The sequence below is a fragment of the Lolium perenne genome, chromosome 6 (assembly GCF_019359855.2).
Source record: "Lolium perenne isolate Kyuss_39 chromosome 6, Kyuss_2.0, whole genome shotgun sequence".
Classification (NCBI taxonomy): domain Eukaryota; kingdom Viridiplantae; phylum Streptophyta; class Magnoliopsida; order Poales; family Poaceae; genus Lolium; species Lolium perenne.
The window spans coordinates 119,396,387-119,454,116 of NC_067249.2; the positions used below are offsets into that span (position 1 = coordinate 119,396,387).

General features: G+C 47.2%; 3 protein-coding genes across 3 annotated transcripts; all 3 read right to left on the bottom strand.

The window, feature by feature from the left end:
- Positions 1–20,531: 20,531 nt before the first annotated feature.
- On the bottom strand, positions 20,532–22,160 carry LOC127319530 (leucine-rich repeat extensin-like protein 7). Its single transcript, XM_071822256.1, has 2 exons — positions 22,141–22,160; positions 20,532–21,778 (listed from the first exon to the last, which is right to left on the bottom strand). Exons 1-2 carry the CDS (start codon positions 22,158–22,160, stop codon positions 20,695–20,697), a joined length of 1,104 nt encoding a protein of 367 aa, XP_071678357.1. The 3' UTR covers positions 20,532–20,694.
- A 2,969-nt stretch (positions 22,161–25,129) lies between these two features.
- On the bottom strand, positions 25,130–26,316 carry LOC127319529 (F-box protein At5g50450-like). Its single transcript, XM_051349498.1, has 3 exons — positions 26,132–26,316; positions 25,874–26,036; positions 25,130–25,756 (listed from the first exon to the last, which is right to left on the bottom strand). Exons 1-3 carry the CDS (start codon positions 26,314–26,316, stop codon positions 25,130–25,132), a joined length of 975 nt encoding a protein of 324 aa, XP_051205458.1.
- Positions 26,317–35,568: 9,252 nt separating this feature from the next.
- Positions 35,569–36,590, bottom strand: LOC139832481 (F-box protein At5g50450-like). Its single transcript, XM_071822257.1, has 3 exons — positions 36,490–36,590; positions 36,236–36,398; positions 35,569–36,129 (listed from the first exon to the last, which is right to left on the bottom strand). The coding sequence occupies exons 1-3, from the start codon at positions 36,588–36,590 to the stop codon at positions 35,569–35,571; spliced, it is 825 nt and encodes a 274-aa protein (XP_071678358.1).
- Between the last annotated feature and the right edge of the window lie 21,140 nt (positions 36,591–57,730).

Genomic DNA, 57,730 nt, shown 5'->3' on the forward strand with positions numbered 1-57,730 from the left:
GAAGAGGTTCATTGTAGAGCTCGGTGTGGTTCCGAGTGCATTGGACCCATTAATCATTTACTGTGATAACATGGGTGCCATCGCCAATGCACAAGAGCCAAGGTCACACAAGAGGATGAAGCATATCAAGCTGCGTAACCACTCGATTCGCGAGTACATCGAAGATGGAGAAGTAAAGATTTGCAAAGTACACACTGATCTGAATGTAGCAGATCCGTTGACTAAAGCTCTCCCTAGGGCAAAGCATGACCAACACCAGAATGCCATGGGTGTTAGGTATATTACAATGTAATCTAGATTATTGACTCTAGTGCAAGTGGGAGATCAAGGAGATATGCCCTAGAGGCAATAATAAAGTGGTTATTATTTATATCTTTATGTTTATGATAAATGTTTATATATCATGCTAGAATTGTATTAACCGAAACATTAGTACATGTGTGATATGTAGACAAACAAGAAGTCCCTAGTATGCCTCTTAAACTAGCTTGTTGATTAATGGATGATTAGTTTCATAATCATGAACATTGGATGTTATTAATAACAAGGTTATGTCATTGTGTGAATGATGTAATGGACACACCCAATTAAGCGTAGCATAAGATCTCGTCATTAAGTTATTTGCTATAAGCTTTCGATACATAGTTACCTAGTCCTTATGACCATGAGATCATGTAAATCACTTATACCGGAAAGGTACTTTGATTACACCAAACACCACTGCGTAAATGGGTGGCTATAAAGGTGGGATTAAGTATCCGGAAAGTATGAGTTGAGGCATATGGATCAACAGTGGGATTTGTCCATCCCGATGACGGATAGATATACTCTGGGCCCTCTCGGTGGAATGTCGTCTAATGTCTTGCAAGCATATGAATGAGTTCATAAGAGACCACATACCACGGTACGAGTAAAGAGTACTTGTCAGGAGACGAGGTTGAACAAGGTATAGAGTGATACCGAAGATCAAACCTCGGACAAGTAAAATATCGCGAGACAAAGGGAATTGGTAATATATGTGTATGGTTCATTCGATCACTAAAGTCATCGTTGAATATGTGGGAGCCATTATGGATCTCAGGATCCCGCTATTGGTTATTGGTCGGAGTGAGTACTCAACCATGTCCGCATAGTTCTCGAACAGTATGGTGAAACACTTAGAGTTGGATGTGGAAATGGTAGTTCTTGAATTATGGAATGAAGTTCGAATATTTGTTCGGAGTCCGGATGAGATCCCGGACATCACGAGGAGTTCGGAATGGTGGGAGAATAAGATTCATATATAGGATGTCATTTTATGTGAAATAAAATGTCGCGGAAGGTTCTATGGAAGGTTCTAGAAGGTTCTAGAAAAGTCCGGAAGAAACCACCAAGGAAGGTGGAGTCCACAAGGGACTCCACCTCCATGGCCGGCCAGCCCTAGTGGGGGTGGAGTCCCAAGTGGACTCCACCATAGGGGGCCGGCCACCTCCCATGGGAGGTGGGAATCCCACCTTTGGGTGGGAGTCCTAGTTGGGCTAGGTTTGCCCCCTCCTATGGAAGGTTTTGGTTTCGGGTCTTATTCGAAGACTTGGACACCAACACTTGGGATCCACCTATATAATGAGGGGCCAAGGGAGGGGGCCGGCCACCCCAAGACCATAGCTTGGCCGCCCCCCTTGAGTGGCCGGCCACCCCCTCCCAAACCCTAGCTTTGCTCCTCCACTTCATATTGTCCGGTTTGCTTAGCGAAGCTCCGCCGGACTTCTACACCGCCACCGACACCACGCCGTCGTGCTGTCGGATTCAAGAGGAGCTACTACTTCCGCTGCCCGCTGGAACGGGGAGGTGGACGTCGTCTTCATCAACAACCGAACGTGTGACCGAGTACGGAGGTGCTGCCCGTTCGTGGCGCCGGAACCGATCGTGATCAAGATCTTCTACGCGCTTTTGCAAGCGGCAAGTGATCGTCTACCGCAGCAACAAGAGCCTCATCTTGTAGGCTTTGGAATCTCTTCAAGGGTGAGACTCGATACCCCCTCGTTGCTACCGTCTTCTAGATTGCATCTTGGCTTGGATTGCGTGTTCGCGGTAGGAAAATTTTTGTTTTCTATGCAACGTTATCCTACAGTTATTTCGGTCTCGGTCTTTTCGGGTTCGGTCTCGGTCTTTTCGGTTTCGGTCTTCGGTCATCGGTTTTTTGCCCACCGTGACCTGTAGGTACAGCGAAGAGGATTGAGGACAACCCCAGGGCCTTGCTGGAGCTCTATCGAGAGATCACCAACGATGATTGCCGCACCATTCAGCGTGGCAAGATAAGAAACATCCAACTCCCCGCCATTAAATACTTTGCTTATTACATTGCTACTAGCATTCTTGGTAGGGAGAACACTAGCAATATTTCTAGTTATCATCTTGCTTTCTTAATTGCTGCACTCACTGGAGAGACACCTTATCATCTTGGTGCTCTTATTGCTCGCCGCTTGTCTAACAGGGGGCCTATTTTTGGAGGAATTATTGCATCACGCATTTTAGCACATCTAGAACTTCCTCTTGATCCTACTAATGTGCAATTAACTCCTATAAGGCTTGATATTGCTGCTATGAAGAGCCATCAATTTATTACAGCTGACTCTAGTTCAGATAATATGGTCTATAGAATGTTGTTTGCTGACGGGGATGAGACAGAAATCCCTTTGCCACAGCCAGATTTGTTCAGTGTTGACAGGAAACCATGGTTGCGCTCTAAGGAGGAGGTGGATGAGAAAATGAAGATACAAGGCTTCCACCAGCAGCATGACTCCGAGGACGCCGAGCCCTCCTACGACTACACCGTCACGTATCCAGGTGCTTCTTCCAGCACATACCCGGAATATGATCCATCTTCATACTACGGAGGTGCTACTTCATGGGCACCATGGGATTGAACTCCACTTAGGCCAAAAGCCTAAGCTTTGGGGGGGGGGGGTATACCGGCATCACTCATTCTTTGCATATTATGGTTGCTGGATACTTGTATATACTTGTTTAGTTTCTTTGAGTGGTTTTCTAATAAGAGGGAGATGATATTTGGGGAAGTGCTGCCTGAAAACAGATTCTGGACTGTTACCAAAAAAATTCTCAAAAACAGTCAAAGCGTTATTTTGCGAAGCCGATTTTTGTGCATGTTCCCCAGGTTGTTATCTAACTTTCATTAGTTGAACACTTTTCGAGCTGAGCAGCGGAAGAATTTCTAAAAAATCGATTACTGTACTGCTGTCAAGTTTGACAAATTCCTGCTGCTTTGTGTTTATGTGACTTTTCTAGTTTTCATTTTCTTGTTTTTGCTTTGTTTCTTTCCTAAAACACAAAAAGACCAAAAATATTTCTGTTGTTTCTCTTCACCCTTTGCTTATTTTGGTTTCTTGCATTTATTTTGCTTATTTGCTATCGTTGGTTTGCTATAAGAAAATCCAAAAATATTTTGCTTTGTTTGCTTGTTTCCTTTTGTTCTTGTTTCAAATTCGAAAACACCAAAAATATTTGCTGTTCTTCTTTGGTTTTGTAAAGTTCATTTTGAGTTCAATGGTCTTCGGTGGCTGGAGCGTGGTTTTCATTTCATATTATCCAAGCTACACAAGTGAAAGGCAATAATGATGATCTACAACAATTCGGCTGTGGTGAGGGGCTGGTATGAACTCTATTTGTTTTCATTTTTGTACATATACTCATCCATGTGAGCATGCTTAGTTGGTTCATGTGAGGTATATGTCATTTAAGAAAGTCTAGTAGTTCATGATCTCTCATGTTTAGCTCCAATTTATTTATATGAGTAGCATGTCGTGGATGTTTGCTTGCATTGTTTTATTCATAAGTAGGTATGACATTGTGGTATCCTCCTCTGAATAATTCATTTGAATAGACTTGGCACATGCTCACGCATGCATATGACTGAACAGAAGTCAATTAAGCCTCGATGATTTACTTTGCTTCAGAGTTCTTGTATCACTTTTATGCCTCCATTAATTTATTTTGCCGCAAGCATGATTATGACAGTGACTGCTCTGTTGATTTGTCGCTCCCCAGTCTATTGCTAGCCTTCACTTGTACTGAGCGGGAACGCTGCTCGTGCTTCCAAACCCCTGAAAACCAAGTTGTTCCAAAGTGTCCACCATAAATACCTATGTATGGCATTTCAAACCATTCCAAGTAAATTCTCATGTGCTACCTTTAAACCTTCAAAATGCTTCTCAATTTGTGTTAATGTTTTATAGCTCATGAGGAAGTATGTGGTGTTTATCTTTCAACCTTGTCATTTACTTTTGACGGACTTTCATAATAAGAGCTGGCAACGGGGTGCCCAGCCCCAATTAATAACTTCATTAATAATTCTCTTCACATGTTTTGCTCTGATTCATCAGTAAGCAACTTAATTTTGCAAATAGACACTCCTCCATGTTATGAGATTGATGGAAGGCACCCGAGGATTCGGTCAGCCATGGCTTGTGTAAGCAAAGGTTGGGGGGAGTGTCACTCATAATAAAAACTAAAGTACATGTGTAAACAAAAGAGAAGAGGGATGATCTACCTTGCTGGTAGAAATAACGTCCTTCATGGGAGCCGCTCTTGAAAGTCTGGTTGGCGAGGTAGTTGGTGTACCCATTACCATTCGTTGACAACAACAAACACCTCTCAAAATAATTTTACTCCTTTTTAAAAAATGAAAAGCTCTAGCGCATGTTAATCCCTGCTTCCCTCTGCGAAGGGTCAATCTTTTACTTTCATGTTGTGTCACCATCCTTTCTTTGAGCACTTTCTTGAGAGCACAACTGTCATTCTTAGTATAATATGCTTGTCCCAAAATATGATTGACTGTGGTATAACTTTGATGCTTTTATCTTTGACGATCTCTATTTCTAGTCTTTCTATGAACCTCAGAGGTGCCTGGGCATTTATGTTTTGCTGTTCAAATTCGGGCAAGTGAGATACCACTTTATCATACCCTTTTATGAACATTGCAATCCTGCTTATAGACATGATTCATGATGCTTATTATTAATTGTTGGTACCTTTCCATGATTGACATAGCTATTAGATGATCTTATTTGCATGTATCTTATTATGAACTGTCTAAGTGTTAGCCATATCATGAGAATATTTACATCATATGAGCAAATGTGTTCGTGAAAGTTCTTTTATCGCACTCAGTTGTTAACTGAATTGCTTGAGGACAAGCAATAAGCTAAGCTTGGGGGGAGTTGATACGTCCAAAACGTATCTACTTTCCCGAACACTTTTGCTATTGTTTTGCCTCTAATTTGTGTATTTTGGATACAACTAACACGGACTAACGTTGTTTTCAGCAGAATTGCTCTGGTGTCTTGTTTTTGTGCAGAAATTCAACTTTTGGGAAAATCCTCGGAATTTATACCAAAGGGCCTATTTTACCAGAAGACTCACGGAGCCAGAAGGGCAGGCCTGGGGGAGGCCCAGGGCCCCCAGACGCTAGGCCGACGCGTCCTGGAGGGGGCGCGCGCCGCCCTAGCGTGTGGCCCCCTCGGCTGGCCTCCGACGCCCTCCTCTGGACTACTTAAAGGTTTCGATCTAAAAACGCGAAAAAGGAAGTCGAAGTTGCCAGAAACCCTCCAGTACGCCGCCACATCGCGAAACTCCGTCTCGGGACCAGAAACTCCGTTCTGGCACTCCGCCGGGATGGGGAATTGGAGGAGATCATCGCCATCATCACCACCGACGCCTCTCCATCGACCAGCAATGCTCCCCCCATCCATGTGTGAGTAATTCTCCCGTTGTAGGCTGAAGGGGATGGTAGGGATTGGATGAGATTGGTCATGTAATAGCATAAGATTGTTAGGGCATAGTGCCTAGTGTCCGTAATTGGTACTTTTATGATATTGTTGCAACTTGTTATGCTTAATGCTTGTCACTAGGGCCCGAGTGCCATGATCTCAGGAACATGTTATTGTTTCATGATGATATTCATTGTTTTATGATCTTACCTGCAAGTTGTATACACATGTCGCTGTCCGGAACCCGAGGCCCCGAAGTGACAGAAATCGGGACAACCGGAGGGGAAGGCGGTGATGTGAGGATCACATGTGTTCACATAACGTTAATGCTTTGCGTCGGTACTTTATTAAAAGGAGTACCTTAATATCCAGTAGATTCCCTAGAGGCCCGGCTGCCACCGGCTGGTAGGACAAAAGATGTTGTGCAAGTTTCTCATTGCGAGCACGTGCGACTATATACGGAACACATGCCTATGGATTGTTTAGTACTTGGACACCGTTTTATTATTATCTGCAAATGCCCTACTTTGATTGTTACATGAGTTTCTCTCATCCATGCAACGCCCATCATCCATCCCTGTGCCTACAGTATTTTAATCCTGTTGTTTACTATAATCACTACTGCTGTCATTGTTACTCTGCTGCTGTTATTTCACTACTGCTACTGCTATAAAACTGTTACTACTGAGAAACTCTTGCGAGCAAGTCTGTTTCCAGGTGCAGGTGAATTAACAACTCTGCTGTTAAGGCTTTCAAGTATTCTTTGTCTCCCCTTGTGTCGAATCAATAAATTGGGTTTTACTTCCCTCGAAGACTGTTGCGATCCCCTATACTTGTGGGTCATCAGGGTGCCATGAAGCTCGGTCTGCGGCGGATCCCAAGCGCCGACGACTTCCGCCGCCGCTTTCTTTGGCCAAGGGGGCCTCGTCGTTCCTTAACAGTTTCTACTCCGGGGAGTATCAACTTCCTCCACGCCTTAGGGCTATGGTGGAAGATCTGCAAGCTCAGCGCAGTGATCCATCCTGGCGACGAACCAAGTGGCGTAGTCCCCGGCGTCATCGCCAGCAACCGTTGTCTGAGTTTGATTCAGCGATGCGGTGGAGAAGAAGGACTTGATTGCTTTTTCTATTTTCTTTCTGAGGTCCTTCTTGTAACTTTCCAGGACTCTTGTGCTATTACTGCTAAAGCCAAGGTCCTGTTTGTAACTGTGCCCACCGATTAATGGAGCTTCTTGGGCCTTCGGGGCCTTCCCTGTTAAAAAAACTTCCATGGCCTGATCGGCTGATCATGTACGCACAAGGCACAATTGCATGTACGTGATTGCCTTCTTCCCTAGCTCGCTCCTTCTCTGCTGACCTCGCGAGCGACCGCCATTCCTCGTTCCTCTCGCTCGAGACGCCAGTTCCTTGCCGCCGTTTGCACCTCCCGCTCGCTGCCGTCGCTAGCGCCACAGTACCCATATAGTACGTCGCCTCTCCTCTCCATCTCGTGTGCAACCGCGTGGCCGCATGTCTCCCCACGGCCACGCCTGCCTGCTTTCGGCCTTCAGCAGATCGATGCCGCCGCCCCACGGCCACGCCCGCCTGACGGTCGGCCTTCAACAGCTCGACGCCGCCGCCACCCTCTAGGACCCCCCCCCCCCCCCCCCCCGTCCGCCCCTCTCCGTACACGCCTCATGCTGGTTCCCGCTGGCGCGCCCCAACCTTGACTCGGACGTCCTCGACTGCGCGTCATATGCGTCTTGCGGCTCCTCTTCCGTAGGCATCTAGCCGGGTCCTAGGACATGGCCGGCCGTGCCGGTGTGAAGAGAAGAAGTAGCTAGGGGTATGATAGTCCTCAAGTTGTAGCCTTATCCTCAAAACAATAGAAATAAATTAGAATAATTCAAAAGGGGCAAAAAATCAAAGACTAAAGTAATGTGGGGCAAAAAATAATTGTCAAAGTAAACTAGGGAAAGTTGTAGAAGTACCAAGTAAATAGGGGAAAAAATAAAATTCCCCAAAAGATGGACGCCTGATCGGGGCTAGCTGTGCACACATGTCCAGCCATTAGATATAGGGAGCATGATTGAAATTTGATGCATTTGGATACGTCACAATGTTCTGGGCAGTTAACGTTGGCATGCATGTCCGTCAAAACCGAATGCAGTTTGCATGGGTTAGAAACAACACGTGTAGTTTGATGTAGTTTTGTGCCATGAATTTTAGCGCGTGTCGTTTGCAGGCAAGAGAAACAAATGTGAAAAAATAGCCTACACCCCTTCTCCTGTTTGACAAGAGCATACACTTCTTAAAATTTCTAACAAAAGCCTACACGCATTTTTTTTTTTGGCTAGCTTGACATCGATCTGCTAGGATTTTCCCCACCGTCGGCTGCCAGAGACACTCGGTCGCCTGTGTTGCAGCTGCTGAGCTGAGCAAATATACACAACAGTAGAGGGCTGCTAATTCCGACGCTCGATCCACTCGCTGCTAAGCTTGCGCCTCTCACTTCTGAGATTATTTCTTCCACTAATCAGAGAGGAACCCAAAGATCCACTAAACAAAGAGCCTGTAGCACGTAGCACCGTCGAGCGCTAAGTGGTGTTATATGATGCTGTTGTTCAATAGATCTACACACGCGGTAGTTGTTTTAGGCATGATTGTATAGCATGGATTTGGATGTCCATTGGATGAGAACTGGAGGCTGGTTCCTATCTGCCACTTAAATCTTGATTACATCGTCCCTGGGAACCTTCTCCAACTAGGTGGTGGCTCGTATGATGAGGACGAAAAAGCTGCTATCTCCAAAACATCCTATGCAGCGAAAAAAAGCAACACCGTCTGCCTTGGTCGCTCGGCTGGGTAGCACGTCGCTCGGTTGGGTAGCACGATTAGAGGAAACCAAACTTGGCGCGACCTCATGGAGGATGGAGGCACTGGCTGCCGGCTTTATCAGGTTTCATGGCATCCGGCTGCTTTCAAAAAAAAAAAAAACAAATGCATCTTTTTTTTTGAAAAAAAAAAACAAATGCATCTTACTTGCATTGATTCTCACAAACATACAAAAAAAATGGTGCAGAGGGGGCAAGGCAAACTCGTGTAAACTGAACCAATTTTGAACACTAGCATGGCTCAGCAACAACATCACGAGTAGGCAAGTGAATCAAGTCCACCTCGAAATAGGCTTTCGCCCCGCTTTATAAATAAAGTCGAAACGGCCGAACCGATACAAGGTGGAGAGGAGAACCTCTTACAAAGCAGATCAAAGAAAATCAAAAAAGAACACACAGACCCCAAAGTTGCCACGAGGACATTGATGCGAGACCAAGTCAAAACGGGGCTCCACAACGACGCCCCCAAGAGGGAAAACGACGCATTGCGCCGCCGCCATCGAGACCATGAGGTCAGGGGCTTTCACCCGGAGCCGTACCGTGGGGCGGATATTCACAACGACGCCCCCAAGAGGGTTGCGATACCCGCAGGCACCGCCGTCGTTGGCGCCGAGGCGCTGAGCTTTCGCCCGGAAGCATCCACACACCACGCCCGACAACTCAGCCGCCCGCTGTCCCTAAGTTGGGCATCCCAAACACGATCTGGGGGTTGCCGAGGCCGAAACGCCGCCAACACCAGGATCCCCCACCGTCCGCTCCACGCCATCCTCATGACCGAAGAGAGAGACCACCACCACCGCCGCGTTGCCCGCCGAAGAGCCAACCACGCAGTCCACCTTCCAGGGCCGCCGCCCCGGCATCCCCACGCACTCGAGCCCATGGATTAACCAGCACGCCGCAAGTCAAATTGGGCAGGGTAGGAAGGCACCATTGACAGCAGCCATCAAAGCACACGACAGCCCAAGGGAGAGGAACCACCCTCCGACACCCGAGGTGCCCGCCGTCCGGACGCAGTAGCATGGCCAATGTGGCCTAAATCAGGTCCGGCCGCCTGCCAGGCCTCGATCACGCCCCATTAGCCGTGCCACCACAGTGCTACGCCTAGGTCACCGTCGCCATCCACCTGCAGCACCGGGCCGGACCAACCCTTGCCACCATCGACCTGCCACGTGCTAACCAGACACCATGAGCGGCGTCGCCGCAACCTCACTCCTCGCAAACGGCCTTGGCCGAGACCACGCACCGCCGCCAAGAAGCACCCCTGCCACGATGCCCGGGGACAGAGCCGCGCCGTTGTCGACGCCGCCATGCCGCCGGTCAAGCCGAACACGTTGTCGGCATCGAAGAACTCGCCACCAAACTCGAGCAAGAGCCTCACCTTGGCCCTCCCGGACAGAAGATGGACCACGCAACCGTACTGCCGAGGACCACCGGATCTGGGCCCACCTGGCCTAGGTCTGGCACCAACGTCGGTGCAACCTGGGAGGAGCCCCGCCGGCGCTGGTTACCTCCACGGCCCTCCTGGCCCTGGACGCGGCAAGCCTGGCCTAGATTGGGGCCCGCCTGGCCCAAACCCGGGCCGTCGCCGCCAGCAGCCTCCTCCGCCGTCGCCCTCCGTCGTCGCCCTCCGCCATACGCTGCGCCAGCCCGCACCTCCGCCGAGAACAGCCGCCGCCAAGCCTCGCCGTTGTAAAACGTGTATGGGGCAACTGCTCGACACCCTAAACGTGGGTGCGGCTATCTCATTATATAGAGGGGTACACAATATGTGTACAATACGATTACAGACAATGTACAGACAATGTACAACTACTCCGTATTATATACAGTCTAACACCCTCCCTCAATCTTAACTATATCCTGAGGTACAAAGTAAGTTAAGATTGCGCCTACAACCTACAAACTGAGGCAGCGGAAGAGGCTTCGTGAAGATGTCAGCAAGTTGATCTTTAGAAGAGATGAACTTGATTTGGAGTAGCTTCTGAGCAACGCGTTCCCTTACAAAATGATAGTCAACTTCAATGTGTTTCGTTCGGGCATGAAATACCGGATTCGATGACAGGTATGTAGCACCGATGTTGTCACACCAAAGAACAGGCGGGCGTCCTTGAGGGATCCTCAACTCTCTCAGCAACGACTGTATCCATATGATCTCAGCTGTGGCATTAGCAACTGCCTTATACTCGGCTTCAGTGCTACTACGAGACACTGTAGCTTGCTTCCGAGCATTCCAGGCGATCAAGTTAGGTCCAAAGAAGACCGCATAGCCCCCCGTGGATCGCCTGTCATCAGGGTTGCCAGCCCAATCAGCATCTGAGAATGCAGAAAGACCCAAAGACGATGCAGACTGCAGATGCAACCCATATGAGGCAGTGAGACGAATATAGCGCAAGATGCGCTTCACCGCTGACCAATGTGTAGTCCTGGGAGCATGAAGAAACTGACACACACGATTGACTGCAAACGAGATGTCTGGTCTGGTGATAGTCAAATACTGTAAACCACCAACAATACTGCGATACTCAGTAGCTTCCTCAGAAGCAAGAAGATCCCCATCAAAGGCAGACAGTCGGTCAGTAGCAGACATAGGAGTAGAGGCATGTTTGCACTCTAGCATACCAGCTCGGCGTAGTAAATCAAGAGAATACTTATGCTGAGTAAGAAACAATCCAGCAGAAGACCTCGAGACTTCCAATCCAAGGAAGTAGTGCAACGTGCCTAGGTCCTTCACAGCAAAGACACCACTCAGAGCTGACAAGAGACGATCAACAGCAGAATCTGAGGAGCTGATAAGAATGATATCGTTAACATAGACCAGCAGATACATGGTGACCTCAGGACGTTGCAGAAGGAATAAGGACATGTCGGCAGTAGAGGGAACAAAACCATGAGCCCGAAGAACAGAGCTAAGGCGTGCATGCCAAGCAAGAGGAGCCTGTTTGAGACCATAGAGCGCCTTAACGAGGCGACAGAGATGCTGAGGGCGAGTAGGATCAACAAAGCCTGGGGGCTGACGCATATAGACCTCCTCCTCCAAGACTCCATGCAGAAAAGCATTCTGAATATCCAACTAGCGCAATGACCACCCTCGCATGACAGCCAAAGAGAGGAGCAAACGAATGGTAGTGGGTTTGACAACTGGACTGAATGTATCCTCATAATCAAGTCCATACCTCTGTTTGAAGCCCTTGGCTACTAACCGAGCCTTGTAGCGTTCAATAGACCCATCAGCATGTTTCTTGACCTTGAAAACCCACTTTGAATCAATAACATTGACGCCAGACACAGGAGGAACCAACCGCCAAGTATTGTTCTTCTGAAGTGCCTGAAACTCCTCTTCCATAGCACATCGCCAATGAGGAATACCAAGGGCAGCCTGAAAGTGGCGGGGTTCTGCAGTAGGGTCAGCCTCAGCTTGAGCAACGCATGATGCAATCCAGGCGACAGTCCCATCAGTGCGAGTTTTCGGGCGGTATATTCCAGCCTGGCTGCGCGTACGAGGGCGAAGAGCAGCCGGTGCTGGGGCAGGTGGTGATGCCGTGTCGGGCGATGATGGCGACGGAGACGAGGTGTCCACCACAGGAGAGGCAGGAGGCGAGGCAGCTGGTGACGCAGGGCTGGGCAACGGCGACCCAGGCAGAGAGGGCGCGGGTGACGCAGGAGCCCCAGGCGGCGTCACAGAGGCCGGCGTGGAGCCAGCTGCAGAAGCCGGCATTGTGTCGGGGATGGAGGCCGGGGCAGAGCCAGGCGACGAGGATGATGCAGCTGGGACAGAGGGCGCCAGACCGCCGCGATCGACGTCAAGCGTGCATGGCACATGCACGTGACCATCAGGCGGTCCAGACACCGGCGTGCCCGACGTGGACGACGGAGATTCCTCGAGAAGTTGAAGACGCGCTCCGCGGCCAACACCTGCAGCATGATTAGGTAGCAAAGCAGGAGAGTGTGCAGCATCTACAAATTGGTCAGGCAACGGTAAATATGAATGCATAGGTGTATCGGAGGCGATGGTGGTGGTCGGAAGTGCGGAAAAAGGAAACACATTCTCATCAAACACGACGTCACGAGAGATATAGACTCGGTTAGACGGAACATGGAGGCATTTGTACCCTTTGTGGAGAGCAATGTACCCGAGAAAGACACACTTCTTAGACCGAAACTCGAGTTTGTGTTTGTTGTATGGTCGAAGGTGAGGCCAACATGCACACCCGAAGACCTTCAGAAAAGTGTAATCGGGAGTTTCATTAAGCAAGAGTTCTAGTGGAGTTTTCATCTTGAGGAGTCGTGTAGGAAGCCTATTGATCAAAAAACAGGCTGTAAAGAATGCATCACTCCAGAAACGGAAAGGAGCGGAGGCATGAGCGAGCAAAGTCAAGCCAGTCTCAACAACATGACGGTGCTTACGTTCGGCGGCGCCATTTTGCTGATGTGTATGAGGACAAGCTACACGGTGAGAAATCCCAAGCTTAGTATAGAAGGAATTAAGGTTGCGATACTCGCCCCCCCAATCAGACTGAACATGAACAATTTTGTGCTTAAGGAGACGCTCAACATGTGCTTGAAATTGAAGAAAAACATCGAACACATCAGATTTCCGCTTAAGAAGATAAAGCCAAGTAAACCGACTATAAGCATCAATAAAACTGACATAGTAATTGTGACCACTAACAGATGTTTGGGCAGGACCCCACACATCAGAAAAAATAAGCTCAAGCGGAGTTGTAACTACACGACTCGAATCTGAAAAAGGAAGCTGATGACTCTTGCCTTGTTGACAGGCATCACAAACTGAAACAGCATTATTATTTGACACTACTGGGAGCTCATGGCGATGGAGAACATGACGAACTATGGGTGTAGCAGGATGACCAAGACGCGCATGCCAGTGAGTGGAAGACACACGAACACCGCTGAAAGCCTGAGGAGCGGACGGCACATCAAGCGCATATAGCCCATGGCGTAGACGACCTCTAAGAAGCACGGCCCTCGTGTCCAGATCCTTAATATAAAAGGAGAAACGGTGAAATTCAGCAAACACATTGTTATCACGAGTAAGTTGAGGAATAGACAACAAACTACGTGTAGCAGAAGGAACTCTAAGGACATTGAGAAGGTGCAAGGTCTTAGAATTATGTGCAAGAAGCGAAGCCTGACCAATATGTGAGATATGCATACCTGCTCCATTGGCGGTGTGAACCTGATCATTGCCGCGGTACGGCTCCTGTGTGGAGAGCTTCCCCATCTCACTTGTCAAGTGATTTGTGGCTCCCGTATCCATGTACCAAGTATGATCAATGGGGTACGATGGAGTGCTACCTTGCTCATGACTTGCAAGGGCCACCTGTTTCTCGTTCCCCTTGCCATTGTTGCCAATACCCAGAAATTCCTGCTTGAAGCGACGATGACAGCGCGAGGCGATGTGCCCATCCAGACCGCACAGCTGACAGGCCTGCTGAGCTCCACAGCAGGGGCAACAAGCACGCGGGCGGCCCCCAGTGGTGACGCCGGGGGGGGGGGGGCGCTGCGGGCGACGGCTGCGGAGTCGGCGACGGAGAGGCCGGCGGCTTGCCCCCACCCGCAGGTGTCTTGGGGTTCTTGCCACCACCACGGTATGCAGCGTTTGCCGTCGAGGGAGCAGCATGATTCTTCTTGACACGTTGCTCCGTCGCAAGGAGGCGCGCATAGAGTTCGCGCGGCGGAATAGGAGTCTCGCGAGCATCGATGTTCTCGCAGAGGTTGTCGTAGTCTTCGTCCAGCCCGTTCAAGACGTACGAGGTGAAGTCCTCGGGTTGGAGCGGCTGGCCGATGGCGGCAAGGGTATCAGCGAGGCCCGTGACCTTGTTGAAGTACTCGGTAACGGAGCGGTCGAGCAGCTTAACCTCGCCAAGCTGAGTGCGGATGGCGTGAGCCCGCGCGTGAGACTGCGACGCGAAGCTTGCATGCAGAGCGCCCCACGCTTCCCGAGACGTGGCGGCAAAGATAACCAGCGACGACACACTCTCCGTGAGCGACGACTGGATGGCAGAGAGGATGGCCTGATCCTGGGCCACCCAAGCATGGTACGCCGGATCATACGGCGAGGGGCACGGGTAGGTGCCATCAACGTAGCCCTCCAAGTAACGGCTGCAAAGAAGGGGCAGCACCTGAGCGCGCCAAGCGAGGTAGTTATCCACCTTGAGCTTCACCGGTATGAGATGGGCGAAGTAGAAGGGTCCAGAGGCACTCCCAGGGTGCTCCGGAGGCGGCGGTGGAGGTGGTGCCGGCGGGAAGCGGGGCGGCGCGTAGACGCTCAGATCCGTCGAGGGAGCAGCAGCAGTAGGTGGAGGGGCGGTCGACCACCTCCCAGGTGCAGCATAGGACGGCGGCGGATAGCCACCGTAGGCAGGAGTGCCATGGGGAGCCGATGCGGGCGGTACAGGGGCGCCGTAGGTAGATGGGGCGGGCGGCCAGCTTCCTGGTGCAGGGGCGCCGTAACCTCCTGGAGCAGCATAGGCAAGTGATGGCGGGGCAGATGGCCACCCTCCATGGGCACCGTACTGCCCATAGTACGAGGGCAGACGGGCGCCATACGGCTGCGACGGAGGCGGAAGACCACCAGGCGACGGCGGCACGGCGGGAGCGGAAGATCCGATCGGCACGACGGGGTCGGGCGGAACGGAGCCAGCAGGGATCGAGGGCGCAGCATGGGCTGCGGCCATCGTGGACGACGGCAGCCGAGAGCGCGCCCAGGCAAGAGGCTGGGACGCCAGGAACGGCGAGGCAGGAGCGGCAGGGAAAGGCGACGGCGCGGCGCCGGCGCTAGCAGGTACCGACAGGGCGGCGGCGGCGGCCGAGCCAAGGGCAGCGGAAGACATCATGACCTAAACCTAATCTGATACCATGTAAAACGTGTATGGGGCAACTGCTCGACACCCTAAACGTGGGTGCGGCTATCTCATTATATAGAGGGGTACACAATATGTGTACAATACGATTACAGACAATGTACAGACAATGTACAACTACTCCGTATTATATACAGTCTAACAGCCGTCGCCGCCGGACCGAGCTCCACAAGCCCCTAGGTGCACCGCCGCCGATCGCGCCTGCCTCGCGCAGGGCCCCGGCGGCTCTTGCCGGCGGCGGAGGAGGAGGGAGGGGGGAGGTCGGGACGCGTGAGCTAGGATTCGCCCCTGGCGTCGCCCGCGGGAGCGACGCGCAGGAGCGGAGCGTTTTTTTCAACTCGGTACACTTGCCTGCACTGAGTGAATCAAGTCCTATGGCTGGTGATCACTATCCAGCAAAATTAATTGCGTGAATCTTGGTGCGCCCGCTTTAGTTGCACGCGTGGATTGCCTGCCGCCTTTCGTACGTTTGCATGACATCTAGCTGCTTTTCAAACAGGACAAACATGTTACTCACAAAAAAATGCAGAGGAGGCAAGACAGACTCGTATAGCTGAACTCATTTTAAGCACTAGCTTGGATGAGCAAAAACATCACGGTAAGATCAACTACCCTCGGCGCGACGTGAATGCATGCACGGTTTTGCTGAGACAGGTATAGTGCATGTCCATCGTCCTGCCCCAAATGAAGTAATTTTTTTGATGCATAGCCGTTGCTTGTGTAGGCAAGACGGTGACGATGCGTTTCATAATCATGAAAGACGAAAGTGATCACCACGTCTCATCGTAGACAAGTATCAAAATGGTTCGTGCATCCTGCGGGCAAGTAAATGAAATAGTAATAAAAATATTACAAGGTGCCCCGTTCCCTACCTTTCCCGTCAAAAGAATCAGAACTCAGAAGGTGTTTCAAAAGAAGATGACAAGAATCATTGGAACCTTTCCTGCTACGCAAAATCACAAGAATCATATGCACCTTTTCTACTGCGCAAATTCACAAGGTGCCCTCCTGGACATTTCTTCCGAGGTTAGACGAAAGCAAAGCAAAAAATATAACTATTTATTCTGGCAACAATGTGTTCATCTTCATCATAAGCAACCCGAAGAAGTTTTGGCACCTAAATGCTAAAAATCGCTTGGCTTTAAACTGAATCAGTATCAATATATCCAAATGCTCCATATTAAGAATGACATAAGGAACAAGAATAATTCGGTATTTCATTGTCAGCAACAAAATTTTAAAAACAACAAAATTTAGGTGCAAGAAGAGAAGGGTGGCGCGCATGGCCGGCGCTGGTGCCGGTGCAAGAAGGAGAATGGCGGCGTGGCGCCCAGGATTAGCCAAGCACGAGACATGACACCAAGCTACGATGGGCAGTTGCGGGGCCGGCGAGACGCATACGAGCTGCGATGCCGGCTGTCGCGGAGGCGGGACCGGCGATACGCACGGGAGCTGCGATGATGTCTGTCACGAAGACAGGGCCGGCAAGACGCGCGCGAGTGGTGACATCGGCTGTCGAAGACGCGAGCCGGCTAGACACGCACGAGCTGCAACGGGCTACTTCCACGGGGTAGGGCGCCCGACGAGACGTGCTTGAGCAACGACAGCGTCTGTCGCGGAGGCGGTGATGGCAAGACGCGAGCGAGCTGCGACACCGGCAGACCGGCTGTACCTCATGCGGTCATGCCTGGTAGGCGGTAGCTCCACTTGGAAAATCTTGCGTTCTGCTCAGGTAGGCCGGGCCGAAGTTTACGAGCCACCCGTGGCGGAGCCGAGAGCGGGGGCCATATCTGGCGAGGAGAGACTCACGGGCCGCTCACTCGCCGCCACTGCACCACTATGCCCCGCTACCGGAGCGCACCCCTTTGTTGCTTCCAGTCACGCTTCTCTCCTGGCCGGTGTCCGCTCGTACGGCGGCATCCACAGAGCGTCGCTGCACCCGATGGCCGAGGGGAAGTATATAGAAGGAGAGGGGCGGATGCGTGGTTTGGTTGAGGCGCCGCCGCAACCAGAGAGGAAGAAGGAGGCAGCGAGGCGGTGAGGTTGGCAGATCTACTACGCCTATTTTGAAAAAAAAGGATTTCATTGCTTGTGGAGTGCTAGATTCAGAGTAGAGTAAAACGGGTGGGCAAGACGATGGTTTCAAAAAGGAGTCTTTTTTGCTGGTTCCTCCGTTGAGACGCGGAAATACAATGGCTGTGGAACGAACGGAAACAATAAAACGATGGTGCGAACATTGTATCATTCTGCCAGGTTTCGTTGTAATGGCGTTGATCCATGCAGAAGACAGCCTGCAACACACACATGCATTTGCCTGCACTGTCTACTATGGTATGAGTGGACCATGCAATTTCGAAAAGACAAAGGCGGGACATGCGGTAACGAGAGACAACAAAACGTACCAGAAATGTTTGCATGTGTGGCTGCTTGTATCATTCTGCTGAAAGTTACCATTGTTGTTGCAAAAGAAAGATTTGTATGGCTCAATCGCACACATGCATTTTCCATGGACCATTGACTACCAGCGTTAGCATGTGGAGAGTCTTGCTGGTTTAGACATCCATCCACAACGCCTGCAAAAGCAGCACCAGGCTAGCATGTGGTGTGCTCAGGCCCGGCCCTGAGGGGGGGCAGGCGGGGCGGCCGCCCCGGGCCCCAAACCCAAGGGGGGCCCAAAGTCCCGGCAAGCTAAGTATGCAGCAGAGGTTCGTCCGGTGGCGCCATTAGAGCGAGCAGAGTTCTCGTGTCGTTCAGGAGATGAGGAGGAGTGGACGAAGCGTTATTCCTAGTGGGCTGGATGATCCTTTTCCCTTTTGTTAGGTTGGGTTTTTTTTTCTTAATCAGTTTGGGCTTTTTTCCTTTAATTAGCTGTGGGGAGATTAAGTGCGTGGGGGCCTGTTGAGGTAATTAATACTCTACATGGAGGATATAGCATGTCATACACGCACATCACTCACAGAAAACAATTTAAGAAGTGACGCTCTACAAACTAATCGTATTTTGAAGTGCGGAATTCTTTTTTTGGCACGAGAAACGAGAGTCGTACTTGGCTAGTTAATCCGTCGCAGAACGCTGGGATCCGTAAACTATTATCATTAGTGACTTTTAAAATAAAATCATCATTGTCTCAAAAAGAAGACCATCATATAAACATATACTCAATGAAGATGCCGCATGATTGCACTTGCAGTTGCTTTTGTTTATCACAAGTTTCTGCTGCTGGAGGTCGTTTTTCTGTAGTTCTTTGGTTGAGGGATGTATTCGTTGATGCTGATGCAGGGTGTACATGTGTAGAACCCCTAAGTCCATCTCAAACACTAGCACTAGCAGGCGCTCTCCCCCCTCCTGCTGTTTTTAACTTTGCTTGGATATTGGCTGTTGAGCCTTTAACGTTGTATTTCGTTATCTGATGATAATGAAATTCGATCCAGTGGGACCGGCTTGGAAAAAATATAAACATATGCTGTTGGTACCGAAAAAGACGTCGTAGAATTACCTAAATCTAGATGTATCTAGCGATTTATCCAAATTTTACTGTATCTAACTCATTTACATATATCTAAATTTACAAACTATGACATCCTTTTAAAATGGAGGGAGTACGTGAATTATTAACATACCATCATTAGTAACTTTATATCTAGAAATACTAGAAATTTTTGAAACAACAAGTATAATATTTGATGTCAATATTGCTTATGTAGATTCTAAATGTTAATTGGTATCATTTCATGTATATGTGTATAAATAATTATTCCGTATTTGAGACTTGTAGGGCCCTAGATTTTCGTTTCGCCCCGGGTCCCTGAAATCTCAGGACCGGGCCTGGGTGTGCTGCTTAATTTTACATGCAACGAGTGTGGGTTTCAGGTCATGCCGTGAAGACGTTGCATAGCAAATGCTCATGGTGTGACGGAATTTACTACCGGCTATGGAATCTTTCGTCCACATGCATGCTCTCTATATCAACAATGGTATATATCAACGGTTTAGGACCTGTGCACAGCTATGCACCAAGGCATGTGGCTATTTCCCAACGCGGATTTTATAACCGGATGGCTAGCTGTGCACACATGTTCAGCCGTTAGATATAGGGAGCATGATTGAGACTTGGTGCCTTTGGATACTTCACATTGTTTTGGCAGTTAACGTCGGCATGCATTTCCGTCAAAAGCGCATGCACTTTGCATGGGTGAAAAACAACACGTATAGTTTGATGTAGTTGAGTGCCACGAGTTTTAGTGCGTGACGTTGGTAGGCAAGATAAAACATGTAACAAGAGCATCCACTTCTTAAACTGGCTGACAAGGGACTACACGCCTTATTCTGGCTGATTTTTGTGTTGCGTCGTGATGCCTCTTTGTGCTGATTATGGTATTGTTAAGCCTGGAAACCAATCTGAGGTTGGCCACGCATCTCTTTCGTGCATGCATGTGCCCTGCCGAATCATGACCATCCCGTTCATGCACAAAGGTAAAGGGGGTAAAGGGGTGGTGCTAATTGTTATCAAACTGCTACTATGTATCAAAATTGTGCTGACAAGTGTTGAGATGTCAGGCTCTTCCTCTTTCTGACCTAGTACCACCACTATTGAAGTTTTATGGGCAAGTTGGCATTTTAATTTCCCTACATACAACAAATACATTGTGGCAGACGGCTGGCGAGGTTGATACAGTTTGCCATTTGGTCACCTATGGTTGTAGTTGCTTCCAACTCTTCATGATTGGAGAGGACAAATCTATCCATCGAGATTCTTAAATATATATTGTAATTTGGAAGTGGTTGCATCATCATTCATGTTAACTCCCTTTCAAGCCAAGGAAGCCAAGCAATAATCTAGTTGCTAACTTTGCAGTATTCCACTTTTCACCAATGTATGAACCAATAAAATGCTACTATGCTACTAATAGACCAATCAATAATATCAGTGGGTAATAATCTTGTATCATGTGGTATGTCTACAATTCCATTATTACCATTCTCTCTGTAAAATCCCGAAAAATAACCAAAAAAAATTACAGTGTATATATATGCTATGACTGAAATCTCTGTACGGATTCACCCTGTTGGATCGATCCGTCAATCCATCCATTTTACACCACCACCAAATCAATTCCACAATCTAGCCACTGCAAGCGCGCAATACTCTAACAATTACCGCGGTGATCGAGCATCAGTAGTGCTGGGCGAAGCATCCGTGCCCGTCGCAGTGCACCGGTGGTCGGTGCAGGAACGCCATGCACTGGTCCGTCGGCCGCTGGTCGGGCTTGCCAGCGATGCAGTTCTGCCGGTCGTCGTTGCGCCGGAGCGTCGCGCACCGCTCTGGCTCGCCGCAAAAGTAGTTGAACAAGTAGGTGAAGTTGGAGAGCCGCGGCAGCGCGCGCAGATGCCCTCCGGAATGTGCCACGTCAAGCTGCTCGAGGGAGCGCAGCCCGGCCATGGACTCTGGCAGCTGGCCCTGCAGCTGGTTGAAGCTGACGTCCAACACAGTGAGCTTGCGCAGCGCCCCGATCTCCGGCGGAATGCAGGACCTGATGCCGGAGTTGAGCAGGACGAGCTCGTTCAGCGTGCCGCCAATGCGCCCGATGCTCGAGGGGATGCAGCCGCGGAGGCGGACGTTGGCGAGGACGATGACGGAGGCAATGGAGTTGCCGAAGTTGTACGGGAGCTCGAAGTCGAAGTGGTTGTTGTTGATGAAGAGCGCGTTGATCTTCTTGTCGAAGATGGCCGGGGGCACAGGGCCGCACAGGTTGTTGAACACGAACTTGACGTTGGGGATGCAGAGGATGTGCTGCGGGAAGCCGCCAGAGAGGCGGTTGTTGCTGACGTCTAGCTCGTAGAGGAGGCTCAGCTTGGGGAGGGAGTCCGGCAGGCCACCCGCGAAGCGGTTGGAGTTGAGGTGGAGGACGGCGATGTCGGTGAGGAGGCCGAGCTCAAACGGGAGCATGCTGGCGAGGTCGCCGTGGTTGAGGTCCACGCCGGCCACCGAGCGCGCGCAGGGATCGTCGAGTGACGGCGCGCAGAACACGCCGAAGTAGGCGCACACGTAGGGGCCACACCAGCCCTCCGTCAGGTTCTTGGGGTCGTCGGTGACGGCCTTCTTCAGCGCCTGGAGAGCCACGTACGCGCGCTGCAGCTGCGGGTTGTTGTCCGCCGTCTGCGTCGGCAGCAGGACAGGGCAGCCCGGCGGGTGGCCCGAGCAGAGCAGCGCGACGGAGAGGAGGAGCACGGCGGCAAGGAGCAGCGGCGACAAGCAACTCTGAGTTCCCGTATTTGGGCTGATTGTTTGCCACTCGAGTCATCACCGCCCTCGCCGTTTGCTCCGACTGGTCGGCCTTTCCGCCCGATCCATGTTCCTGATCCGCTACTCGTCCTGCTTGGACACGAAACGGAAGAAGGGGTGAGATTGGGGTATTCCTGGATATCAGCAAGTGGCTAGGATGTAACTCCGTAGTGTGAGCAGGAACTGGTTTACTAGAGCAAGAAATGTTGTGCAGAACTGCGTCGAGCATGAAAGGCTTCGGCTAGAGAACTCTGGCTTGTGTGTGCTGCGTCTGGCGAAACGTAAAAGGACACAAATGCATTTGAGATACCGCGATGGTTCCACGCTGAAAACTACCAGGTTTCATGCAACGGCATTGCTCCAAAATTAAACCTACTCCAACACACACATGCATCCCCCAATGGGATGAGCTTGCAGCTTTATTATTTCGTGTGTGTCGCAACGCTACATAACTTAACAAATCATGTGCTAGACTAGTCCTTGAGCCCAGGGCGATCACCTGCTTCCCACAGTATGGTCGTCCGATTCAGTTTTCAAAAAATAGTGGCGAGACATGCCGTAACAACATACAACACAGGATGTCTGAAAAATTTGCATGTGTAACTGCTTGTATCATCTAAGATAAAAAAAAAAAACAATTGTTGTATCAAACAATCATCTATATGCCTCAAAACACGCGCATGGATTTCCCAGGTTTCATTGCCTACCTAGCTTAGCATGTGGAGACTCTTGCTTGTTGGACCGTCCTTCCACAACTCCTGTGGTACGTATTGCATGTGGTGAGCTGCTTGGTTTCTCATGCAACAACGTGTGTGTTCTTTTGTTTCGGTTAAAGGCATGCATGTGTTGGTTAAGACGTACGGTGCATGAGACATGCTCTTGGTGTGACGGAAAATCCTGCCGGCGTTGGAATCTTCAGCCCACATGCATGCTCTCTATATCAACAATGGTGTAGATCAACGGTTTGGGGGGTGTGCACAGCTATGCACCAAGTCATGTGGCTATTTCCCATATATATATATATATAGGATAAATACTTCCTACTCCTGGGTGTAACTACACCCATGTCTCATATACTACCATACGGAAGTATATAACATACTTTATTGGTTTGAGTACGTTCGTACACTATATCTAAGATACTCCATACCAACTTTGGTGAAAAAAATTAAATACACCCATAGTTTGCACTATATATACAAAATACATGCATATTTATACGTAAAAAAATAGTGTACGTAAAAAAGTGTACATACTACCTACAAAGTAGTATATATACTACCAAAATATTCTTATATACTTCATACTACATGTATATACTCTTCGGTATGATAGATACTACCTAGATTGTGTGAAACACACGTGGGAGTAACTACACCCGGGTGTAGCATGAATATGTCCTATATATATATATATATATATATATATATATATATACATATATATATATATATATATATATATATCGACGCGGATTTTCTACCAAGGGTGGTAGCTATGCACAGGGTAGCAGCCGTTGGATATAAGGAGTTCTGATTCAACTCATGTCCAGATCAAATACCCAGGAGCACTTTCACTAAACGGCCGTTTGAGCTCCGTGATCGCATGCACGAAAAAATGCTGCCACAACTTTCCCACACCATTTTTACATCATTCCACACATTCTATCGGCAACGGTGCTGACCAGCCGTCTTGTGGATTTTTAGCTTTTTTTAGCGCTTTTGACACATTGGACCGATGACGGTCGTATGTAAAGTGTCGTTTTTTACTTGTTTTCACACATTGTATCTGGAACGGTGGTGATCACCCGTTGTGTAGAATTTTATACTTTTTTACTGCTTTTGACAAATTGCACCGGTGACGGTAGCCTGTGGCCGGTGCTAGCACCACACCGTGTGTAATGTGTAATTTTTTACCTGTTTTCACACATTGTCTTCGGCACGGTAAGCTTTAGTAAAAAAATCTGCCACACGGAAGGGCGTGGTGTTTGCTAAACGGTAGACGTTGCTAGATGGTGGTGTAACTAACCTTAGCATTTAGCAAAACACGTTGTTACATTATAGTTCTTATCTCTTTTTGGGTTCAGCTAATACAAACCTTTCCTTCCGAGCAAAGGATCTGAGGCTTCATGATGTCGGCAGACGGGTGCTTACTCTCTGTTCTTCGCACACACAAATTTTGATCTCTTCCTGCCCCTATGGAAATTCTAGCAATGAATTTTCCACTCAAATGGTAGCCTTTCTTATTTTCAGGTTGCCATGCGGTCCTAGGCTTCCAGCCGCTTGGAATTACGGAGCAGTTGAGAAGGCTTTACGTGAATCAGGTGGTAGGGGAGATGGTTGCATTTTTCTCCCACGGGCAGGACAAGTTTTCCAGTTGGAGTGTCCTAATCTGTGCAACAAGCCGGCGGGGTAGTGCCGGCGGCGAGATAGAATAGACGAGTGAGGGAGATTTTGAGCGAGGTGGCGGTGTGGTTTGTGTGTCGAGTCACCTCCAGTTCGGGCCCTTCCCCGCTTTTCACTCGATTGCAACAGGTATGCATTGTCTATCTTGGAAAGTAATTCTATCCATTCAATTAGCAGGGCGGCCCCAAAAAGTTGGGAAGTAAATCTGTTGGCCGCCAGATTCCTTTTTTTTTTTTAACATGGTCGGTACCGTCGGTCGTTATTGAAAAAACCGCATGCGGTATAAATAAAAGGAAGTTCTCCACCATCATTTAGATGTTAACTTGATTTTGGTCTAGTTTCACCGCATTACACAGTTAATAGTTTCTTTTCTATTCTAGTATTTAGTAAATGCATTTCCTCGTCTATTGAATTTTATGTGGAATCCCGTTGACCTTCACCGCGGTAAAATAAACTAAATTGGACTAGCTTACTGACCAATGTAATTTATTATTGTTCATTCATGCATAATCAGATTATTTGTCGTTCCTTAATCGAATTGTTTACCAAGTTGTTGACTAGGTGTATGCTTTTGAAGAATTGTTTTAGTGGTTTGATATAGAATCTAATGGGGTAATAAGTACTTTCTCTATATAGTTTTTGCCACATCTGCGTGTTATTAAAAAAAGGCCGCTGTGTACCTATAGCAAACTAGTGGAATTAACAAAGGAACTGAAAAAAAGTAGTTGCAGTTTGGTTAAACTAGCTTTTTTTTTGTATTTTGAAGCTCGCAGGCGCCGGCCTCGGAGTGTAAGTTATTTATAAACATACCTTCTTGCCTGCATACCCGTGCAAAACCGTTTTGTTTTTCGAAATGGACGATGAAAATTGGCCTTTAATTATAAGCGGGAAATCCTTGGTACAAACGTTTACAACATGAATTACAGCGCTTGTTCTTGGGCGCAGTTAGCCTTGTGTGACTGGATCCAGTCCCTGGCCTGGCATGCGCGTGAGCAGTAGTGCACTGAAGCGCAAACAGAGCATCGTCTGAACTCGCCCTCCCTCGTCTCTTCTCTCCCGCATAGTTTATTTGCACACATGCGTAGCTGCCCGTCAGATGGGCCTCCCTCGGTAGGAGCGTCTCTATCAGCTCCCTCCTGGTTTTCAGCCCTCCTACGCTCTGCCCACTCCACCATGAATCTGCTTGCTACGTCTTGTTTCTTGAGTGGGGTGAGACCAATGAGAGAAGCTGACCCAGTTGCAGCTTCGGCCATCTCCCTTGCTTTCGCCAGGACGATTAGTCTACGCCCGGCAGGTACGGACCTAGCAACTCCGTACCCATCGTGTATACAGAAACCAAGCTCGCGTAGGGCGTCGACGTGACCCAAGCTCGCCGCGCGTGCGCATAGAGCTACGGCGGCTCCGATGTCGCGGCTTTCCCTCGTTCCTCCACTTCCATTGAATACAATCACTGCTAGTGAGTAGATTGCTTCCTTTAGGCCACCAAAGGCAGCAGATAGCAACAGATCTGCTCCAGCGTTTCTGTCCCTTATGCAGTAGAAACGAATCTAGACAGGATGAGGTGGAAAAAGGGCATTAGAGTTGATGTACTTTGCGTTTCGGGTTACTTATATTAACCTAGCTATGTATGTGTAATTTTACTGAAAAAGGTGCACATAACCTACCATTCCCAGTAAGTATCTGGCATCGATATTACCAGCTTCGGCACAACTTTGCAGGAAACGATCGGCGTGAAGGGACCAGTTCCTAGCTCGGACGGCCAAGCAAAGGTGCGACACCTTATTCCTCACGTGCCTGCTCTTCCCAAGAGTCCAGAATCGCTTGCACCTGTGCAATCGCTAGAAAATGTTAGGGAACTGATTTGGACATACTCATTTGCAGCTCGGTTTAGTTCTATCTGCGAGATGTAGAAAAATTGGTACGTCAAGGATGCGGATGCAAGATCTGCCGGTGCAACAGCTGACGCTGCAACAGCTGCGATTACTGTGACCACGATTTCATCGGGCAAAGCGTCGAAACTTGTAGCCGACTGGTTGTTGCGGTTGCCTTGATTCATGCAGTGCATTTTTTTTGCCGTGTGGATGGAGTTGCAGCCTGTGCCTTTCATCGCCGTATAGCCTGGAAGCTATCCTAATCAGGAGGGCTTAGTGAGGAGTGTAGGTGATGGAAGCAAAACGGTGGCCACATTGGCTGTCTATATACTAGGTGGTCGGCACTGCGACCGTGTCAACACAGCACACCCTGCTCGGCTAGGTTTAAAGTTGGGAAATCAGTGGCCCGTGCGCGGTTGCAGTTCTCTGTCTGACCGTGCCCGTAACGAAAGTGTGGAAAAAATCTTTTTTGACAAGTAGGTTGCGGCACGGGTTGCGGTGAAACTCAGAGCTGAACAGTCGGTGGCACAGCGTTTGACCCCGTGGAAATATATTCCATGTTGAGTGACACTCCATTAGAATCCCGATGCTGCCGTCTAGAGTTATGGTAGGTGTCCTATGCTGGTCATAGCTTGTATGTTATTTAACAAAGTTTTTTGAGGATGATAGGGTCACCACACAAGATAATGCTAACATTTTTTCGGGCAGCTAAGAGAAAACTTGTGTAGGCATTATATCCGCTATTTGTTTTTAAAATGTACCATGCGGGTTAAAGATTATGTTGTGTGTCCTGGTAGGGATAGAATGCAATGTGAAGAAAAAGATTGAAAAATACAGGGACACCAGAGTTGGAAAAACAAGATTAACCAAGACAAACGCCTCGTGCAAGAGGGAAATCAAAACATCGCCGATGGCGGTGTAGCCCGATCTGAGGGTCTCTTGTTTCACCGTGAAAAGCAGAAAATCAATGTTCTTGAAAACAACGGGTCTAGTCGGTGTCTAACATGTCCACTCCTTGCACGCGGGCAATGAGGCCGAGGATATTGGTGTATACCAAAAATGCCTGTTAAAACAGTGCTTTTGTGAAGCAGAGTTTCACGGCGTCTATTTTTTACCAGGAAAAAAAAGGTGGTTAGAGGTACCCGCAAACTAGACAAGATAGTGACACTGCATGCGCCCGTTATCAATTCACCGGCGAGCAAACACGGTACGGCCCCCCTTGTATTTACTGGATCCACGATGCCTCGTCTGCGTAATGTAAAATGGCCCTCGTCCGGTCGGAGAAATCACGTCCACCCGCGTAAACAAATTTTTGCTCACCTAAGAACGATATTTTTTTTTGACACAAATACAGTAGGGAAAGGCTCCCTACTGTGTCATTTTCTATTAAATAATGGGGTGAATTTTTACAATGGTGAAACACTTATTACATGCTCGTAGGGTGTCAATCCATGATTGCATCACTTCCTTAAGACTAGGATTAGTTAGAGTAAAAGTGGTTCTAAAATCTAAACGGAACTTGTGTGGCCATTCTATCCTTTATTTATTTTAAAATTTACCATGGGGGTAAAAACATTATGTTGTGTGCCCCCGGTAGGGATAAAACTCAATGTGAATAAATCGTGCACCCCCAATGGCGGTGTAACCCGGACCGAGGCCTCTTTTGTCAACACGGCAAGTACGATGTCCATGCTCTCAAAAAAAAAAAACGGCTCTAGTCGGTGAATTGTCCTACATAACAGAATTGATTAGAGGCCTATCATTTCGACCGTTGAAAACACATGACTCCTTGCCGGGTGCCCAATGCCGTCGAGGACATTGTTTCATACAAAATGCATTGTTTAGCAGTGCTTCGGTGAAGCAGTGTTCCGCACCGTTGTTTATGGACAAAAAAATTCCCAGTACTGTCATAGGAGGTCGCACCGGGCTGGAAATAGGTACCCCAAACTACAAAGGATAGAGACACTGCATGCGATCGTTATCGATTCACCGGCTAGCCAACATGGTGTCGCCCCTATGTATTTACTGGTTCCACGGTCCCTCGTCTTCATAATGTAAAATGGCCCCCATCAAGTCGAAAAATTACCTCCGCCATGAAAATCGCATTGGGATAATGGTGGATTGATCGCTGAACGTCACTAATTGCCTGCCAGTATGCGAAGTGCACCGTGCAGAAATGACGCATTGTCACTGGCGTCCGCTGTCCCACAAGTTTCCGGCGTTTTGTCTGTCGCTTAGAGCATCCACAACGTGTAGCCAAAAGTGGTTCCATATTTGATTTTTGGCTTTTGGAACTAGTTCCATACATTGTAGAGGTAGTTCCAAAACCAGAAAAACAAGGAACCGGAGCAAGTAGGTGCTCCGATGCCAAATTTCACTTTTGGCATTTGGAACTAGTTCCCTACATTGTGAGAGTAGTTCCATATTGGCTTTATGTGTTGTTTTAGCTTGATGGCGGGTCCCACGTTATAAATATTTGGAACCACTACATTGTGGAGCTATTGCTATATTTCACACCAAAGCCAAATTCACCATCGTATCAGATTTGGCAATAGCAACATTGTGGATGCCCTTATATCCATATATGGTCGAGATAGTTGCTCGGGGGGTGGATAACATTTTTTTGGCGTGTGGTAATTTGTTATGGCATGTAATCTCCAGGGGTGATATCGTCTAGTGAGGGAAAAAAAGGACCTGCATGTGAAGCAAACGCGTTTCGTGTTTTCCTCTTCGATGCAATATATAGCCGTGGCGTAGGACGTGTAAGTTGTTTTCCCCTTTACAAAAGTTTTTCCCGCTGGTGGCTCGATCTTGATTACTTTTAATGATTGCATGAGTTTTTTTATTTTGGACGGCGCGACGGTGCACGGTTGTTCATAGTTTTTCCGTGCCTGATTGTGACAAAAGGACCAAGGTACCTTGGCTTATAAACTTAAGTTTGTTTGCGTGGAGTATTTTGATATAAAGCTTGGTTTGTCCATGGTTATTTCTTCCGACTTAATTATGAGCAATTCGCTCCCATGCTGCAGGACTAGGGAAAATATACTTCATGTAATAGAAAAGCAGTGATATTTTTTGAACGGCGCATGATAGTTACTTAATACTAATGCGAAAGCATGACGTTACATGTTGCGGTTGGCTTGGGATGGGGATGATACAACGGAGGGGAGCAGGATTAGTAAAACACACTAAACAACTAGTTCGGCTACAGCTGGCACAATGAAACGAAAATTAAAAAGGAAACACATAGTGGATAATGGGCTGCCGTCAACTTCAGCCCTGCGGTAGTTTGGCTGGCAACTGGTGTGCATGGCAGTCGCCACTCGTCGTCTCCGTCCGAGATGTCGATGAATGGCTCCTTGCCTTTGCCAGAGGGTGGTGGAGGAATCTTGCGGTTCGGACCAGAAGATGGTGGCTCGTCGATGTCTTCGACGTCCTCCACGGCTGCAAGGAACTCATCAAGCTCTTGGTTCACCTTGTTGTTCTGCTCCAACGCTTCCCTCCTGGCTGCATCCTCCCCTTCGGTGCGGATGGAATCGCGCACGGCGAGCTCGTAGTCGATGTCCCTGTCGTCGACTTCCATGTCGACGGAGTTCCTGTCTGATACCACGTCAGTGGCTGCTTCTGGCCCAGTAATCTCCAGGTGGCACGCGGTCGCCGGCATCAGGGCCGGCCGTGGTGTGGCCGGTGAGCTCGGGGTGTAGTCAGGTGAACTAGGGCAGTAATCCGCGGAGGATCCAGGTGAACCAACAGTGGTGGTGATTGGAGCCAGTGGTGTGTATGGTGAGCTGGGTGTGTAGTCTGGTGAGGACAGAGATGGGGAGAGCGCGGACTGGTTGGGTGAGAGCTGAAGCGGGGAGGTGGGTGATACAGGTGAGCGACGCTCTCCCGCCCGAGAAATAGCTGCAGGTGCAGCGGCTGGATCGGCCTCGTTTGGCGGCAAGCTGGACGGAGTAGCGCGGTACGCCGGTGAGAGGAGTGTACGTGGGAGAGACAGGTGGGGAGGCCGGGTAGGCTGGGGCAGTAGGAGCTGGTGAAACGGGAGGCGTGGCTTGGGATGGTGGTGGTGCCATGGGGCGGCTACGAGAGCTTCTACTGACGGAGGACAGGCGCCTAGCCATGCGGCTCCTCAGAGCCTTGCCGGAGCTAACGCCGAGGAGATATGCTAGGCGATTGTTCCTCATGGTGTGTGCACCGTGCTTCTCCAAGTTTCATCGTGCCGCTGTATATATAGTAGAGCTGTGTGATGTAGTTGCCTTGCAATGTACTAGCCGCTGGCGTGGAGCCGTTGTTGGTTTGCTTCGAAAATAACACATTGCAACGGAGGACGGGGTGTTGGGTCATTTCGAATGAGCAGTAGCCGCTGTGCGGTTCAAAGGTGTTGCTTGGTGGCAGTACTGCACTGTTGATGAAGTCGTCCGCGGAGGAGGACGCTAGAGGTGTATGTAAAAAAACTGAATCCACACATAGGCTGCGGCGCGGTCATGGTTGCTCCGTTCAGAGCATGAGTAGTCAAAATCGTAGCAGCTGTGCGAATTTTATTAATTTGATTGCTCGAGAACATCTCGTCCAAATTATTTTAGTTTTGGTCGCACTCATGGCTGGTTGAACGTTTAGAGAACGCCTAGCATTTTGTATCTCGTTTTCAACTGTTGGTGTGATGGTGTTGGTTTACCATTTTTATAAAAATTCAAAATTTCGAAGTATTTTTCTTAACTTTGGGATAGTGTAGGTTAACCCATTTTTCGTTGGTTCTTTATGTTTGCAGCATTTGAGAGTGAGGGGCGGCACGATTCATATTATATGAAACGGGGATAAATGTTCGCTGCTGGTTTTCCAAAAGCAGCCCAGAAAATTTACAGTTCCTTGTGTTGGAGACTTCGGGCATATTACCGATGTGCTAGGCTGCTATAAAAAAACGACACGGGCTTACAATGGAGAAGGTGGATAGCCGCGAGGGAGTATCCAGAAATTCTAATTGATGTTTCGGAGTCTTATTTTAGTCGATGAATTGAACAAATTGTGGCGGCAGACTTCCTGCATTGTTTTTCAGGTGCAACACGTCAAAAAGTAGATCTGCCTGCGTCGGACAATCCTCCTTCGGCTGTGTAAAGGAATTGAGACTTTCATTAGTTGTGTAATAGAGAAAGACTCTGAGTCTTACTGGTTAGTACATGTGAAGTTGTACTAAACAGTCAGAGTTCGAGACTCACCACCTCCTATATCAAATACAACAGTGGTTCCTCCCACTGTTGGTTTCATCATTAGTTGTGTAATATAAAATTGTCCACAAGTATAGGAAATAGTGTAAGACTATGTAGCGGGGTTTTGTGTTTGCTTCCTGATATATTACCGAGGTGAGACGTCCACCTTGTTTTACTCCATCGAAAGTGCGGCAGAATTGGAGAGCTTGAACTGCATAATCATTCCTGTTTTTTATTTTGGCGCAGGAAAATGTATCAGATTAATTGGAACATGAGACTATGTTGTTGTATTACAAGCTAACGATGAATAATAGTTGAATAACGCCATAGGAAAAATTACTTACTCGTTGGTCGCTGTTTCGGCTAGGGGCGAAGTTTTTGTGTAGATATTTGACCAATTAGCCCAGTCAATAATCCACCCATCGAAGAATGTTTCTATGCAACGTCTTAATGCTTTGCTAAGGGCAGCTGCTATTTTTTCATATGCATCCCATTGGCCTGCATGGTTTCCAGCTGCGTGAACTGTAATTTGCCTTCTCTTCATGTCCCATGCATATGCTGCCCATTTGCTGTCCACCATTACTAGTGTGATTATCTGGTAAGGGAAAAAGGATATTTTTAGATATTATTTTTTTCCCTATTTTTAAGTCTGTTCATAAAAAAACGCGGGGGACTATATTAGCTGGCAAACATGTAAGCAAAATAATAAGATAAGGTAGGAAGTACCAGCATGCATTTGGACACGTCGTTCTTTAAATGTTTACCAATCCATTGTTGTTGGGTGCTCCTGGCGGTAATGTAATCTTCTCCGGCAATAGCACGCATCTGCATTATATTAGCAGTAACAAAGGAAACAAATAAAGGTATGAGGGATTTCCCGAGCAATTCAATAATACTAGGCTATTACACGATGGATTCTGGCTGATTAGTTACCGCAAAATCTGTCTCCAAGTAGTGGCGCCAGTCAGGGGTCGCACCGTTCGATGAAGCCTGCTGGAATCGACGAAAACATAGGTCGCACGTTTCGGGTCCCAATGATCCACCAATTTTGAATTGCTCGATAAGGTGGGAGGATGAAATCTCGATGAATTTCGGTGATCCATGCCTCAACCAGAAACTGTGTTGAACAAAAAAGAGGTTGGTTGAATAATTATATAAGAAACGGACAGGTTGAATAAAAAATGCAAAACTGTTAAATGTCTGTAGGGTTTAAAAAATGGGGTTTGGTAGGAACCTGTTTAATTGTCCAATGGATCCAATTGCCCATTTGTGGAATGAATTTGCAGCCTCTTTTATCTTGCTGCACGAAGGCCATGACGTGTCTCTTGGTGGACCAATTATTCTTCCTTCGCGGACGACCTTACGGTTTACCGGAGACTGGGTGTATTCTAGCTCGGCCACTAAATCATTGAGGTTAATTTGTGATGTTGTCCTCTTGTTGAATAGAAACTCTCCTGATTTAATTTTCGTCTTTTCCATTGGGGACGTAGGGCTTGATTTACGGCTAACCTTTTTCGGTGGGCTAGGACCAAGGGGAGATAATGGCGAATAACTAGTTATCCCATTTTTTTGTATGCCGAAAACGGGTGTTTGGTCAACGGAAAAATCATCGAATTCAGGTCCTAGCGAGAACGGAGGAGGCTGGCTCAGGGGGTGTTTCGAATTGGTTGGTGTTGTGCCTGTAGATATACGAACCATTATTAGTCTCCCATGTGGAAATGTACAAAAAAAATATGGTGATGGGGATGTAACTAGTAACGAACCTGTTGTGTCTGGTATGGTTGGCGACGGGGTGAAAGGTTCTCCCGGGGAGTTTGAAATCTCGGTTGCCTGCTCCTTGCCATTTCCTTGGTTGTCGAAATTCATGGTGGATATCGCTTGTACAAGCTTGTCAGTCTCTTCCTCTATGGACCTCCTTGCCAATGTGAGTATCTTGATGCACCTGGCGTTGTGAGCTTTTACAGCTATAATTGCCTGCATCTTGGGCTATGACAATGCGGGAAAGGTAAGTTTCTGAAGTAAGGATAAAGTATAGTATATGGACATTTGAAAAATAGATAGTTGGCGTGCTTGTGTGTGAGGAACTAACGTCCATATTTGGTGCTTGCTCGCGGTGGATTGGATGTTTGGGTGCACCGGACTCCCGTGGCCTTTTTGCAATGGAAATTGCTGCACTCCTGGGACTTCGTGTGGTTGTTGGTCTGACAACCTCTCTTCGGTAGACAACTTGTCCGGCTGGGCGAAGCTGTTTTACAAATTAGGTCGAACGGCACGGGAGGTTAGAAAAATAATTTTTGCATACCCGGTAATTGGTGCGTCTCCCTATAAATATAAAAAAAATTGTAGCAGGGGGGTCTTGCCTTGCCGGCGCCGAACATTCTGCATGGCGTCTGGCCTCGTAAACCAATTGTCTCAGCCAAAATCTGTTTGGACAAGATTTTTGGTGCGAAAGCATCCATACGAGGCAGTTTAGCTTTATCCAATGACAATCATCCATAGTCCATGTTGTCGAGGTAGAAAATCTGCAGAAAGTATTGAGATTAGTAAGTAAGGTCGAAAAATCATCGAGAGTGGTGTCAAAATGTTAATGGGAGATATTATCCGTAACTGGAGAAACAATGCAGTCCCTGACGGAGGGTTGTATGGCGTGTTCGTCCTAGTTGCCTTTCTTGCACAAACACAGGCCGAGAAAACTGAGTCTACAATATAAGATGCCCAATTAAATTGGTGAATGCCACCTGGGTCTGATAATGCAGGCCAAAAGTTCACAGACTCAACATCTCCTGGATTGGTGCTATCGCAAAGCATGCTGACTACAAACACTGAGAATGAAACCTTAAAAACTTCTTCTTCTGCTGATGAAAGGTCTTTTCCGGCGAGAGTACGAAGCATCTTCATTGCTGCCTGCCTTGGTGAAGTTGTTTTTTCGTCTATGCCGATCAGACCCTCTATTTTCTGACGCATAGAGACAGACTTGTCAAGGCTGGCGTCCCATACCTCTTTCCCGGCGGAAGGGATCCCGAGCACCATGGCTGCATCTTCCTGGAAAACACTTAGCCTTTTGCCAACGGACACCAAGACTGACCTGTTAATGGTGTCAACTTTGGTGATAAGCCATGTAGTGAACTGCCGGTCGAACTGGATCTCGTGGATTGGGATAGAAAAAGCTCTGAAACCAGTTGATTGAGCTAGGTCAATCTGCCTGCAGGTGAATACCTTGGAGCAGGCGTTCAGCTCGGTGAAAAGATGGGAGTTTGCATAAGGCAATTGTTGCGTCACCGTCCTCCCGGCAGCGCAACTTGCAGTGAGTTCTTTGGAGGTGGAACGGCCCCTTCGGCCACTCCACGATGGGTTGCTACTTCTCATGAGGTGATGCTTCTCCTTGCAGAAACTAACGTTGTGAGGAAGACGATGCTGCTTTTGGAAGAAGAGATACAAGATTAAAATTGGAATTGGTGGGAAAATGTTATGATGCCAGAAAAATCGGCCTGAAAAGGAAGGCTTGACTATCAGTTTGACCTGAGCTTTCTGAAAGTCCGGACGGTGACTGGCTCATGGTGCCATACCGTGTGCAAAATGTCTTTTTTTACACGTTTTGACACTTTGTATCGGCTACGGTACCTCCGACCGTACCGTATGTAATGTGTGTTTTTTAACTCGTTTGCACACATTTAGGATGGTCCGGGCGTTGTTTCGAATTAATGGTGTGGGCTTGGACAATTTAGCGGCGTAAAAAAACTTACAGCCAAGCTGCTGTACTTTGGACCTTATATTTTATGTGCGAAATGCTATCTAATCTTGGTCGTGCGGTGAGTTGTTTGTCATTTCATGTAGATGCTTGGAAAATCCAGTTCGGCTGCCATTTTTGGGGATTTTAAGTGGTGAATAGGATTAGAATTTTGCACGTTCGTCGTTCGCGGAGTGGAAACTTTGTATCCCCATGCAAGTAGAGAAAAGACGGCCCACGATCTAAAAAACTAGGTGGATGCAAAAATTAATCAATGTGGTTCAGTTTGTATGTCATTCTGTTTTGTTACCTTGTTGTTGATTTTTTTAAAGACTATTAGCCAAATGAACTCTACCACTGTATTATGTTAATTATCAAGGCAATTGAAAAAGTCCTTGTAACATACGATTAGTCTGCCTTACAAATGCGCTTACATAAACTGTAAAGTGTTACATAGCTTGTTGGATAGCCCTAGGGCAGAAACTAGGTAATGCAGAGAACAAACGGTTCGATACATTGATAAAAACGGTGCGGTCTGCTCTGTGCCAAACTACCGTTTAGGTTGCTGCGTGTTGACTCCAGTGCCGCGCCTGACATGCTCGAGAGCAATATTGAACCATGGCGCACAAGGAGCACTGTCGAAACTCTCTAATTCTGGTCTCTTGCCGACCGCAAAGGCGGTTCGAGCACATGTGTAACACGTCGTCCCCGTTGCCCGACTCGATCTGTGTTTCATCTCTAGCTCTGAACCACTCTACCATAAACTTGTTTGCTATGGTAGGTTGGCCCAAGAGAGAACCATGATCGTCGAGGGCTTCGGCCATCTCACGGGCCCTAGCAAGGGCTACGAGTCTGCGACCCTCTTGTGTGTCTCGTTCGATACCGTATCCATCATGTATGCAGAACCCCAGCTCTCTTAGGGCGATCACATGTCCTAGGGATGCCGCATGTGCACACAGATGGGTGGCCCCATGTATGTCTCTGCTTTCCTCGCCTGCACCGCTTCCGTTGAACATGATGACTGCCATAGCGTAGATCGCATCTTTGTGCCCTCCGGTTGCGGCTAATGATATCTTTGCAACGCCATCCGCACGCAACTTGACACAGTAGAATGTGATCTACAGGAAAATTGGGGTTATTTATTTAAAAAGTGCTAAAGAAAGATGTATGCTGCAACGTTTGTGAAGAAAATCTAGACGGTGACATGGCGAAATGTAAACATACCATCCCTAGGATATATGAAGCATCAAGGTTGCCTGCTTCAGCGCATGTTTGCAAGAATGTTTTTGGCCCATCCGACCATTTTTTCGCGCTGAAGTCGAAGCAACGCGCACTGACTTTTTTGAGGACAGAACGGCTCCTTCCAGTCTCTGTGAACCTCTTGGACCTGCGTTTAGCGGATTGTAACCATAAATCTATTGATCGTCCGTGTGATGGGGGTGGGGGGTTATAAAATAAATTAACAATAATAAACTCACGTCATTGTTGCGGATAGGAAGTCGGCGGGCAAACGAGCTGAAGCTGCAACTTTTTCAAGTATAGCTGCAATCACTCCGTCGGGGAGGTCGTCGATGCTCATTTCTGCGACATTTTGGACCGTGGTATCGGTAGGCGGCTTCTCAATCTTCTCTTCGGCAGACGGTGACGATTCGCCAAGGTATGGAACTACGTTGCGGTCCATGTGTTGAGTGGCTAATTCGTAACGAGAGCTGTGTCCAAACAATGCAAATGCAGTTGAAAAGGTTTGAGTTGCAGGACTAAATGCCCAAATGTAATTGTTTCCGTAGTTGATCAGCTCTGAACCGTGAACCACTGGAAATGAACAACCGTTATTTTTTTAACGTGAATTCACACATTGTATCAGCATCGGTGGTGACCATCCATCGTGTTCTCATTTAGCATTTTTTACACCTTTTGACACATTGTCGCGGGCACGGTGGATAGAATCATATGTCTGGAGATGTGAAAATTTTACTTGTCTTCACACATTTGCATCGGCCACGGTCATTGGTGTGCAGGCCACGGGATTTTTAAAAAAATGTGGTGCGAGATCCACACGTTGTCAACTCGAAAAAAGGACACACCGTGACCGTGTACTTGTTGTTGTTTTGGCAAAAAAAATGCTACGGGTTGTATGCACCGTGGTGTTGTTGACAAATTTGGAAAATTACCGTGGAACGGCTAACGGAGGGAATAGTTTGAAACGGGGAGAAACGAAAATGTCTAACACCGTGTGCTCCTTTTGTGCTCTCTATATATGATCTAATGGTTGGATGTGTATGCATAGCTACCACCCTTGGTAGCCCACTATTTTCCATATATATATATATATATATATATAGACAAAACTATATGTATGTGAGGTAACCGTGGTGACCACATCTCTCACCACACACCACCTTGAAGATTCGTGCAAGCAATAAAAATGTATATGCATTGTTCCATTTTTTAGATGTGGTCCATTGCTCCAAAGAGAAACTTTCAGAAATGGCTTTTTAATGGTCCAACTATAGTTTTTACATGGACCACTTTCATCCTACCATGTCTGAACCCGGTGCAGGCTTTGGACCACAAGTACCGGGAAAACTCTAGAAAAAGGCCGACCTTCGCGAAGGGAACGCAACTCCCTCCGCACGCGACAAGTGGCGCGCTGTGGTGCCAGAGAATCCCTGGAAAGTGGTCTCCCTGCTCGCCACGTGTCGCAAGGGGAAGCAAGGTGGGGATGAGGGAGGAAAGAGAAAGCAACGGGAGGGTGGATTGTGTCAGTTTTTCCCTTTTTTTTGTAGATTCGTTTTTTCAAAATGAAATATCTTGAGAACCGTAAGTCCAAATCACGAACCGTTTTCACTTTTGAGATCCTCGCGTCGAGATCTTCAAAACTAGATCCCATGTTGATAGGTTTGGAGATACTTTTCTTTGTACTTCCAATAATATTGTGGTTGTACCTGTGATGTGTACCTAACTGTACTCGCGTTTTCACTGTTAAGTACTTCTGTTTTAGTATATTTGGTGCAGTTTTTCCCTTTACTCGCTAATTGTACTCGCCCGTATGTGGGACTGTACTTGTACTTACTCGTGTGCGCGACTGTACCTGCTCGTATGCGTTACTGTACTTTTGTACATGTACTTGGTCGTGTTCACGACTGTACCTATCCGTATGCGCGCATGTACCTGCTCATGTGTGTGATTGTACTTGTACACGCCAGTATGTTCAACTGTACTCGTGTGTTGTGCGTGACTGTACCTGCTCGTGTGCACGACTGTACCTGCTCGTATGCACGTCTGTACTTGTACTCGCATGTATGTTGTCAACACCCGGCTTTTTAAGTCCAGATGCCTATTATGCCATTCCTCGCAATCCCAGGAATATTGTTTTTGCGAGACATAATAGATTGATATCACAACACATCATTCATTACAACACATAATCGTCTTACAAATAAAGGATCACATGATCCAGTCTTATTACAATAATAGAAGTTCTATTGATCCATTACATAACACATAGCGGAAGCGAAAGTAGCGTAGTAGTCCATCTATTCCACAGGCAACTGTTGATGTCAGGAGTGATCCTAGTTGTCGTAGACATCCTGCTGTCCTTCTTCCGGGTTCTCGTACTCGTCTTCATAGTCTGGCCATTTGAATAGCCAGGGACACAGCCGTGAGTACTTCAAAGTACTCGCAAACTAATACAACGGTAAATACTATCAACTATAGTAAGGGGGTTCTAAGCTCTAGTTTCATTTGCATAAAGCCAGTTTTATTTCATAAAACACTTTTATTAATCAAAGCCTCTTCAATTAACTAACTCAAGTGGGAACATTAGTGTCATTCCCACAACACAGTTGTGATTAAAAGTCAAAGTCACCTTTCAATTCAAATCACAAGTCACCATTCATATTTTTGGAAAAGTTCTGATGACGGAACAGTATGGCCTTTCCAACTGTCCATAATCGCGGACGCGGCTATTCGAATAGGTTTAACTCTGCAGAGGGTGTACACTTGTGCCACAACAATTGCAATAGTTCGTCAGGGGTAACTGGCCCTGATTTATCGTACGCAGTACGCGAACTACCAATCCTAACCTTTCATTTACATACTCTAGTATAGGCACCTCTCCCCATGAGCATGGCCTCCCAGTGAAGACACGCGGTCGGCACAGGAGCTGCACAGGCTTGGGCCGGACATTCACCTCATTTCACGTCATTTCACATCACTTCACCAGTACGGAGGCAGCCTCGGCATAACCCCTATGACGCTTGTTTAGAGGGAACCCATACTAAAATACATAAGTTTCCAGCTAAGCCTTACCCAGATTCAGGTATTGTGGGGGTACTTGTAAAATTGGAATGGTATCGCATCCGAACCCAACCATCAGTTTTTGTAAAATTCACCAAGTCATTCACCAGTCATATTCACCTTCAAAATCTCTCAATAGAATGACTCATCATTCCAAGGTTTTCAAAGTCATTGCAATTCACAAGTTCCCAACTAGAGTAGTCACTTTTAATATTGAGCACTAGCCACTAGTTATGAGGGGTGCTAAGTATCTTGGAGCTTGCTAGGCTAAGTGTGATTCTCTTGTACTACTCTATAATTCAACCAAGTGAATCATAAATTAAAAAGTAACTTTGATAAATAAAATCAAGTAAAGCTTGTAAAGTAAAAACTTGGGATAGGTTCATAAAGTAAAATGTAATGGTGCCTTGCTCTTGTAGAGCTTTGCACTTGGCAAGAATATAAACTTGCAACCAAAATAGTTTGCATTAGTCTAGCTTGCATTGGTAATAGCTTGCCTTGGTTGGTGAGGTGATCAAAGTTTTCTTGCTCTTCCTCTTGGTAGAAAACCTCTTCCTCTTGATAGTCTCCGGTACTAGCGTCTATAAACGAATACGAGAATACAATCACCAAACAACACTTAAGTAGTCTTAATTAGCCTTATTGGCTCACATAATTGATCTAGCATCACTACTTAACATGTATTCACAAATTATGCTAGGGTTTCCTTATTTAATATTAGGAGAAATAATTTCCTCTCATTGAAAATTGGAATTAGGGTTTTCTCTTTGGTTTGGAGAAATAATTTCCTCTCATTGAATCTTCTTAAGATTTAATCTTCTCAAATAACCATGGGTGATCCCATGTTGACCAAGGTCAACACTTCACACTTAGTTTTTGATAAAAGTGATTTAAATGAGATTCATCATCTCATGTGATTTAAATAACTAGTGTAATTTAAATACTATGTTGATTTAAATTCTACAAGTGAGCAAGTATGAGCCTAAGTAAATAAAGGTCAACACATTACTTCATATCACTTGAGAAATGATTTAAATGAGGTGCTTGATACGTCTCCGACGTATCGATAATTTCCTGTGTTCCATGCCACATTATTGATGTTATCTACATGTTTTATGCACACTTTATGTCATATTCGTGCATTTTCTGGAACTAACCTATTAACAAGATGCCGAAGTGCCAGTTGCTATTTTCTGCTGTTTTTGGTTTCAGAAATCCTAGTAACGAAATATTCTCGGAATTGGACGAAATCAACGCCCAGGGTCCTATTTTGCCACGAAGCTTCCAGAAGACCGAAGAGGAGACGAAGTGGGGCCACGAGGTGGCCAAACCCTAGGGCGGTGCGGCCCCTGCCCTGGCCGCGCGGCCCTATGGTGTGGGCCCCTCGTGCCGCCTCCTGACCTGCCCTTCCGCCTACTTAAAGCCTCCGTCGCGAAACCCCCAGTACCGAGAGCCACGATACGGAAAACCTTCCAGAGACGCCGCCGCCGCCAATCCCATCTCGGGGGATTCAGGAGATCGCCTCCGGCACCCTGCCGGAGAGGGGAATCATCTCCCGGAGGACTCTACGCCGCCATGGTCGCCTCCGGAGTGATGAGTGAGTAGTCTACCCCTGGACTATGGGTCCATAGCAGTAGCTAGATGGTTGTCTTCTCCCCATTGCGCTTAATTGTCGGATCTTGTGAGCTGCCTAACATGATCAAGATCATCTATCTGTAATTCTATATGTTGCGTTTGTTGGGATCCGATGAATAGAGAATACTTGTTATGTTGATTATCAAAGTTATGTCTATGTGTTGTTTATGATCTTGCATGCTCTCCGTTACTAGTAGATGCTCTGGCCAAGTAGATGCTTGTAACTCCAAGAGGGAGTATTTATGCTCGATAGTGGGTTCATGTCTCCGTGAATCTGGGGAAGTGACAGAAATCTCTAAGATTATGGATGTGCTGTTGCCACTAGGGATAAAACATTGGTGCTATGTTCAAGGATGTAGTTACTGATTACATTACGCGCAATACTTAATGCAATTGTCTGTTGTTAGCAACTTAATACTGGAGGGGGTTCGGATGATAACCTGAAGGTGGACTTTTTAGGCATATATGCATGCTGGATAGCGGTCTATGTACTTTGTCGTAATGCCCAATTAAATCTCACTATACTCATCATAATATGTATGTGCATGGTCATGCCCTCTTTATTTGTCAATTGCCCAACTGTAATTCGTTCACCCAACATGCTGTTTATCTTATGGGAGAGACACCTCTAGTGAACTGTGGACCCCGGTCCAATTCTCTATACTGAAATACAATCTACTGCAATACTCGTTCTACTGTTTTCTGCAAACAATCATCATCCACACTATACATCTAATCCTTTGTTACAGCAAGCCGGTGAGATTGACAACCTCGCTGTTTCGTTGGGGCAAAGTACTTGGTTTGTGTTGTGCAGGTTCCACGTTGGCGCCGGAATCTCTGGTGTTGCGCCGCACTACATCCCGCCGCCATCAACCTTCAACGTGCTTCTTGGCTCCTACTGGTTCGATAAACCTTGGTTTCATACTGAGGGAAAACTTGCCGCTGTACGCATCACACCTTCCTCTTGGGGTTCCCAACGGACGTGTGTTGTACGCGTATCAAGCTCTTTTTCTGGCGCCGTTGCCGGGGAGATCAAGACACGCTGCAAGGGGAGTCTCCACTTCCCAATCTCTTTACTTTGTTTTTGTCTTGCTTAGTTTTATTTACTACTTTGTTTGCTGCACTAAATCAAAATACAAAAAAATTAGTTGCTAGCTTTACTTTATTTACTGTCTTGCACTCTATATCAAAAACACAAAAAAATTAGTTACTTGCATTTACTAGTTTGCTTTATTTACTGTCTTGCACTTTATATTAAAAATACAAAAAAATTAGTTACTTTTGTTACCATGTCTAGCTCTGAACCTGTTACTTCTTCGCCTGAAGAATTAGTCTTCACTTTTAAACAAGGGGATGAGGAGAGTTTTAAGGATGCTTGGTCTAGAATTTTTACTTCTTATCGTAAAACTGAACCTCAAATGACTCTAAGTTTGCTCCTTAGTAATTTTTATTTTGGTCTTATGATTCGTTATAGATATGCTTTGGATGCTTTAGTGGGAGGAGATTTCCTTCATTGCAATGGGGATCAAGCTTTTAATGCCATAAAGAAGTTGGTTGCATCACATGATTCAGCTAATAACTTTGATTCAGCCCTTATTAGCATTTATAATAGATTAAACAATCTCGAGATAAGTACATCTCGCTTGGATGACAACTATCACCATGTTCGTAATCGTCTTGAACAAGTTTTAGTGAACTCTAAACCTTCATTATGGGATCCTACTGTTAAAATTGTTATCGGTGATCAAACTCTTCGTGCCAACTGTGATATTATGTCTGAATTTTGCCTTATACCTGAGAGCATTTATAAATCTTTGAAACTTTGGGGAGTTGATGAAGGAGGAGAAGAAATAACTCTCATTGATAACTCTGTTATAATTCCTAAGGGAATAGCCGCAGGTGTGCATACAACCATTCTTGGAAGAACAATATCCATTGATTATCTTGTTATTGAATGTGTAGGGACAGGAAAAATTACACTCGGAAGATCCCTGCTAAAAGTATTGGGAGCAGTCATAGATGTGGGAGAAGGCATCCTGAATTTCACCTCTATACCGGGGGGGAATCATACATTTCCTAAATCAAAGAGAAAGAAAAACAACAAGAAAGGTAAGGGTAAAGCCCAAGGTAAGGATGATGCACCACCCTCCGATAATACTTGATACACACTTTCTGCGCCTAACTACAAGGCGTTAAAGAAAAGCGCTTATGGGAGACAACCCATGGTTTTTACTACAGTACTTTGTTTTTATTTTGTGTCTTGGAAGTTGTTTACTACTGTAGCAACCTCTCCTTATCTTAGTTTAGTGTTTTATTGTGCCAAGTAAAGTCGTTGATAGTAAAGTTCATACTAGATTTGGATTACTGCGCAGAAACAGATTTCTTTGCTGTCACGAATCTGGGCTGTTTTCTCTGTAGGTAACTCAGAAAATTATGCCAATTTACGTGAGTGATCCTCAGATATGTACGCAACTTTCATTAAATTTGAGCATTTTCATTTGAGCAAGTCTGTTGCCTCGATAAAATTCGTCAATACGAACTGTTCTGTTTTGACAGATTCTGCCTTTTATTTCGCATTGCCTCTTTTGCTATGTTGGATGAATTTCTTTGATCCATTAATGTCCAGTAGCTTTATGCAATGTCCAGAAGTGTTAAGAATGATTGTGTCACCTCTGAACATGTATATTTTGATTGTGCACTAACCCTCTAATGAGTTGTTCTAAGTTTGGTGTGGAGGAAGTTTTCAAGTATCAAGAGAGGAGTATGATGCAATATGATCAAGGAGAGTGAAAGCTCTAAGCTTGGGGATGCCCCGGTGGTTCACCCCTGCATATTCTAAGAAGACTCAAGCGTCTAAGCTTGGGGATGCCCAAGGCATCCCCTTCTTCATCGACAACATTATCAGGTTCCTCCCCTGAAACTATATTTTTATTCCATCACATCTTATGTGCTTTTCTTGGAGCGTCGGTTTGTTTTTGTTTTTGTTTTGTTTGAATAAATGGATCCTAGCATTCATTGTATGGGAGAGAGACACGCTCCGCTGTAGCATATGGACAAGTATGTCCTTAGGCTTTACTCATAGTATTCATGGCGAAGTTTCTTCTTCGTTAAATTGTTATATGGTTGGAATTGGAAAATGATACATGTAGTAATTTGCTAAAATGTCTTGGATAATGTGATACTTGGCAATTGCTGTGCTCATGTTTAAGCTCTTGCATCATATACTTTGCACCCATTAATGAAGAAATACATAGAGCATGCTAAAATTTGGTTTGCATATTTGGTCTCTCTAAGGTCTAGATAATTTCTAGTATTGAGTTTGAACAACAAGGAAGACGGTGTAAAGTCTTATAATGTTTACAATGTGTCTTTTATGTGAGTTTTGCTGCGCCGTTCATCCTTGTGTTTGTTTCAAATAACCTTGCTAGCCTAAACCTTGTATCGAGAGGGAATACTTCTCATGCATCCAAAATCTTTGAGCCAACCACTATGCCATTTGTGTCCACCATACCTACCTACTACATGGTATTTCTCCGCCATTCCAAAGTAAATTGCTTGAGTGCTACCTTTAAAATTCCATTATTCACGTTTGCAATATATAGCTCATGGGACAAATAGCTTAAAAACTATTGTGGTATTGAATCTGTACTTATGCACTTTATCTCTTATTAAGTTGCTTGTTGTGCGATAACCATGTTTCTGGGGACGCCATCAACTATTCTTTGTTGAATATCATGTGAGTTGCTATGCATGTTCGTCTTGTCTGAAGTAAGGGAGATCTACCACCTTATGGTTAAGCATGCATATTGTTAGAGAAGAACATTGGGCCGCTAACTAAAGCCATGATTCATGGTGGAAGTTTCAGTTTTGGACATATATCCTCAATCTCATATGAGAAAATTATTAATTGTTGTTACATGCTTATGCATAAAAGAGGAGTCCATTATCTGTTGTCTATGTTGTCCCGGTATGGATGTCTAAGTTGAGAATAATCAATAGCGAGAAATCCAATGCGAGCTTTCTCCTTAGACCTTTGTACAGGCGGCGTAGAGGTACCCCTTTGTGACACTTGGTTAAAACATGTGCATTGCGATGATCCGGTAGTCCAAGCTAATTAGGACAAGGTGCGGGCACTATTAGTATTCTATGCATGAGGCTTGCAACTTGTAAGATATAATTTACATGATACATATGCTTTATTACTACCGTTGACAAAATTGTTTCATGTTTTCAAAATCAAAGCTCTAGCACAAATATAGCAATCGATGCTTTTCCTCTATGGAGGACCATTCTTTTACTTTCATTGTTGAGTCAGTTCACCTATTTCTCTCCACCTCAAGAAGCAAACACTTGTGTGAGCTGTGCATTGATTCCTACATACTTGCATATTGCACTTATTATATTACTCTATGTTGACAATATCCATGAGATATACATGTTACAAGTTGAAAGCAACCGCTGAAACTTAATCTTCCTTTGTGTTGCTTCAATGCTTTTACTTTGAATTATTGCTTTATGAGTTAACTCTTATGCAAGACTTATTGATGCTTGTCTTGAAGTACTATTCATGAAAAGTCTTTGCTTTATGATTCACTTGTTTACTCATGTCATATACATTGTTTTGATCGCTGCATTCACTACATATGCTTTACAAATAGTATGATCAAGGTTATGATGGCATGTCACTCCAGAAATTATCTTTGTTATCGTTTTACCTGCTCGGGACGAGCAGAACTAAGCTTGGGGATGCTGATACGTCTCCGACGTATCGATAATTTCTTGTGTTCCATGCCACATTATTGATGTTATCTACATGTTTTATGCACACTTTATGTCATATTCGTGCATTTTCTGGAACTAACCTATTAACAAGATGCCGAAGTGCCGATTCTGTTTTCTGCTGTTTTTGGTTTCAGAAATCCTAGTAACGAAATATTCTCGGAATTGGACGAAATCAACGCCCAGGGTCCTATTTTGCCACGAAGCTTCCAGAAGACCGAAGAGGAGACGAAGTGGGGCCACGAGGTGGCCAAACCCTAGGGCGGCACGGCCCCTGCCCTGGCCGCGCGGCCCTATGGTGTGGGCCCCTCGTGCCGCCTCCTGACCTGCCCTTCCGCCTACTTAAAGCCTCCGTCGCGAAACCCCCAGTACCGAGAGCCACGATACGGAAAACCTTCCAGAGACGCCGCCGCCGCCAATCCCATCTCGGGGGATTCAGGAGATCGCCTCCGGCACCCTGCCGGAGAGGGGAATCATCTCCCGGAGGACTCTACGCCGCCATGGTCGCCTCCGGAGTGATGAGTGAGTAGTCTACCCCTGGACTATGGGTCCATAGCAGTAGCTAGATGGTTGTATTCTCCCCATTGCGCTTAATTGTCGGATCTTGTGAGCTGCCTAACATGATCAAGATCATCTATCTGTAATTCTATATGTTGCGTTTGTTGGGATCCGATGAATAGAGAATACTTGTTATGTTGATTATCAAAGTTATGTCTATGTGTTGTTTATGATCTTGCATGCTCTCCGTTACTAGTAGATGCTCTGGCCAAGTAGATGCTTGTAACTCCAAGAGGGAGTATTTATGCTCGATAGTGGGTTCATGTCTCCGTGAATCTAGGGAAGTGACAGAAATCTCTAAGATTATGGATGTGCTGTTGCCACTAGGGATAAAACATTGGTGCTATGTTCAAGGATGTAGTTACTGATTACATTACGCGCAATACTTAATGCAATTGTCTGTTGTTAGCAACTTAATACTGGAGGGGGTTCGGATGATAACCTGAAGGTGGACTTTTTAGGCATAGATGCATGCTGGATAGCGGTCTATGTACTTTGTCGTAATGCCCAATTAAATCTCACTATACTCATCATAATATGTATGTGCATGGTCATGCCCTCTTTATTTGTCAATTGCCCAACTGTAATTTGTTCACCCAACATGCTGTTTATCTTATGGGAGAGACACCTCTAGTGAACTGTGGACCCCGGTCCAATTCTCTATACTGAAATACAATCTACTGCAATACTCGTTCTACTGTTTTCTGCAAACAATCATCATCCACACTATACATCTAATCCTTTGTTACAGCAAGCCGGTGAGATTGACAACCTCGCTGTTTCGTTGGAGCAAAGTACTTGGTTTGTGTTGTGCAGGTTCCACGTTGGCGCCGGAATCTCTGGTGTTGCGCCGCACTACATCCCGCCGCCATCAACCTTCAACGTGCTTCTTGGCTCCTACTGGTTTGATAAACCTTGGTTTCATACTGAGGGAAAACTTGCCGCTGTACGCATCACACCTTCCTCTTGGGGTTCCCAACGGACGCGTGCTGTACGCGTATCAGTGCTACACCTCATAGATTTAAATTCTAAAATTTGGATATAGTTTAAATGGGCTAGTATTGACTACATAGCCAATATTTTGGTTCTAGCCCATGATCATGTACAGAACCCATATCATATTTTTACATAGTAAATTAGGGTTTGTTAAATGTGAATTGTTGCAATTGGATTCACTTCAAAATTCACAAAGGTTGATTTTTAAGATTTATTTGAATACTGAAAAGTATCTGTATTGTTATTTTTGCTATTCAAAAACTACACAAGGTATGGGGTTGAGACCAGTGAGGTTAGTTAGAAATTTTCATAATCTTTCTATAGCATTTTGAATCACCAGATTTGGATTTGTAGATTTAAAGCTATTCAATTTCTAGCACTGCATCAGTATTGAAATTTGCTGAATCCAATTAATTTGAACAAGGCTAGATGGGCTCAGGCGGGAAAAGAATTGGGCCTAATTGGTTTGAACAGAGAAGCTGGCCCAGTAACGGCGCGGGCCTGCTAACAGGGGGTCCCACTCGTCAGTGAGTTATAATCACCGAAACGGTAAGTTCTGACATGGACCGTTGGATTAGAGGTGGATCGTGTGGTCGACCGTCGTCGTCGTCGACGGGGGAGGAGGGCTTGCTGCGACGGCGAGGTAGGGGGTCGGTGGCGTGACGGAGCTCCGGCGAGGGGCGGCGAGGGTCGCAGGTGAACGAGGAGTCGACGGTGAGGTCAGCGGTAGTCGGGGGAGGGCTTGAGGTAGACGGAATCGACGGCGGTGAGGAGCTACTGTGGCGGTGGTCGGCGATGAAATTGGAGCTATCTACTGCGCAATGTGGATGAGCAAGGGATCGAGGAGGCTCAGAAGGAAGAGGGGAAGCGAATGGTGTGAGAAACTCGTCCAGGGAATGCTTCCTTTTATAGGGGGTCGAGGTGCTGCGGGTGCCCGTGGGAGGTCGTCCATGGTGCTGGCGTCTGGAGCGGCGAAGGGGCAAGCTAGTGAGTGTGTCGTGTAGGCGAGATCATGGTGAGGACGACGCGCATGAAGGGGGCAGCAAGGGGAGGACGAGGGCGTGCTGGCGTCGTCGAGTGCTTGCAGTACGGGTGCGGCAGGTTTTGATGATGGCGACGGTGACAAGGCGGCCGCGGGCTAGCGACGTTGTCTAGCCTGCAGAGGGTGGCGAGGTGGTGCTCGACGCAGTGCTAGGCCTTGCAGGGGAGGACGAGGCTGTCGGGGCGAGGACGTGCACTGGTGCGTCCAGTGACATGCCAGGGCGCGCTCACCGCGTGCCTGGCAAGTTTTCTGGTGTGTCTGGGCACGCGTGTTCCGGCCAATGGCGTGCAAGGTTCGAGCTAGGGATGGTACCAGCAGGTTCATTGAGGTGTGGGCTACCTAATTGACATGGTACTCGAGAGAGGGGAGGGCCAGAGAGACTGAGTGCTTGGGTGGCCGGCATGGGACTTGGCATGAGCTTTCTCTCCCTTTTCTTCACTTTAATCGACCGGGGCAAGGACAAGTAGTGATGCAGGGGTTGCAGGGGAGTCTAATGATCACAAGTAAAAAAGGGGTTTAGGCAAGAAACTAGTGTGTAAAAGGGTGTAACCAATTTCTGGAAAGTTGCCTGCAAGGTGTATGATGAAATGGCCGCATGGGAAAAATGTTTGAATTTTGCAATTCTTTTTGGTGGAGCTCAATCATATAATTAAAGAGAAAGAATGGTGGTGGTGGTGTCCAATTTGGCAAAGGTTTGTGAGATTTCAAATTTGGGGTTATCTTCACATAGTTTCAAAGCCTCCACTTGTCAAATCTATACTGGTCAACCTGGTCAACATTAGCACTAATGGTCAACATGAAAGTTGTTCACTTTCACTTGGTCTTGGATGACATGGCAATAGTTGGTCAAGTTTGGTTGAAGAAAAGTCCAAAACCAGGGGGTAAAGTGGGGAACATTTTATAAAAGTCACATTTGACCATTATCACATGTATGTAGGTTTTGAGATTTGTTTTGGTTTGATTCTTGTTTCTTTGATGAAATTGTGTTTGTTTATCATATATAAGAGTTTTACAAACCTTAGATCAAGCAATGGTGACCTTTGATGAAGATTTGCAAAATTGGTCTTATGTGTATGTGGGTGAAATTGGGATTATCTCACAAATTGATTTCTCTTTATTTGATTTGACTTTTCTTGACTCTAATGTGATTCTTATTAGTTTAGAAACATTTTCCAACCATTGAAACCGATTCAAATGGTCTTGCTCAAAGATTTGCAAAAATGGCCATAACACATAAGAGGTGATGTGTCATATTTCATTATTCTTGTAAATTGTTGATCTTGCTTTACCTGGACATGGGTTAGGGTCAATTTAGTGTTATATTAGGTTAAGAGATGGTATCACATCATTTGGTCAAGGTTTAAAGTCATAGGTCAAAGTTTGGTGAAATGGCTATGTGTCACATATGCCTCTATGCATATATTGCATTTGAGTTTTAGTTTGACTTAGCTTGACCCAATTGGTGTTGTTGAATGTTGAAATGATATATAGGAGTGATCCCACCATTCACCACATGAATTAGGGTCAATATTCTTAAATTCACATATTTGCTATTTTACTCTCATATGCCTCTAGGGCATTTTTAGTTTCTTTTTATTTTCTTTTGTTTCACTTTGGATTTGGTTTGATAAGTACTAGGTAAGGTGTATGAAGGTTTTCCAAACTTCTAAGCAAAGTAGAAAAGCTTAGGGTAAAGATTTATAAACATAGCCATAGGCACATATGCATTTTTCTTATTTAATTTCCTTTTATTTTATTTTAACTAGGATGGTGAAAAGAGGGGTGAGGTTTAGGGTTTAAGATTATTTCAAACTACTATAACAAGCAATCATGGCAATAGCACAAGAATTAAGCAAGATCACTATGTATCCCACTCTATTTAATAAAAGTTTTTGTTGGTTCCAAAATTTGGAACTAGGAAAATTTATTTATTTTGTTTTGAATTTTTGGGATGTTACATATGTTCAACTGTACTCGTGTGTTATGCGTGACTGTACCTGCTCGGGTGCACGACCGTACCTGCTCGTGTGCGGAACTGTACTTATACGCACATGTGTATGCGCAACTGTAATTGTGCGCGGGGTGTAGCTCGATCGTGGCACAGACTCGTTCGGGAAGCGCGGACGTACTTCGTTGGCTCGCTTCGTGGCGCACGGACGTACTCTTCCCGGGCGCGCAGCATCTGACACGCGGTGGCCGCTCGCTGCCCGACTTCCCTCTGGGAAAGTCGGCCTCCATCTAATCGTACCCCAAGTACCGCCCATCACTCTGACAATCACTCGCGTTATAAGGCCCAGTTCTCCCGGCCAGATCCAACTCGGCCCGTCCACCCCGACCACCACCGCCCTTTCCACCAGTATCTCCACGCACCTCCGCAACGGAGGCCTTGCACGTGTTTCTCCCGGCCAGATCCATCCCGGCCCGACCACCGCCGCCGCCTCTACGACCAGCAACGCCACGCATCGGAGGCCACGCACAGCCGATTCTCCGTCCCGTCACCACGCCCCCGCCCTGTTCGTCCGGCGCCCCGCTTCCTCCTCGCCGGAAGGCACGCCCAAGCCGGCACCCGGCACCGTTGTTGACGAAGACTGGAGCCAATGGCGCGTCCCCAGAGCAGAGCGCACACCACCACGACGGGCGACAGCCTCGACGATGTCAGAACTGGCCCGCGTCTCACGGACGTACGGCAGTTGCGAAGACGTAGGCGAAGTCAACAACATCGTGCAGTGGCAAAGCAGCTCCATGGAAGGTCGGGTTTAGTACCCAGATCTAACTTAAATCCTGATTTTTCTTTGTAGTAAGAGATTGCACTGTCTAGATAGTTTGTGGAAATCGCTAACTGCTTGTGTCTGTGCTCTGTGTATGTCAATTTTTGGCCCGGACAGAGGATTTTGGGTCATCTTTTTTGTTTATCGTGATCTGCTGTCTTCTACTAGATGAAACCTGCTCGTTTCCCTTCTCACATGACTTGATTATTTTGTGAGATACTTAACAGTAGTAGTCTAAGTACTGATCAGTTTCCATTGATTAAAGCTTTTCTGGGTGCTTGGTGTTCTCCGGTTTCTGATTTTTTTGGTTTTTTGTTCTTAAGAGAAATCTTAGTGAAAATGATGCGCCCCCTTGGTGATTCAGCCTCCAGAGGGAATGTTAGTTTTAGGACAGATGTCAAACACTAGTTTCTCGCTGCTCTTCTCACCTGGCCAGTGTTTATCCAGGTAGCTATCCAACCTGGGTATCTGACACTGCCATGCCCTGTTCTTTCCTTTGTAATTTTATTGCCCAGCTTGTGCTTGTTTAAACATCAGAGCAAAATCATCATGCAAGCTCTCCTGCTGGGGGGTTATTGTCTGCCTTGTTGACTGGGGCATTTTGGTGCTATTTAATGGATGGAGTGATGAGGTCTAAGACCCCGTGTGTGGCCCGATCTCGCGGATTGACTTCGAAACCAAGGGGGAAGATGGAAGAACGCGAGGAGCACGAAGAACACGACGAACACGAGGAACTCCGAGACTCATGCACGCACACCAACCCGATACACCCGATGCTTACCTCCGTGGCTCGATGGACCACGCCAATAGAATCTCCGAGGAAGAGGCCGTGGCAGAATTCCCGGAGAGAGATTGGGTTTGGAGAGGAAGAGATTGGTGAGGGAGAGAGAGTAACTTGTACTAGAATCTTACTCAACAAGATCAAAGTCAACAACCAAGGTGCCTTGATTACAGAGGGATGATACCCAAGAGAGACTAAGCTCAAAGGTAGGTTTGAGTTCAAAACAAGTCTAAAGAGGTAAATGGGCGTCTAGGGTGCTTATATAGTCTTACAAGGCGTCACGGGCCGAAAAGGTACAAAGGAAACAAGTTCGGGCCGATTTGGCGACTTAAGTCGTGCAGGCCGGTCAGGAGGCCGGTCAGACCGGGCCTGTGACCGAGCAGGCCGGTCTAGACCGGGCCCTGGAACGGGCGGCGACCGGACGAGGTTCCGGGGCCCCTGGATAGCGCCCGGATGGCACAAGCGGGAAATCCGGTTTGGGACCGGGTGGCCCGGTCAGGGGGCCGGTCAGACCGGATTCTGGACCGGGTGGCCCGGTCAGGAGACCGGTCAGACCGGGTTCTGGACCGGCCGGCCATCTTCTCTTCCTTGCGCTCTTCGGGCGACTTCCGGTCCAGCTCCATGTCCATCTTCACGTCCAGCTGCTCCTCTCCTCCTCTTGACCATGGTGTGTCCTCCTCTTCGTGACCTTGATGCTCCTTGTACCTAATGACACATAACACGTCGGCATGAGGTAGCAATCCATCCAAAGGGGTACCAAGATCAAGGGTGGTGAGGAGCGAGTTCACCTCATCATGTAGAGCTTTGACTCGGGCTCATGTCATCGGTCCACTTGGGGGACTTGTTGGTCTTGGTGTAGCGACGTCGGTGACCGGGGCTACATCATGGAGCGTGGTCTCTCTCTCTCTAACTCTGCTGCTAACATTTTCAATATTTCTTCACTCCCATGACTTGATTATGGGGCTGTAGTGCTTGTATATGGTATGTTGCGATTCAGAACCATATGAAGTTATAATCAACACTGAGTGTGAGTGACTTGTGTTTTTTGCTCTTACAGTTTTGTGTAACTATTGAACAAACAATGATTAATACATTGATAATGGCAGCGTAATCATCCTTGTTCTGCAGTTTGTCTCACGTACTTGTGAGTGTTGATTCAGGTACTGATCACATTGATGCACACTGTGTCCCTCGTGTTGTGTTTGTCCATGTGCTTGATTCCTGGCCGGGATGTAGGATTGAGTCCTCTTGTTTTGATTGGCATGCTCTGCGGTGGTATGAAATATGAGACATAATACTTAACCAACTACTTTGGACAGTTTACTGAGCACCCAGTTTTTAAGAGCATCTCCACTCGTCTCCCGGACGAGGCCCCCGAACGACGTTTTTTCCATCCGGACGGCGAAATTCGGCCCAGTCGCGCCCCCGGTTCCTCGTTTACGTCCGGATTTAGGCCTAAATTCATCCGGCGATCCCACGCCATCCCCGCCCCCCCCGGGGAGCTCTCGGGGACTCCGGACGAAACAAAAGTGTGCGAAACGGCGAGGAAACTTCCCGCGCGTCTGGTGGCCCCAACTTGTCGGCGAGAGACACCGATCGTCGTCCTCATCGCATCGTCTTCCGCGCGCTGTAAAAGCCTGCCGTCGTTCAGCATTCGTCGGCCGCGTAGCTTCCACGCGGCGAGTTAATGTCGTCGCATCGTCTTCCGCGCACGCATCGTCTTCCACGCGGCATTAATCACCGGCGCCCGCCGCGCCCGCCGCGCCTATTTAAAGCCGCTCCGCTCGCCGCGACGCCCTGCTCCACTCTTCCTCCATTCTCCCTCCACTCACCCTCCACCTCCACCTCCAACGATGGCGTTCTACGATGACGACGGCGCATCCAACAACGGGTTCCCCCGCCGATCTCTCCACACGTGGGAGGGGCACCTCCTCCACCAGGCGGGGTACCCCTGCCCGCCGGACACGAGGCCCCCCGGCGGCGGGTGGCGGCTAAGCGCTGGTGGCGTGCCAATCCCGCCGCCGCCCCAGGGCCACGCCCTCGACGTCGCCATCGAGGAGGCGCGGATGGAGATGACGGAGGAAGAACGCGCCGACCCGCGCCACCACCCCGAGAACTACACTCGGTGGAATTCGTTCTTCCTACGGCGGTGGGAGCGCGAACTGGCGTCCTACGACGGCCCGCCACCTCCGCCTCCGCGCAACAACGTCGCGGGTCGCCGGCGTTGGTGGAGCGCGCCGGATAGGACGCTCCACAACGTCCTCGAGCACATCGAGGGCGGCAACTCGCCGAGGCTCACGATGCCCCCTCCATCGAGGGCATCGAACAGCCGCCAACGGGGAAACAGCTGGAAGCCACGGCGTATGGCTGCCAGTTCTTCGTCGTCTGGTTCGGCGGCGAGGTCAATCTCCAGGTCGGCGCCATCCTTGCCGCCGGTGAAAAAGGAGTCGGGTTCCCCGCCGAGCCACCGCACGCGCGGCGGCGGCATCGTCATCCGCGAACCATCGACGGCACAAGGACGGCGCCGCCCCAAGCGCGACCACGACACCTCCGTCGAGCGGAAGCGCAAACCGGCGAAGGTGAAGGTCGAGGAGGAAGAAAGCGCCGAGGATGCCGCCATCCTCGAAGCCGTCATCGCGAGGTCCCTCCAGGACCTCGTACCCGCCGACAACGCCATGCCGCTCGACCAGGCCTGCGCCTGGTCGAGGGAGCAGTGGGAGAAGGAGGAAGCGGAGCGGCAGGCGAGGCACCTCCAGGACGTCGCTCGCTTCCGGCGGCCTGCGACTCCTCCATCCGGCGCCGTCGTCCCCGTCATCGACCTCGAAGACTCCGACGACGAGCTGTACAAGCCATCGCCGTCCCCGCCTCGCACCAGCCGCCGATGGGGAGACGCCGGCCAAGGCAGCAGCCAGGCGGCTTCGGCGCCGCCACAGTTCGACGACGACAACTCCGATGACGATGGCGGCGACTACACGGTGTTCTACCGCCATTTCGGCATGTAGAACGCCGTGTTTTCATATTTAAAGTTGTATTCCCCTAGCCGAATTCGAAATATAGTCGAATTCGGTCTCTATGTACGAACTTCGCCCTCTATATAGTAAATATCATTAAATTTAGTCTAAATTCGACCGTTTTATGCCGTAGTTTGTCAAGTTTCCGTTTTTCAAATTTAGATCGCCGTCTTCGCCTGAGATCGCGGCTGGGAAACTACTCCTCCCCACGCCAAATTTACGTCCAATCCGGACGTAAATTTCCCCGGATTTCGGCTTGGGAGGGCAAACAAGTGGAGATGCTCTAAAGTCTAGATAGAGCTACACGGGGTGTGTCTGTGCGTGTCCGGTAAAGTGCTTGACAAAGGTGAGTTCACTAAAGTACTTAAACATTTGAACCTGGATGCAAGATCATTTCAACTGCGGTGCCAAATGCTTTTTTATTCGTAGGTTGTAACACCCCATTTTTCAGAACCTGCATTTTTCCCTGCTTAAAATTTGGAACCAATAAAAACTTTTCATTTTATGTCTACTAGAGTTTTTAAATTGTGTTCATGCATGATCTGGTCTAAAATTTTCCTTAGGATTTTAAAATTTGAGAGTACCTTGGTTATTATTTTAGTGCCTCATTTTAAATACAGTAGGGTTTGCCCCTAGTGTGTTGACACCAACTTTAATTATTTTCTCTCCTCACTTTAACCCTAGTTTTTGTTGTTGACCATCATCATCCTAATAAGGGGGAACACTTCCCTCTCTTATTTGGATGATGCCATCTCATCACCTAGGAGCTCACCACCAACACCAATACCCCTGGTTTGACCTTTTTATTTTCTTTTCTCAACACATGTTCTTATGCACTTGGTACCAAACCTTAGCACATACATTGACATGGCCCCTTCTCTCTTTTTCACCCCTGCCTCTTTATTATCTTTGTTCTCCTTTTTCTTTTGGAAATTGGCCGAGAGGTGAGAAGAGGGGAGCACTACTAGGAAATGCCTTACCACCGTCAATCTGAAATGGCTTACCGCCGGCATTTTTGCATTCGCCGGCGATCACCTCGCCGGTGGTAATGCCTCATCGCCGGCGCCTTCCAATTCGCCGGTGGTAAGTGCCGTTACCGCTGTCGTTATACCCAATTCACCGGGGATAAGTCTTACCGCCGGCGTCTTCCCATTTCGCTGGGGGTATCAGGTCGTAGTGCTGGCCCTTTGCAAAACGCCAGGGATACATGTACATTTCGCCAGTGGTAATATTGACAGGAGCCAAAAAAAATCTCGAATTTCACAGTATATACACCAGAATTCATAGCATATACACAGAATATACAGGCAAATACCAGAATGACAGCAAAATAGACATCAATAACACAACCGATATAGAAAGTATCCAAATGTCCATAATGTGCATGCATCAATAACACAACAGATATAGAAAGTCTCCAACTAGCAAATATTACACAAATAGATACAGGCTTCTAGCTGCCCGCTAGCTGCACACCAGGCTTCTCACTCCTCCGCTGGCTGCCAGCCAGCCTACTCGCTGAAACGCCGCTGGCCAGCTCCTCCTGCGTGCTCGGACTCCGAAGCCGAGCTCCCTACACATGGAAGTATCATTATTGTTTGTTTAGTTCAACCGAAGAAAAAATCACATGAAATAATTCCATGAGTTAGAACTAGTGTTAATAAGAAAAACATGTGGTACTAGAATCATACTATAGCTAACAGCGGTGAGTATGAAAATAGAATAAATAGCAATGGCGCCATGTGCGTACCAGAGAATAGACTTGAAAATATCTTCTAAAGGAGTAGCAGTCCGAGGCAAGAAATCATCCTGTCAATAAGAAGAACTATATTGAGCTTCATACCGCAACGTTCTATCCTAGAAACTTTATGCTGTTTGATAGTACTACTTGGCAATGAGCAACTAAATTAGATTTAATCTATATCGTTTGGAAGCGGCAGCATAAGACTATCTAGTGATAATCAGAGACATCAATGTTAACAAACAAGCTCTGAATACAATGTGTACCTCAGGTTGCTTGTTTTAAGTTAAAAAAAATATTGAGAGACAGTACTAACAAAGTATATGGGGTATAATTAAGCTGCTTAGCCTAGAGACGGTACTAACAAATTCAGAAGCACGAACACTCCAGCACAAACAAATTCAGAACACAAGCTCAAGTACTCCAACAGTTTATGCTACAGAGAGAGAAGAGAGGATATACCGAGAAGAGAGGATGTTTGACACCGCAATCTTGTCCTGCACAACCTCTCTGTGCATCAGGTCTAATAATAACACCCCTTTGCAGCTGCAAATACACACAACAGAAAAACAATTACTGCAGGCCACTGAAAAATCGGATGAACTCATTCAAGATTGATCAACAAAATGAGAATATCATCTAAGTCTAAGGCATGGTGGAGGAACTCTAGGTAGTGCTCGATGTGTGTGTATACCTGAAGTGGAGAAGTAAGCTGTGCATGGATGCAAGGCTGTGGTGGAATCTCCTCTCCGTCAAGGCTGAAGATGGGAGGGAGGCGGTGAGGCGGGCCGTGCAGGCGAAGGCCACTGCAGCGGCGCCCTTCTCGTTCTCACCCGCTTCAACGGACGAGACAGCTCGACATACGCCTCCGTTCCCAAGCCATCGATGCAGATCTAGCACACCTGCCCACCTCCATGCCTGTCGGGAGGCAGCAGCTCAGAGGAGCTCAGGAGGAATAAGCAGCTCCTCCGCGTCTCCCTGTCACAAAATTACGCTTTAAATAACCAATATTTCTATCATTGCAGGTAACAACAAGAACTTGTAGAATTTGCAAATAACAAAACAATCAAATGGAAAATTGCTGATGGTGCTGAGCTATAATCACACAC

What these genes read in the sequence shown, in the direction of transcription:
- LOC127319529 (XM_051349498.1), bottom strand. Translation starts at nt 26,316, where the DNA reads ATGAAAGGCACAGGCTGCAACTCCATCCACACGGCAAAAAAAATGCAC. An exon ending in CTTGCATCCGCATCCTTGAC is followed by an intron (nt 26,037 to 26,131) that starts GTACCAATTTTT and finishes GCGATTGCACAG; the next exon opens with GTGCAAGCGATTCTGGACTC. An exon ending in CCAGATACTTACTGGGAATG is followed by an intron (nt 25,757 to 25,873) that starts GTAGGTTATGTG and finishes CATCCTGTCTAG; the next exon opens with ATTCGTTTCTACTGCATAAG.
- LOC127319530 (XM_071822256.1), bottom strand. Translation starts at nt 22,160, where the DNA reads ATGCCGTTGCATGAAACCTG. An exon ending in ATGCCGTTGCATGAAACCTG is followed by an intron (nt 21,779 to 22,140) that starts GTAGTTTTCAGC and finishes GGGAACTCAGAG; the next exon opens with TTGCTTGTCGCCGCTGCTCC.
- LOC139832481 (XM_071822257.1), bottom strand. Translation starts at nt 36,590, where the DNA reads ATGAGCATCGACGACCTCCCCGACGGAGTGATTGCAGCTATACTTGAA. An exon ending in TTCCTATCCGCAACAATGAC is followed by an intron (nt 36,399 to 36,489) that starts GTGAGTTTATTA and finishes CGCTAAACGCAG; the next exon opens with GTCCAAGAGGTTCACAGAGA. An exon ending in CTTCATATATCCTAGGGATG is followed by an intron (nt 36,130 to 36,235) that starts GTATGTTTACAT and finishes ATTTTCCTGTAG; the next exon opens with ATCACATTCTACTGTGTCAA.